Raw genomic sequence first — 72,089 nt, 5'->3', positions numbered from 1 at the left:
TGTGTTGTGAATGCCCTCACACCAGTTTTGTTTTACCAGTGTCGTGTCAAGTTGGCAACGTTCTTGACTGAATTCTACATATTTAACCCTCACTGTTAATTTTGAGATTGCCTTTGTACGTTTTATTTAGTTTTTTTTAAAAAAAACCGAGCAATACTGTGAAATAATCAGTAATACAAACTGTTTTCTATTTTACACCCCTGTTTTCAAGATAATAGTATTACTTCTTGCAGATATGCATTCAGTGTCACACGGATCTTTCAGAAATCAATTAATATGCTGATTTGGTGCTCAAGGAATACATTTCTTACTATTTATCAGTGCTGGAACGTTTATTGTGCTGGCTTGGATATTTTGCTTATGGCAAAAACATATATTTTATCAGGATTTCTTTTGGATTTGATGATTCTTTGAATGTGGTTGGGGGGCATGGCACACAGGAGGGATTGTGTGCACTGCCATATCGTGCATCATTAAAAATCTAAAAATGAATTTACAAATTATACAGCACCGATCACAAGCTGCATCATGTAGAGAGATGCCATAAATTTATTAAGGGAAAAAAAAATAAACTAGTGATGGTGTTTGTCATTTAATCTACCCATCCTCTGCATGTCTCTGTTTCTCGTGTCTGTGTGTCCATGTTCTCGTACCGTTCATGTGAACGCTGTGTAGGTATCCCAGAGCTTGTGCACGATACCTGTCACTGAATGTGTCCAAGATTTGGACTATGAGGACTCTCCAAGCGTACACATCAGTGATTAATTACACAGAAATTAGCTCACTGCCTCTATCAAATATGGCAGCCAGTGCCATTTGGAAATGCTCCAAGGACGGCTGTGACAGAGAAGCCTTAATGAAGACACATACTCACTTGCAGGGGCTAATCACTGTCTTTCTTGAAAAAGTCTTTGATTATTAGTGACAACGCAACTTCCAGCGATTCCAATTTTCAGCACTCTATTCCGTCATGTGAGAACATGGTCCGTGATTAAGAGCGCGGATTGCAGAATCAACGTTTGTCCACAAGATGGAGATACAGAGCTATTTAAAGCTCTCGGGAATCACAGACCACACTTGGCTTCCTTGAGTTGTGAGTGCTCTGCGAAATGGTTCTAAACAACCTGGAGAAATTCATTAGAATCGTCAAGCCACCATTTATTAACATAAGCACTGCTAAGCAATGCAGATGTGTTAACGCAGGGGAATAAAGTTCTTTTTTGGGAATCAGCGGGTGTAAGTCACGTATCTAACTAATGGGGCCCTTGCTCCCTTAGAGTGTTTCATCTGTTAGTCCTCAGAGAAAAAAACAAAAACTGACTGTGACCGTTCTAAAACTGCATGTAAAAACTGGTTGACACATTCACTCTTTTATATATTAGTATTATTATTATTATATTATTATATCTTATTATTACTTATCAATTTCAATGTGTTAAAGCAATCAAGAGAGGAAAAACGATAAAGGGATTAGATTTTTAACCTTGATAATCATACCACTTTGCATTGCCATGTCAATGCACTTGTGTTTTTATTAATCTACAATTGTTTTGACTTCTGGTTTCACACAATCCCTTTCTCTCCAGTCAGTGGGGCCGTTACATCGTTTGGAGCTTAACCGCGAGTGCTAACATCAAACGTCAAAACGCGAGAGAGAGGACGTCACTATATCCAGATATATTATAATATCAGAGATACAGTACTGTACCATGTGATAGCAAGCCAAAGCACTTTACATCAACCCATCTATTCATCCATCCAACCAAACAGACAGAGTGCTTCCAAAGTCAAGGCATGGTATTTAAAGATCCTGATTCTTCATTTCTTTGAAAAACTTATTATTTTTATATATCCTGTCTTATTTGCTTGTTATTATACTTTTTTAATAAGATTCTGTATTTTACTTCTGACATATTTTTCATAATGATCTTAGTTACACAGTTTTTCAGGACTGTTTTATTTCGAGGACAGACAATGAGCACCTAGAATGGTGAAGTGGTTTTCATTTTATTTCTATGTTGGTGATGCATTTAATGAGCCTTTAGGAGTTTCAAAGTGAAATTGAAGGGACGTGACAATACAGCCACAACTCATGGTACCCTGATAGAATTCTTGCTCATGCTTTAACCATCCAAAGTGCCTACTATATATATAGTCAACATGCTTGCTGGTGGGAAAAGCAGATGGCACACAGCGCTTCCTTTTTACGTGATTTTGGGTGGAGTTTGTCAATTAACGGCCCGGAAGGGAGTTGTCGTTAAAGGGAGCCGCGTTGTGTACCTGAAAAAGAGGCCGTCATTCGTTTGGTTTGCAATGAGGGTTCCCGATGAGAGAGTTTACGGTGGAAAGACTGCTGGTTTCAATCCGCTGTTCCCACTGCGATGAGTTGGTGCGTGACCTGAAGCATGCACTTCAGACAACTGTCATGAAGCAGTCCGCGAAGACATGGGCAAAAACCGCTTATACCACTATCTCGGTGTACTGGCGGACCGCGGAACCATTGGTGCCTTCATACCTGCAAACGGGCGTTGGACGCGGTCGGTTCTGGCACGGAGGCACGGGATTTCGAAGACAGCAGACGTAGTGGGAACGTGTGGTCCATTGCTTATTTTGTGTTGTGTTTTTTCGTTTTTTTATTTTGTGTCCATTCGAGTTTTATGTGTTACTGTAGATTTTTGAACTATGTGAAGAATAAATATCCTGATGACCTTTTAGTCTGGGTTTATATTCTACATTGTCGTTAGCCCGGAGAAGTGGTTAGGTTTTCCTGCTATATCCGGGGAGTAGTTAGGATTGTTGATAGGTTTAGTCCTGCTGGCGCCTAGAGGGTTTTGTTTCTTCTTTGTTAAAACCATGGTATTTGAGTTAGGGAGGGCTAACATCCAGAGTTATAGAGGGGAGATGAACACGTTGGACACTATACGATTCGACTCTCCGTCGTTTTAGTTCTCCCCCCCCCCAAACCTTAAGCCCACCGCACTTCCTCTCTTTACACCTCCCCCGAACAGGGACCTGAACTGAAACTGCTTTAACACTTGAACTTGAGTTTTTGGATTTTGGACAATCCCTGTGAACTATTGAACACGAACTACCGATTCATGGTTGATCAACTCCAAGCAGAGGTTCACGCGGACCAGCAAAGCTTTGCAAAATACGTTCCAATCCAAACAAGCCATAATAAGATACCATTCACAACTCCAACAATGTGTTACTCAAACTGATCATGTCTCACCGTTTCAAAGAGTTAAAAGTGAAGTGGAGAAAGGATTTCCAAAGTGTTACAAAAAGTGCAGATCAACAAAAATTAAGTACTAATGACAGCACCAGGCGTCCCAGCACTACCAGTATTTCATCCCAGCCATCTCCTTCTGCTCCAGTGACTCCTTCAACTTCTTCAACCCCTCTGTTAACATCTGTGGTTAAAAGTGACCATATTAAAATTAACCTTCCCCACATTTGGAAGGCCTTCAGACGATGCAGACCCCCTATTGTACCTAACCAAATGTCAGCGGATTTTTTTGGCTGTACACATCCCCGGAACAGATGCAGACATCCTGGCTACCCTTCCGTACTGTCTTGTACGTACGGAACAGCACGAGACTGGTGGGGGAAGTTCAGACGGTCCAGCATAACCACTTGGATTGAGTTTGGACTTGCATTCATATCTGCTTTCCTGTTCTGAGGATTATGAGGACGAACTGGCTGAACGTGTCCGTACTAGGATTCAAAGAGACACAGAATCCATTAGAGACTTCGCGTTTTTCTTACAGAGCTCTCTGTAAAAGATGGGAAGGCAGATTTTACAGAGGGTGAGATTGTGAAGATGATACTTACAGAATACAAGCCGTACCTTGCCAGCCAACTGCGTAGCCAAGTAAATACTGTGGAAGAGCTGGTAAAATTAGGACATCAACTGGAAAGAGATTATGAGCAACAGCTTCGTTATGATTGAGGTCGAATGGGCCCCTAAGCATAAGCCACATCACAAAGACCCTACTCAAACCACCCTATGAGAAAATCCCAGTTCAGTGCTGGAGATGTAGAGGACAGCATCCACCAGGAAATGTCCACACTATACCTCTCCCCAGTCACCTCAGACGTCTGGTCCACAGTATTCCACCAGCGGCAAACAACCTTCTCACCCCAAGTCAGGTGGTCATCCGTCCAACAACTCTGTTGCTGCAACCAAAAAGTCATAAAGTCACAATTAGCAACCAAGAAAACCTCCTCCTCATGTACAAGCTCTAATGAACGTGTAGCTGTGCCTCAACAACTATTGTTCCCCTTTGTATCGTGCACCTGGTCAGGTGTTAAAGCCATTGTGGACACAGGTGCAAGCTACACACTCATCCATGAGAATCTCATGAGGCAGCTAACATCCCCCCGACCAGCTGCAACCGTGGTGCCGTTGGGTCCTCTTTATCTGGCGAATGGAAAGGCAGAGATTCCGTTAGGATGGCTGGATACCACCATTAATTTGCATGACCGTGTTTGCAGCATATGTTTGTGTTATAAAATTGTGTTGTTGCATGGCGATGATGTATCTTGGGGTTGGACTTTATTTTCTTCAGTGGGCTGCAACTCAATGTCATTGATCAAAAATACTCCTTCAAGCTGGATCCTTCAAAAGAGTACCCCTTTCAACCAGGAAATCCAAGTGTGCCAAATGTAAGTCCCCAAAAAGAGAGATGTCAATTTAAGGAAGCCACACAAAAACCCTTCCTTATTAACTTCTGTGCCCCCCTCCATCAACACCACCATTGCAAATTCAACACCCAGATGGTATCGATGAAAAGACATTGATAAAAAATGCTGTGGACGCTGCTCATTTACCCTTTGATGAAAAGCTACATTTACTCTCAAATCCTGAACGAAAGCCCTCAGGGGTGGTACTCTCCGTACTGGACGTACTGAGTTCTCCAACACAGCATTTATGCCACCAGCCAAGTCCCCATTAAAAACACGCCATACCGTTTGTCTCCCCTCAAGCAATTTTGCCCTGGAGGAGCAACTTGATGAGATGTTGAGGCAAGGAATAGTTTGAAAACCATCCCACTCTGCTTGGGCATCACCGGTGGTCTAGTACCCAAAAAAGACGGCAAATTTAGATTCTGGTGTGGATTACAGAAAGGTTAATTCTGTAACAGAAAGTGACGCTTTACCCTCTTCCCCAACATCACAGAAATTCTGGAATCCCTCTCTGGGGCAGCCATCTTCTCTACTATTGATCTAAACAGTGGATATTGGCAGGTGACCATGGATCCCAACAGCAAAACCAAGACAGCCTTCATCACTCCTGCAGGTCTCTATCAATTTAATGTTATGCCGTTTGGTCTCAAAAATGCTCCCGCAACTTTTCAGAGGCTCATGGAGACAGTTCTGGGAGAACTAAAGAGAAAAATATGCTTTGTGTACATCGATGACATCATTGTGTACTCGCCTTCAATAACTCAGCATTTCCACGACCTCCAGACTGTCCCTCCATAGACTAGGAACTGCTGGTCTCACCATAAACTTAAAGAAAGTCAATTCTGTCTTCAAGAACTCACCTTCCTAGGACATGTTGTAAGTGTCAAAGGCATTTCAGCAGACCCATGTAAAAAACTGAAGCCATTCATACCTATCCTGTGCCTACGAACGTGAAGGAAGTTCAACGGTTCCTCGGGTTAGCCGGGTGGTATCACCGTTTCGTTCCAAATTTTTACAAGATTACTGAACCCCTCAACACACTGAAAAAGAAGGGACATAGTTTTCAATGGTCAATTCAGTGTCAGCAAGCCTTTGACCAGCTAAAGTCTTGTCTCACCTCACCTCCCATTCTGGGCCATCCCGATCTTCAGCGGGCATTCATTGTTTACACCGATGCCAGCGACATCGGCCTGGGTGCCATATTAGCACAACGGAGGGAGGTAGGCAGAGAGGAGGTTATAACCTATGCAAGCCGAACCTTAACTGGGGCCGAACTAAATTATACTGCAACGGAGAAGGAATGTCTTGCAGTCATCTGGGCCCTGGAAAAGTGGCAACATTACTTGGAGCACAAGCTTTTTACAGTTGTTACCGACCATGCTGCACTGCAATGGGTCATGAACTCCACGAAAAACCACCAGCCGACTCATTCGTTGGGTCCTGCGATTGCAAAAATTTGATTTTGTTATTGAGTACCGAAAAGGGAAGCTAAATGTAGCTCCGGATGCTCTATCCAGATCTTCGGTTACCCCAGGATGTAACTTGTACACAAGCGGAAAAGACCCAGCACTGCCTGTATCAGATTTTGTCCTGTGGGACGAACAGCACAAAGACCCCGAAGTTACAAAATTATTGCAAGCGGTTGCAGATAATTGTGAAAGTCTGATTGACCAGTACGAAATAATTGAGGACAAATTATATCACAAAGCATACCTGACAAATAACCAACTGCATTACAGAATCTACATTCCCAGCAGTCTCAGATCCACCCTTCTCCAGTACTATCACTCCACTCCCATCTGTGGCCATGGAGGAATCTACAAGACCTATAAGCGACTTCAGGAAGTAGCATTTTTGGCCAGGCATGTGTGAAAGGTCAGCGGTGAAACAGCATGTGAGGACGTGTTAAATGTCAAACTCTGAAAAGTGATAACAGGAAGCCTGCGGGAAAACTACAGCAAATCACCACAAGCCGCCCAAACCAAATGCTGGGAGTCGACCTCATGGGTCCGTTGCCACGTAGCACAACTCAAAATGAATACCTGCTGGTCTTTGTTGATTATTATTCTCGATGGGTGGAGTTGTTTCCCATTCGGAGTGCCACAGCGAAGAATATTGCCTCCATCTTCAGAAAAAGACATCCTGACACGTTGGGGCGTACCAGACTTCGTTCTCTCAGACAGAGGCACTCAGTTTGTTTTCATCTGTTTTCAGAGAGTTATGTGAGAACTGGAGTGTTATTCCCAAATTAACTACAGCCTATCATCCCCAAACCAACATGACCGAAAGAGTTAATCGAAATCTCAAGAGCATGATGGCAGCCTATGTGGACGACCAACCATCAAAAGTGGGACCAGTTCTTACCAGAATTCAGATTCGCCCTTAATTCAGCCGTTCAAGAGACCACTGGATTAACCCCAGCCGAACTCCAGCTGGGTAGGAAAACTCCAAAGTCCAATGGACAAAATACTCTCTGGGCCTAATCTAACCCCAGACGCTGCCTCGTATGATGTAGTTCATAATCTTCATCATCTGCAAACTCAAGCGAAGGAAAACAGCAAGAGAGCCAAAAATGAGACAATTGAGGAACTATAACAAAAATAGGAGAGATGTAACATTCAAAAGCAAGGATCGAGTATGGTTGCGTAATTTTCCACAGTCTAATGCACAGCGGAGATATAGCGCAAAACTAGCCCAAAAATGGGGAGGTCCTTACCGCATTATCAAGCAGCTGGGTCCGTTGAACTATCAAATAGCCCTTGAAGACACTGGCGAAGACGTACGTACAGCACATGTTTGCAACATAAAAATGTGTTATCCAACGGCAGCGGAACTGGAGATACAAGAAAAGGGAAAACTCCTGGATATATTTCAAGAATCCTCTGATGACGAAGATTTTCTAGGATTTTAGTCTGCGATTTCTCTCTCCTAAACAACCATAGGTTGTTTTCTTCTGGGGGGGGAGAGTGTGGCAACAAAAGAATCTGTTTCTACTTTCACTTTCATTTTTAGCGTGATTTTGGGTGGAGTGTGTCAATTAACGGCGGAAGGGAGTTGTATTTAAAGGGAGCGTGTCGTACCTGAAAGAGAGGCGTCATTCGTTTGTTTGCACATGAGGGTTGCCCGTATGAGAGATGGTTTACGGGTGGAAAGACGGCTGCGTGTAAATTCGCTGTTCCATGGCGATGATGTCTGGTGCGTGACTGAAGCATTGCACTTCCAGACCAACTGTCATGAGCAGTCCTGAAGACAAGGCAAAAACCGCTTATCCACCTATCTTGGTGTCTGGTGACCCGCGATACTCATTGGTGCCTTCAATACCTGCAAACGTGGTCAGTACCTTTGCGTCGCCATTACACACACTGCAACACACGCACGCACCCACTCGCATAGCTTTCATATTCGCACATTCTGTGTGCTTAGTGTTTTGTTTACAATTGTTGTTGCCCGTTAAAATTATTGATGCTGTTGATTTAACTTAACCCTCTGGAGTCGATTAACGCGTATACGCGTTTTGGGGTATTTTCTCCTGATAACCCCGAAAAGAACTTAAATTACACTTTCAGTTTTGATCGTACAGATAAGTGCAATACATCAATCGAATCTGTAAAGGGTCAACTTTTTTTTGTATACAGACATAATAACAACAAAACTTTGTGCACTTATAAAATAAAGATAACAAACAAGGAGTGCTGTCTGCAGCCTTTGTCTGCGCTGATCTTCAGATACAAATGCGTCATTAAAATGAACTGTAACTCAGTGAATACTCAACGAAGAGACATGAGAGAGATTTCTATAGAAAGCCTGACATGTCTACTTTTAAACTAAACAAGTGCTGCTGAAAACAAATATTCTGTGATAAAGTAATCCATATGAAAACAACGCGATGTCCGTTTTTCACGTCTCCCTTCATTATCTTCTAATGCCACCACGCCCCCGCGCCGAGCGCGCTTTTGAGATTCAAATGTTTCACTGAAGCGCGCGGCTTTTGAATACGCACACACAACAGAAGACAACGCAGCGAGATTGTTCTTCAAGTTTTTTTATTTTACTGTTTGCTTCGCGATGAGAGGAATAAGACATAATTCACCCCAAAAAGATGTGATGTGGTTGAGGATTTGAGATTTGGATTTCCTCAGAAAAAAGAATGAAGCACTTTATTCAGCAGAGATCATAAACATGAGTAAGTCTCTTTTTATTGATTTATATACTTGTACTAGTTTTTCACATAACGTGTAAACATTTTACTAGTTAGACTTTTTCCAAAGACTTTTTCCAAACTATAATTCCTAACTAAATGTATAATCAAGTGAAATATTATTAAGTTTCAATAACAATATACACTACTATACCATTCAAAAGCTTGATGTAAATAATATAAATGTACCAATAAATGTAACTGTAACAATCATTGCTGTTCTTTCAATTTATCCCCCCCTAAAAACCTAAAAAAAAAATATTCTCATCTCTTTTCAACAATAATAATAATAATAATAATAATAATAATAATAATAATAATAATGATGATAATAATAACAATAAATGTTTTTTGTAGAAAATAAGATTGTTAAAAGGATTTCTGAAGGATTGTGTGACTGGAGTAATGATGCAAAAAATTCAGTTTGAAAGTCAGCTTTGATTTTTCCTAATAAACTGTTTTAACTGCACTCACAAGTGAATATTAAATGTATGTTGTGGGATAATTAAATATATTCTAAATAAACTAAAAAAAATAAAATTACATAGATTTTTTTTTGTCCTCACATTCTTTCTTTCTTGTAACTCATCCCTCTCAGTGACACAGGTGACTGAATGGCTCATTATGCAGCTCATTATGCAGGCCTTTGTCTTCTCAGGTGTGAATTCATGATAGTTGACGCCTACTCGCATATGACTTTTACCAACAAAAAGTGTCTTAGAAAATTTAAATCAATATATTGTTTTCTGTAAGTGAGTAAACGATGATTTTTCACATCATTTAGAAAAAAAAAATTCTAGGCTACAAGCTCCAGTTCTCAAATTATCTGGGAACCAATGTTCTGTATGTGTTTTTATTGCCTTATTCAAGTGATTTAACATTTTTAGTTTTTTCACTAACCACGCATAACATTTTTTTCCCTCTCAAAAACACAATCATGTACATACATGCTGCTCACATATTATTATTATAGCCTAGTTTGTGCTGATTACAGTGAGATTAGACTTTAGCCACTTAGATATTTATAAGAAACTGAAAAAAGCACAAATGTCAAGGGCATGACAAAACTTCTCCAGGCCCCAAAAATACCCTTAGACTCCAGAGGGTTAATGAGATGTTCATCCAATGTTTTCTTTGTTTTCTCTTTTTCTTTATTTTTTATGGACATTTTTGTGAATGAATGTGGACACGAATCTGCGAACGTGGATTAGCGTGACGCGGTCGGTTTTCTGGCACGGGCATGGATTTCGAAGACCAGAGACCGCTAGTGGGAACGTGTGGTCATTGCTTATTTTGTTTTTTTTTGTTTTTTATTTTGTTGTCCATTTCGGTTTTCTGTGTTATTATGATTTTGAACATATGGAAGAATAAATATCCTGATGACCTTTAGTCTGGGATTATTATTATTATAATTTGTTGTGTAACAGGTGGTTATTTTCCTGCTATCCTGGGTTAAGTTAATTTTTGACAGGTTTAATCCTGTCTGGCGCCCGAAGGTTGTTTTCTTTAAAATAGTATTGGAGTTAGGGCGGCTACCACCGTTATAGTACGATCAAAACTGAAAGTGTAATTTAAGTTCTTTTCGGGGTTATCAGGAGAAAATACCCCAAAACGCGTATACGCGTTAATCGACTCCAGAGGGTTAACCTTGTGTGACATTTCTGAGCGGTTTTCTTATTTCTGTTCCTGTCGTGTATTACCTTGGATTGTGTATACCTCCTGTGATTCTCTGCCGCCTGCCCCTTTGACCATTGCTCTTGTTTCGACTCTGTTTATGCTGATTGCTGCCTGCCCCGACTTTCCTGCCTGGAAAACGTCTATGTCTCTGGAATATCTGTGTTGTCCCGGACGCTGGTGATTGATCTTTGTCTGTTTCTGACAGTGATTAATAAATAGCTGCAAATGGATCCACACGCCTTTGACCTCTCCCTCTTACAGAAGACTTCGCCATACCAGGATCCAGCAGCCCAGTATCCTCTCGTCACCGAGATATCTGTTCCCACCTCTATATCAGTGCTTCACCTATCCAGTTCAACTATAGATCCAGTCGACCAGCTACTAAGTCTGTGGCAAGGAGATTGTTCTATTGAGGATTACATGCAACAGCTCTGTGAGTTGTCTTATCAAGTACCACTGTACGATAAGATTTTGTTTAAGGACTTGTTCCGTTTTGGACTTAATGAACCTATTAAATCGCAGTTACCTGGAGGGGAATTTAATAGCAGGTTGAGGGACATCATGGACTATGCTCTTTTGTTGTGTGGCTCTCCGTTCACTGTGGGTGAGGCAGAGGATGGTGTTGAAACCCCAAATAATTGTTTTTGGGAGGGGGGCAACATTGTCAAGCGCCGATGGCAGCAGAGCTTGAACCACCAGAGCCACTGCACAAGATGGCGTCTAACCCAGCACCACAGCACAAAATGGCCACTAATCCTGAGCCCGCTTCTCACAAGCGCCCTCCAGAACCCACTTCTCATGAGCGCCCTCTAGAGGGAGGTCGGGTCATGGCACTTCCTCCAGAAATGGCAGTCACAGCTGATCTTCACGAGTCGAGTCAGGTCACCGCTGATCTTCACGAGTCGAGTCAGGTCACCGCTGATCTTCATGAGTCGAGTCAGGTCACAGCTGATCTTCACGAGTCGAGTCAGGTCACCGCTGATCTTCACGAGTCGAGTCAGGTCACCGCTGATCTTCACGAGTCGAGTCAGGTCATCGCTGATCTTCACGAGTCGAGTCAGGTCACCGCTGATCTTCACGAGTCGAGTCAGGTCACCGCTGATCTTCACGAGTCGAGTCAAGTCACCGCTGATCTTCACGAGTCGAGTCAAGCCTCAGCTGAACTTCACGAGTCGAGTCAAGCCTCAGCTGAACTTCACGAGTCGAGTCAAGCCTCAGCTGAACTTCACGAGTCTCGTCACGCCTCAGCTGAACTTCACGAGTCTCGTCACGTCTCAGCTGAACTTCACGAGTCTCGTCACGTCTCAGCTGAACTTCACGAGTCTCGTCACATCTCAGCTGAACTTTCAGAGTCTCGTCACATCACAACGGATCATCCAGGGTCACGTCACTTCACAGCTGATCTTCCAGAGGCTCATCACATCTTGTCTGTTGCACCCAGAGCCTGGAGGTCAGCTCTTCAGTATCCCAGAGTGGCATCCAGCATGGAGGATCCATCGCTGCTGTCAGTAAGAGCAGCTGGTATCCCTAAACCAGCGCACTCAATCCTCGTCCTGTCCTGTCACAGCTATGGAGGCCGTCTGTGAACTCTCGTTCTGTCCTGTCACGTCTATGGAGGCCGTCTATGAACTCTCGTTCTGTCCTGTCACGGCTATGGAGGCCGTCTATGAACTCTCGTTCTGAGTTCACTTTCTACTCGCCTTATCATGGCCACAGAGGCTGCCATTAATCTGTTTATTTTCTGTTTCAGTCCTACCTGACCAGACTTGCTTTCCTGTACAGGTGGAGTCAGTGTGGGGTAGGTCTGTGCACTGTGCCATGCAATGAGAGGTACCATACTCTCAAGAACTATAAACTGTGTCACCTAGATACCTGATTGGGCAGATAGCTGGTCAACTGATCAAAAAATAGGCACATGCATTTTACTATGGCACAGTAATATAGTAATTGGGCAGCTGTGGCCTAATGGTTAGAGATTTGGACTTGTAACCCGAAGGTTGAAGGTTTGAGTCTCGGTGCTGGCAGGAGTTTGTAGGTGGGAGGGAGTGAATGAACAGCGCTCTCTTCCACCCTCAATATCCATGGCTGAAGTGCCCTTGAGCAAGGCACTGAACCCCCAGTTGCTCCCCGGGAGCTGGATATAGCTGCCCACTGCTCTGGGTGTGTGTTCACGGTGTGTTCACTTTGTGTGTGCACTTGAATGGGTTAAATGAGGAGCACCAATTCCGAGTATGGGTTACCATACTTGGCAAATGTCATGACTTTCACTTTCACTTAATAAATTACTACTTTCTCCTGTTTTACTGTTGATTTCCTCTTTTCCTGATCATTTGGAATGAGGATAAAAACAAACAAACAAAAAAACATGCAAATAAGTTCAAACATCCATTCAATATCATTATTTCCTGAATATTACTGATGAACTGATCAAAAAGTAAGTTACTGTTCACATGCGTTTTACTACTATATAGTATAGTAATATAGTAATAGTTTAATACTTTCTCCTGTTTTATTGTTGGTTTCATAATTTCTATTCATTTGGAATGAGAATAAAAAGCATGCAAATAAGTTCAAACATGAATTCAATATATACTATTTTGTGAATATTATGAAATTCGAGATGGTTGCCCATTTTAGATAAATATATTAACACCCCACATAAACTTTTGGTCATGCCCAATGTTTTTCTAATTTACAATAGATCTCTATCTTTAAGCCCTTTCAAGCCACAAGCTTTTGAAATCTTGTTGTCAAAATCCAGCATTTTTTCAAAAAAACCTTGGCGCCTAAAAGTGTTAAAAAAACTCAGTTCTTTTTAAGTACTTAAAGTACTTCATTGTCTTGTTGTGGTGCATGAAGCTAAATCTGGTGAACAGTCTAAGCAGTATTCCTTGCACAGTAACTCATGCCTAATCACAAACGTTTAGAGATGCAGTGGTTGATCTCTTGATTTCCCTAAATTTCACTCTTTGACTCCAGTGTTGTCAGGACGTCCCCTTTGAAGATGACAGGGAGGAGTTGCAATGCTTAAATAAAAATGTGGATAATGTAGTAATTTGATTATGTATTATTGATTGATTGATTGATTGGATATGGTCTCTGCTAATGTGCCTGCATCAGCTCTTCTAAATAGGGTGTGTTTGATTAGGTAGAGAAACTATCTAGGGAAGGCTCCAGGATCAGTTTTGGGCATCACTAAGCTAGCAAGCTAAAAGTAAAATCTTCCCTGAGGTAACTGTAATGTGGCATGTTCTTTCGCTAACATATTTCCATGATTGAACCCCCCACCCCTGTAAAACTTGATCTTAGGAGTTTTGTGAATGGGTTTAAAGATCAAAAGTTGTGAGCTGTTTGGCGAATTTGTAGTGATATAATAAAAATACTTTTGAATTTGGCCCCTGATCTCCAGTATTCTCTTTCTTATGATGCATTAATTCTGTGTTAGACTATGATGTAATGATTCTCTTTTGAGACCAATCAGCACCTTTAACTGGACCAAGCTGTTAAAACTCTCCAGAGAGTCTATTAGCACTTGACAACATTTGTCATCAGCCTAGCAATTAAAGGTGTTAAATATACAGATAAGAAATAATATTTATTCATAACAAATGAAAATAACCAAAGCATGAATGTGAATGTTCAGTGGATGCAAGGTTGTTTTTAGTTATTTAGTTCATTTTAAATAACAAGAATCATTCAGTGGAATGTTTCTGAATATTTATACTGATTGAAGCATTACCAATAAAGTAACTACAAACATAAATGCAAAATGCAACTAAAATATTATAAAGTTACTTTTTTTGTTACCAACTACATCTGTCTCATAAATATTAATACTGTATGTAACAGCCTGCATAGCAAATTTACTCATCTGCAATGAGTAGTTAATAAAATTTAAACAATTAGTATGTCACGCTGTTGTAAAAAAAAATAAAACAATAATAATAAACTAAATAAATAACTTGCAGTCAATTTTTGATGTGTTCTGTTTATATTCTTGTTTTTATTATAAAGTATTTATCTTCTGAGTGCATTGCAGAGAGAAGTAATCGAAAGAAACACAATGCTTCTAATATATCTTTCTGTTTCATTAACCCAGGCTAAGTCGTCGTTTTTTATTTAAATGTGTAATTTTTTTTATTTATTTATTTTTTTAAATCAGTGAAATGAGAGGACTGGTAATGCACCCTGTCATTTATGTAAAATGATAAAGATAAAGCTTACCCCATTATCACAAATGAACACAGTTGTAAACCAGTAAAACAGGGAAAATATCAGAGTGTCTTATTATAAAGAGTCACAAGTGAATCTGTTTTGTATTAAATGTGTGTTTAACTTATGTATTGCACTTGGAGTGTTGTTTGAACATTGAGTTTGATTTCCTTTTGACTTTTGTAGAAAGACTTTGTTGCTATGTGCCAAATTACTGAGTCCTTGTTGAGAAACTTGTTTTATGCTCAACTGAAAAAGGACTTTTTTTTCTCTGTAGAATTATGGTGCTTGATATGAAGACTGTGGAGGAAGTTTATAATTTCCCTTTGTTCACAAAGATCTTCATTTCCTTGTTTAACTGTAGTCCTTGTATGGGACTTCCAATTTTCCATGAGCTTTGGTATTGATTACTACTGGTGCATGGATAAAAGTTGGCAGCTGTGTTAGATTTTTTGGCACAAGAAATGGAATTCAGTCATTTTTTGGGGGGGAAGTCGTGGCCTAATGGTTAGAGAGTCGGACTTGCAATCCAAGGGTTGTGAGTTCGAGTCTCGGGCTGGCAGGAATTGTAGGTGGGGGGAGTGAATGTACAGTGCTCTCTCCACCTTCAATACCACGACTGAGGTGTCCTTGAGCAAGGCACCGAACCCCCAACTGCTCCCCGGGCGCCGCAGCATAAATGGCTGCCCACTGCTCCGGGTGTGTGTTCACGGTTTGTGTGTGTTCACTGCTGTGTGTGTGCACTTTGGATGGTCACCATACTTGGCTGTATGTCACATCACTTTCACTTTCCTTCTCTCATTCTAAAAGTCACCATGAAATGGAAGTGGCTATTGTCTTTTATTCTCTACTGTGACTTTATCCGAGTGGAACAGCATCTGAAATGAGAGAGCGGGACTTGATTTCGTCCTTCAGGAATTGATTGGTTCGTTGGAAGTTGGGGCGTTGCTAAAAAATGGAGGCAGATCTGAATGCCAGTTTGCAGTTAGTTGTGGGTTTATTTCTCTCCACTGGATTCACCGGGATACCATAGCATGAAGAAATGTTTTATTTATTAAGGAAGGCGAGGGCGATCAATGGCACAAAACATACCTAACAGCGCATTCGCACGAGAGAGAGAGAGACTGCCCGAATGACTGAACGCATCCTCCATCAGGTTAAGTCATATTCATAAAAAAATTGTTTGCAATGTCCTAAGAGTAATGTTGTGGTAATATCCTAACATTCTTCAATTTTTAAGGGTAGTATACTCCCCCATGGGTTACGTCAGCACTGGTCAATGCATTGATTTCTATAACTTTTCCCCCTGTTGTTTATCCCAGAAGAGAAGATGAGTCATTTTGAGGGGGGGGGGTTAATGTTTTTGATTTAAGATTACTAGGGCACATGAATTTAAAAAAATAATGAAGTGCACAGATAAATTATTTATAATAAACACTACAGTATTCCATTAAAAAATAAGATTTTTACATTTTTATTTCATGGTGACTTTAACTCATCCATGGACAGTGACATGATTTAGATTTTACCTTCAAGGATATTGAAAGACAACACCGTATGATGTATATGCACGCAAATATACTTTTACGTAAGTTTAGTTTCTGTTCAGATGAGGTGAAGGTGTCACTTTTAAAAGCATATGCTCATCTGTGGTTCTATAGAACATCTACAGATGGTAGACAACCAAAATGGGTAATACCGCTGCGGCGTTAACTGCAAGTCAGTCGCGTGTTAAATTCATTCGCGAAACTACTGCCAAGTGGCGCAAAGGGACGGATTGCGAACTGAATGTAATTGTAAAATGAGATAAAAGGAGGAAGTAAAACAACAATAACATTATGATATAACGTTGTAACATCTTTAAACACCATTAAAATATTTACAGTGAGTTAATTTCAAAACGTAGGATAGTCTTAGGCTACAGTCTACTCATCAAAAATTAAAAGAAAGACCTTTACACAAAGGATATATGCATGCTATTGTTATTAAACAGTCATTAAATATAAGGCCTATATGTGACGGTGGGGTGAAGGAAGGACTGGAAACAATAGCGAGTTAGACAATTTATTGAAAATAAATAAACAAACAGGAAAAAGACAATGATGCTGGGAAGACAACAATCCAAGATGGTGGTGAGGTGGTGAGGAATCCGGATGATGACGGTGAGAAGGCAGCAAGAGAGGATGGCACAGGAACTGCGGGGAATAGAGCCGTAAGTAAGTATTTGTGGCTGAGTGTAAGTGCTAGAGTGGATGAGGTTCTGGGAAAACACGAACATCCAAACGCAGACAACACTGAAGCCAAACAAACAGGGTAAGCGACATTAAACAACGATCTCACAAACACAAGACGTGAGACAAGCCAATATATAGGGAACGAGTAATGAGTGACAGCTGCTGCTGATGACAATTAACGGAGACGCCCACAAACTAATCAGTGCAGACGCGAAACACACAGACTTCACCACAAAGTGCAAACACCCAGAGATCATGGTTTACCAACTGTGACAGTACCCCCCCCCCTCTAAGAGCTCCTCTTGGAGTTCCCAGAAGGGCCTACCTGCTGATTGTATTCATCAATAAGGGAGTGATCCAATATGTCCCTAGCAGGTACCCAACTCCTCTCCTCCGGACCGTAACCTTCCCAGTCCACCAGGTACTGGAATCCTCGTCCCCTCAGTCTCAAGTCCAGAATACGATTAACCGAATAAGTCGGTTCCCCATCTACGAGACGCAGCGGCGGGGGAACCGGAGTAGGCGGATTAATATGTGCATAAAACACAGGTTTAATTTTGGACACATGAAAGGCGGGGTGTATCCTCCTATACGCTGGAGGTAGTTTGAGGCGGACTGTCACCGGACTAATGATCTTGGTGATAGTAAACGGGCCAATAAATTTGGCAGCTAATTTATTAGAGACGGAACACAGAGGAATGTTACTGGTAGAAAGCCACACCTTTTGACCCACGACGTAAACGGGAGGCTTTGACCTGTGGCGATTGGCCTTGGCCTTAGTGCGCTCCCTCACCCGGAGCAGAGTCTCACGGGCTCTTGTCCAAGTGCGGTGGCACCTCTGGACAAACGCGTGAGCGGAGGGGACCACGACTTCAGATTCCAAACTGGGAAAAACTGGTGGCTGGTAACCTAAACTGCACTGAAACACAGAAAGGCCCGTAGCTGACACTGGCAACGAATTGTGGGCGTACTCCACCATAGAGAGTTGTTGACTCCAGGAAGAAGGATTCTTGGAGACCAAACATCGCAACGTCCTCTCTAAATCTTGGTTGGCTCGCTCAGACTGTCCGTTACTTTGGGGATGATAACCCGAAGACAAATTAACTGACGCTCCTAGCAATTTACAAAACTCTTTCCAAAATTTGGATATGAATTGAGATCCCCTGTCAGAAACCACGTCTACTGGGAGGCCATGAAGCCGAAAGACGTGATCTAGGACAGTGACCGCTGTCTCCTTGGCTGTAGGTAATTTGGGCAAGGGAATGAAATGTGCCGCCTTCGAGAACCGGTCCACTATGGTCAAAACGACCATCATGCCATTAGAAGGAGGGAGGGCGGTAACAAAATCTAGTGCGATGTGGGACCAGGGTCTCGAAGGGACAGACAGCGGTTGAAGAAGCCCATCAGGAGGCCGGTTAGATGACTTACCACTGGCGCAACCAGAGCAAGCCAAAACAAAATCGCGGACGTCACGAGCCATACGTGGCCACCAGAATCGTTGTTCTTTTTTTTAAATTTATGTTACGACCCTGTTTAGGGACCAACATAAGAAAGCCATCCTAAAGGCAACAAACACCACAGTGGCCAGGGCAAAAAGTTAAAGTTTTATTATACAGGTAAATTAAAATAAACAAAAATAGGAAAACAGCAAAAAGTGTATTTAAACAAATCCTAAATAAGGACTGGTGAGCTAACTAATTTAAGCTACCACTAACTCAAGAGTTAAGAAAACTTCCTATCTCCCGAGGAAGAAATCAAACACAGCAAAAGTCTTCCGGGTCAGCTCACTTACCTATGCTTTCTATGTACTCTGTGGTAACTAAACAAACAAATCACTCCCCATCCTTAAACAAAAGAGAATAAGGAAAAACAAGACCAAACAAAACGGATTTCCCAGGGCAAGCTGCCATTGAAGTGCCAGCAGCTCTTAAATAAGTAGAGGCCTCAGGTGTTTGTAATAGTCTCCACCCCCATCCAATTAGCAGCTGCACACAGGAAAGGAAAAAGGGAAAGAAAGAGCAGGAATCCCTGGGTGACAAGCTACATTAGAACAATGACCCCACTGGACAACCTCGGACCTTAACTCCTCCGGCACAAATAAACGGTTCGGTGGACAACAGGACGGAGGCGTTACCCCTTGTAAGGCCGTCTTGACCTTCGACTCGACCTCCCATACGAGTGCTGAGACCACTAACTTCTCAGGTAAAATACACTCGGGAGTCACCGGGCGGGCGGAGGGATCAAAAAGACGTGATAAAGAATCTGGCTTGACATTCTTGGAACCCGGACGGTACGATAAAGTAAACTCAAAGCGACCGAAAAAAAAGTGCCCACCGAGCCTGCCTGGAATTGAGTCTTTTGGCAGTTCTAATGTACTCTAAATTCTTATGATCGGTCCAAACAATAAAAGGTACCCCTGAACCTTCCAGCCAGTGACGCCACTCCTCTAACGCTAATTTGACGGCCAACAACTCTCTATTGCCAAAGTCATAATTACGTTCAGCAGGAGATAATCGATGATAGAAAAATGCGCAAGGATGTACCTTATCGTCCGAAGCAGCACGTTGGGACAACACTGCTCCTACCCCCACCTCTGACGTGTCAACATCCACCACGAAATGCCGTGTGGGATCAGGGGCCACCAGGATGGGAGCTGAAACGAAGCGGCTTTTGAGGTTAGGGAACGCAGCCTCAACTGCGTCCGACCACCTGAACGGAGTACTGGGAGAGGTCAAGGCTGTCAGAGGTGAGGCTAGTTGGCTGAAATTGCAAATGAAACGCCGATAGAACTTGGCGAACCCCAGAAACCGCTGTAGGGCCTTACGGGAATCTGGAGATGGCCAGTCTATCACAGCCTTAACCTTGTCAGGGTCCATACGTATTCCCTCGGACGAGACAATATATCCTAGGAAGGGAACAGACTGTGCATGGAATACGCATTTCTCCGCCTTGACAAAAAGCCCATTCTCAAGTAACCTCTGGAGCACTCGTCTGACATGTTGAACGTGTTCCTGGAGAGATGAAGAAAAAATCAGTATGTCATCCAGGTAAACATATATAAACTGATCTACCATATCTCTCAACACGTCATTAATGAGTGCTTGGAAAACCCCGGGGGAGTTGGAGAGCCCGAACGGCATCACCAAGTATTCAAAGTGCCCTCTAGGGGTATTAAAGGCGGTTTTCCATTCATCCCCCTTCCTGATGCGGACCAAATGATAAGCATTACGTAAATCCAATTTTGTGAATACGGATGCTCCCTGCAACCTCTCGAAAGCTGAAGACATGAGTGGTAAAGGTATAGGTGTTCTTTATCGTGATGTTGTTCAGCTCTCGGTAATCAATGCAAGGTCGCAGAGAACCATCCTTCTTACCCACAAAAAAGAATCCCGCCCCCGCTGGAGAAGAGGAAGGACGGATGAACCCAGACGCTAAGGAATCAGAAATGTATTTCTCCATGGCCTCCCTCTCAGGAATAGAAAGAGAGTATAACTTGCCCTTAGGTGGAGACTTACCTGACACTAAATCTATGGCACAGTCATAGGGACGATGCGGAGGAAGAGAAGCAGCATGGGACTTACTGAACATTTCCTTCAGGTCCAGATACTCTACGGGCACGTTTGGCAAAACCATGTTCTCCTTCTGAAAGACAGAAACAGGGACAACAGGACAAGCAGAAACCAGACAAGACTCATGACAACTTTCACTCCACAATGTGATTGTGTTGGAACCCCATTCCACTCGTGGATTATGTTTAGTTAACCAGGGGTGACCTAACACAATGGGAGCAACAGGGGAGTCCATGAGGGAAAAGGATATGGTTTCTTGATGGTTTCCAGATGTGATTAGTGTGATGGGTTATGTGTGGTGTGTGATGTGAGGCAGTTCCTGGCCGTTGAGTGCGGTGACATGGATGGGGAGAGACACAGGTAGGACAGGAATGTTCAGGTGATGTGCAAGGGAAGAATCAATGAAATTACCTTCGGCTCCGGGCATGAGTAGATGTTGTGTTCTGAGCCTCCACAGTATAAACATAGTCCTTGGGATCTCCGCTGTTCCCCCTCCCTCCGGGACAGCCGAGCTCTACCCACCTGCATGGGCTCGTGGTTGTCGACGGGACCGACTGAGTTCTCTCGACTCGAGCGCCCCCTAGCTGGAGAGATGGTATGACGCGGTGGACTAGGCTGGCGACCCAGGCGGTTAATCCAGGCATCAACTCGTAAGGCCAAGTCGATTAATCCGTTAAGTGTGGGGGGCAGCTCAAGGAGGTAGATCTCCTTTTGAACACGGTCGGATAACCCATGCAGGAATCGATCCCACTGCGTGGCCTCGTTCCACTGGCACACGGCCGCCAGGGTACGGAATTCGATGGAGTAATCCGTGACATGATAATGACGTGCCTTGACGAAGTTCTGAGAGCTGGTGAGCGGCCTCCCTGCCGGCCGCGGCTCAATCGAATACCCTCCTCATCTGCTCCGAGAGGGCATGGAACGAGGCACAACACAGATGTTGATTCTCCCACACCGCCATCCCCCATAGGGCGGCCTTGCCCAACAGTAACGTGAGCGTAAACGCCACTTTGGATTCCTCTGTGGCGAAGGTGCAGGGCTGCAAAGCGAAATGCATAGAACATTTATTCAAGAAAGTTCTGCAAAAGGCTGGCTCACCGGAGTAGCTTTCAGGCGCAGGAAGTCGCGGCTCTGGCCGGAAGTGATCCTGGGGGGTCTCACGGGGGACGGGCGCAGTGGGAAAGGTGAGCTGATGGATCTGCTGGGTGAGCTCGGACACCTGTGCCACCAGCGCTTGGACAGCGCGTCCGGTGTTCGAGATGCTCTCCTGCTGCTGATCCATTTGTTTCACACTGTGGTGCATAAAGTCCGTGAGGGTGTTGGTGCTTGCTGCTTCCATATGGGTGAGATTGTTCTGTGACGGTGGGGTGAAGGAAGGACTGGAAACAATAGCGAGTTAGACGATTTAATGAAAATAAATAAACAAACAAACAGGAAAAAGACAATGATGCTGGGAAGACAACAATCCAAGATGGTGGTGAGGTGGTGAGGAAACCGGATGATGACGGTGAGAAGGCAGCAGGAGAGGATGGCACAGGAACTGCGGGGAATAGAGCCGAAGGTAAGTATTTGTGGCTGAGTGGAAGTGCGTAGAGTGGATGAGGTTCCGGGAAAACACGAACATCCAAACGCAGACAACACTGAAGCCAAACAAACAGGGTAAGCGACATTAAACAATGATCTCACAAACACAAGACGTGAGACAAGCCAATATATAGGGAATGAATAATGAGTGACAGCTGGTGCTGATGACAATTAACGGAGACGCCCACAAACTAATCAGTGCAGACGCGAAACACACAGACTTCACCACAAAGTGCAAACACCCAGAGATCACGGTTTACCAACTGTGACACTATATATACGGATAAAAAGCTAAATGTTTTCATTTCGGTTTATTCTTGGTTTAAAAAAATCCTTCAGGTTCCATTTGCAGATCGAAATGAGAATGGTCCAGCATTTAGCAATAATTATTATTAATTCTGTTATTATTCTTGATTTTTCAAACTGCTAATACTTTGCATTTTTGAATTATGCCTTTATTGTGTGACCAAAAATTGAGTATTTTCTGTTTCAGCTGTTTGATCGCGCTGGTGCCTCGCGCACATTCATTGGAAACAGTAGCCATTCACCGTGCCATTCTGCGCGAGCAGCGGTCCACTTTGGCATATTTTTGCTGATTATGATTTTTTTTTGTTTTCGTTGATACTGAAACATGCGTGAATTACAAAGCCTATCTTACCTAATGAATAATAGTTAAGCTTGAAATAGGCAACATCACGAATATGGAAACCCGAATGAGAGCCCAACCTTACCTTATGGTTCGCTTTAAATTATTATTCATTTATTTTTTTGTTTGTTTATAGCTAAGCCTACATTATTATATACTGCAATTTTATTTATCCATTTGAATTATATATTTTTAATTCTTGTTCTGTTCTGATAAATTTGTTAAATTTAAAGGATTTGTTGTAAAGTGAAGGGAACTAAAAATATACTGTTGGCACATTATAACATTATTAGGCCAGCCGTTATTATTTCTGAATGTAATAAAATGCAACTTATACATTACTTATATACATATATATATATATATATATATATATATATATATATATATATATATATTTCCTCTCACAAAATTAATTTATTGTTTAGCCTGTTTAAAAAAAAATATATATGCAGCAAACGAAAATAGGCGATTAATCGATTAAAATTTGTTACTGTGGGTTAACAGTAATTATAATTATTATATACTTAGGAACAGTTAAGTCTGGGCCTATACTTAGGAACAGAGGCTAATCCAGGCTATCCAGGTTTTTTTTACTTTTTTATTTTCATTGCATCTGAAAATGACTTTGTGCAGCACATTCACTTCACACACTCAACCTGCCTCGCGCGTTGCTCAGCTGTGGACGATTTCAAAATGTTTGATATAAAGGTTGATGTCCCATTTTTATACAGGAATTGTTCATTTAAAAAAAAAAAATCGATTTATATTGTTAGTCTAAATGAACTTGTTAACAATATAATTAGAACTATTTAACATGCACTGTGACATTTTACCCTTTTTACTTATAAACTCCTTGAGATTTTAAAGTCAGTTTAATAGTATTGAAGTTCAAGTTTTTTTAAAAAAAGGATTAATATGCAAAATGTCAATATTCTCATATATTAGGCCTATATGTTAATTTATATTTTTAAATTCCTTTAATAAAACAACATGCATTTTTGTTATTCATTACCTGTCCTTTATTTTGAAAGACAACTTCTTGGGAAAATATATTTGTCTGTACACTGATTAAGAAATTGTTGCGTGTTTTATAAATTATTTTCTTTATTTTAGTAAAACGTGAGGCACTGTATAATTTCGTTCCCATTATTTAGGCCTAATTAAAAGAAGTTTAGAATAAATTAAACCTGCACGATTTAGCTAAATCATTGAAACTCTAAAGAATGGACGGATTAATAAAACGTCCTCATGTTTAAACTCAAGTTCTCTCATTATAATCAACCAAATACACACAATGTAAATAAGAGCTTCATTAATTGACAACTTCGGTGATTTTAAAGGGAGCCTTCTTTACTTGCTTTCATATAATTTAAGTAAAAAAATAAAATTGCAGCCGCATTTAAATGCAGGTGTGTAAATTTGTCTGCGTGCAAGATTTGCGCAGCGCGAGTGATGCTGAGTGCACGCGCAGCATTTATTCTTATTTGTTTTATCTTCATTACAAATCTTGTTTGGTTTTATTTTGGATAAGTGCATGTAAAAAATCATTTACGTTGTAATGCATATGCAAAATGTGAATTATTATTCATATTCAAGTGTTTGTGCGATAATTATTAATGCGCATGCAGGACAGGGAGGCACCCTCTAGATCACTTGAATTTTTTCCTGATAATGAATTAACTTAAAATTGTGGTGTCTCACATACATGAGAAATATATCTACAGAAAGCTTGAAATGTCTTTTAAACGAATCAATTCAGAACAAAAGCATTATGTAATCTGTGAAGGTTGTATTTCTCTTTAAAGGCGAGTCCATGTGGAGAGGGTCAGCACTGTGAATTTCATCTTGCAGCCGACAAGAAAACATTTGTTTATTAATAAATAATTAAAATGTCTCCTTTTTTACAATTATTGGGCTACTTCTTCCTGTGCTTTGTGGCAAACTTAATGCATGTGATTGAGCGCAGAATATATTAAGGTTCATTATGGATTATAGATGTAAATTTAATATAAACCTGCGATTAGTTGAATAGTGACAAATGAACGGCTAGTAACTAGAAAAATCTTACGTGGGGGGCAGACCTATTAAATACCCTCTAGACATCTCTGTTACAGCTTTTATAGCATTTTATACGCGTTTGCATAAATTCTTCTTTCAGAACGGTCTGTAATGGAGAGATCTTTTTACACACTGTTTTTTTCCTCTGAAACACAAAAAACGAAAAATTTAAATAAAATTTATATTTTATGTTTTGAGAATGGCCAACCCTTCTCTGCAGATATTGTTGCTTCTGGTTTGTGCATTGTAAATAGGCTACAAAAAAAATTAAATAATAATAATAATGTTTCCAAAAACTCCAAAAATGTTTTTGTCATGTCTGTAACGCATGTGTATTCCCAAATCTAAAAAAGCCTATAAAACATCATAGACGGATCTTACTGATGTCTGGACTCTGTTTGGGATTTAGAAAAACATAAAGAGATGGTTCAATATATTGATTATGAAAAGGCTACATTCTGTGAGAATTTATTTTTCATAGTCTAAAAAATATTGTTTAGACGAAACAAAATAAAATTAACGCAACAGTTTGCGAATTTATTTATTTTATTTATTTATTTATTTGAGTTAAGGCAACTACCTCTGAAATTAAGTTATAATAACCAATAAACTATATTGCACTATACATTAGTCAACATTTGAAGTGGATCAAAACCTTTCTTCAAAGTTGCCCTAAAACCAAAATGACGAGGCAATCGTCCTATCTAAACCTCTTCTGCAAGTTTGATACCCTCATAAGGCACTGTCCATATGAAAGAGCAAGAAATTCACACCTTTATCTCGACCCCCACAATCTATACAGAACTACCCCAACCCCCTCCAGCTGAACTGAATTTGGTCTGTGTTTTGGCTGTGAGGAACGGTGTGTTGTCATGTTACTGGGTTGAAACATGCCTTCACTCACAGCAGCCCTACTCTTTGTATTCATTATTTTCCCGCAGCCCATATTATTATTATCACTAGACCATAATAATAACAAATTATCAATTGAAAATTAATCATTATTTTACGAAAATCATTGTTATTTGTGAACGTAGCGTTTGTGGAAGGCTTTAAGACCAAGCGGAGGCCTCCATCAGCTGCTCCGCTTCACAGCGCGCGTCTCACGCTAACTGCACCCAGCTTCAAAGTCCGCAAGTTTTGATTTAACTAAATCAGTTTGAGTGAAAACAACTTACTGATCATGAGCCCAACATTTAGCAAGACAGAAAAACATTCAGTCTACCTGAAGGAAGATGTATTTCATTGTAAGTTAATGCTGTTATATAGAGAGTTAAATGGAGAGAGAGAGAGAGAGAGAGAGAATTGAATTTGAAAAGTCCATTTAATTACAAAAATGTTAATTCTCATACATCTCTTCAAAAAAACATACAAAATAACATATTCACATTACATATTCACAAAAATTAAAACATGTACATAAATATAAAACTGCATATTCCTAATACAAAAACCCCTTACTGCAAAAAAATGCAAAAACTACCATGCCTTCACGTACAGAACACAGTGCTTCTTTACAACACCACTTCATTTCAAAAGATAACAAGTCATTCATTGCCTTAAAATAATTGAAATCTGTGACCACTCTTGACTTAATTAAATTGGTAAGAACCATCAGAACATCCTGTCCAGATTTATTTTCAACCTTATTCTGCCTGCATACGTAAATTTACATTTTTGACTGACCCAAAACAAAATTCAACAATTGACATTCAAAAGACCTTCTTCTTACATATTTAAAACCACAAATAAACATTTGCATAGAAAATACCTCATTAAAAGATGTCAAAAGATTCTCCAAAACATGGAATAAAGGTCTCAATCTGCAACAATACATAAAAGCGTGAAACACGGTTTCTCTTTGACCACAAAAAGGACAATCAGGACTTATTTCCGGATTCAACACCGAAATGAAAGCATTTACAGCTATAACTCCATGTAGAATCCTCCACTGAATATCACCCCCCTCTTGGGTAACGGTGGCCTATATAGTGCTCTCCATTCTGGTTTACACTCTTTGCTTAGCCCAAGGACATTACGCCATGGAGTATCACATCTGTTATTCAAGACTTTTTTATTAAAAACCTTCACACAACTTTTATACACCTCTTTAACATTCAGAGAATCATCACAAAAACATATATCTCTCTTCACCAAAAAAGGGCCATCACATTCTTCCAGTTTCCAACAGACAAGATTAAAGTATAAAAGGAGTCCTCCTCATTAGGCTTCAAGATTCCTTGACAAAAGTCTGCGAGGATTTTTAATTCCTCCTCTAACAATGCTGACTTCCATTTTGTTAGAATTTGCCGAACCAACCTAATGGATTTAATGCCCAGCTTTACAGCAGTCTCTTCAAGATTTTCAAAGTTAGGTCCAGCTGTATTTATCAAATGTCCAAGTGTCGTTACTCCAGCTTTGGTTAAATTGCCAGCACTTGCAGAAAGAAAAGAGACGTTTCCTGCATTGTCAGAACGAGTCCCATTAAGCAATGGTTCTTGCAGTAACCAATAAAGTGTCCTTGGATTCTGTTCAACAAAAATATTAAACAGATTCCAAACTTTAAAAATGTTCTTGTAAAAAATTGGTGCATCTGATGTGTTTACTTTCAGAGGATCCATTAAAAAGAGAGTTTTATCAAAGCCTAGGCCTCCCACACTCTTTAAAATCTCACATGAAACAACTTTCCAGTTAGAGTCAAAGGATCCATACAACAGTCTGTGTATAAAACGCATACGAAAAGTAGCAATTCTGCTTTGCACATTAATAAGACCTTGACCTCCTTCATCCTTGGATAAAAATAGCACACTTTGGGATACCCAATGTAATTTTTCCCAAAAGAAGCCTACCAGGACTTTCTGAATCTCTACAAGTAGATTTAAAGGAGGATCCAGGCAGGCTAAGCGATGCCACAAAGAGGAGGCCACAAGGTTGTTTATAATAAGAATACGCCCCCTGTAGGACATTTTCGGAAACAACCACTTCCATTTATTTAATCTTCCTTTGACATTTTCAAGAACATTGTCCCAGTTTTTCTTTACAATGGAATCATCTCCAAGAAAAACACCCAGGTACTTAAAACCTCCTTTAGACCAAAGTAAACCATTTTGGGAGTATTGGAATACCCTGTGACCAATGTCCAACCAAAATTGCTTCACTCTTGGCCCAATTTACTGTAGCTGATGATATCTCTTTAAAATCATTTAAAATATTTACCACTGTGTCGACATCTTTTTGATTACTAATAAAAATCACTACATCGTCAGCATATGCTGACAGGGAAACCTTTTTACCAGAATATGTTAAAATCAAACCTTTAATGCTTTCTCTTAACTTCTGTAAAAGGGGTTCAATGGCCACAGAATATAACATTTCCTTAATAATACTCTCGATATTATTATATAACACTCTGATTTTTTCCACAAAATCTTTTGTGAAGCCATAGGCTTCCAGGGTTTTTAACAAATATCGGTGTTCAACCCTATCGAAAGCCTTTTCTTGATCTAAAGAGATCAGGCCAACATCAATCTCCTTAATTTGTGCAAGATCAAAAATATCCCGTACGAGTGAAATATTGTCAAAAAATTGATCTCTTAGGGATACAATATGTCTGATCAGAGTGAATCACCTGGTCCAAAACACCTTCAATTTTGTTAGCAAGTGCTTTCGATAGTACCTTATAGTCACTACACAATAATGAAACTGGTCTCCAGCATTTTATCTCTGTAAGGTCTCCTTTTTTTGGTAAAAGGGTAAGAATAGCTCTCCGACAGCTTAACGGCAAAAGTCCATTTTTAAAACTGTCATTTAAAACCTGAAGCAAATCCTCCCCCACCACTCACCAAAAAGTTTTAAAAAACTCAACTGGCAGGCCATCTATACCCAGAGCCTTTCCAGGCTCCATACTTTGAAGTGCTTTTTTAAGCTCTTCTAGACGTAGTTCAACACTAAGATCCTTATTTAACTCAGTAGTGACTTGAGGTAAGTTTTCTAAGAAAGAAGAATTAATGTTTTCTTCTATTTTCAGCTCACATTTATATAGCTCCTTATAAAAACTAACAATTCTTTTACGAATTTCATTAGCATCTGTTAACATTCTCCCAGACTCAGATCTTAATGAATGGAAAAATCTTTTTTGACCATTCTTTTTCTCAAGTCCAAAAAAAAATTTCGATGGTACGTCCATTTCTTCAATGCTTTGAAAACGAGACCTGACCAAAGACCCTTGTGCTTTCATCTACAATAATTTATTTAGTTTGGATTTTTTCTCAGAAATACACCTCGTAAAAGTCCAATCTCCAGTGGATTGTAGCCACTCTTCTAAATTAATAATGTCCATCTCTAAAACTTTCATTGACCTCTCTATATTTCTAGTGACATTCTTCGTATATTGCTGACTAAACTGTTTAATTTGGACTTTTCCATAGTCCCACCACTGTTGTATTGAGTTAAAAGTTGATTTTGTGTTCCTAAATTTTTCCCAAAAAACTCAAAAGCATCTTTAAAACCTTTATCACTTAAAAGTGCATTGTTAAAATGCCACTATGCACTCTTTGACTTTACCGAATTCAAAAACAATGAACACTGAACCATACAGTGATCAGAAAAAGATACAGGAATAATACAACAGCTTCTAAAAACATTTATCTGATGCCTAAAGCAATATATCTTATCCAATCTTGCCAAAGACACAACTTTATCACGAAAATGAGACCATGTATACTGTCTGCTATTCCTGTGAAAATTCCTCCATACATCATTAAGCTCATGAGTTTAATTAATTGTATTAGCCTTTTACGTGATGGCATATGCGGTTCAAGGTGATTTCTGTCAAGATTCTGTTCAGTACAATTAAAATCACCACCAAGCAATAAGAAATCATCACTACTACATTTTTGCAAAGCTAAACATAAAATATCTAAAAAAACAATTCTTTCAGCTGATGCAGTTGGTGCATATATTGAAAAAAAACAAGAACTTCATTTTCAAACACAGTCCTAATCTTTAAAATTCTCCCTTTTAGAATTTCTTCCACTTCATAAGAAACAGGGGTAAAGTATTTAGAATAAAGAACAGCAACCCCTGCACTAATTGAGTTATTGTGACTCAAAAAAGGAAGCCCCTCCCATTCCATTGCCCAAGTTGCTGCATTTTGTGCATCACTATGTGTCTCTTGCAATAAAACCACATCAAAATGTTTTTGCTTAACCAGCTCATAGATCTCCGCTCTTTTTTTGTTATCCCTTGCTCCATTGACATTCAGGGATGCAATATTAATATTACTCATATTAAAAGAAAAGAAAAAACAAAAACAAGCCCCATACAAGCATAGCAGCTGGGACCATGGAGACCAAAAAATTAGACTTCTTCATTATTACTATTTTCGAAACTAAGCTTTCTAACAATTTTCTTCAGTCAGTACACTTCTCTATCAGTAAAACATCCCTCACTCATTAAATTCCGTGATCTCTCCACAAACAACATAGTATTCTGGAAAAAATTCTCAACATTTACATTTCGTTTATTTTTTGTGATTCTCAAAAAGAGCTTAATGCTTTGAACATCATAACCCTGAACCTGACACTCAGATAAAAACAAAACGACAAAAGACAAAACACTGCTAGAATCAGATGAATATTCATCACTTTCATCTTCTTCTTCATCTGCCATCTCACTCACATCTACTTTTTTCACTATCTTCACAGCCCCTTCATTTTTTGTCATCTTCCTTTTCAGGGGTACCTTAAAAGACTGTGAGTTTCCTGTTTCTGTGAGATTCACATCAGAAACAAAAACAGAGGCTTTCTTTCCCTCTTGAACATTACTGGTTTGTATTTCATTTTCCATTTGTACTACCAGACTGTCCATTGGTTCCACAGAATTGGTGGATTTAGACCTGTTTACAGTCTCTGGTACACTCTTATCAACATTCACCTTCACAACTGATTCTTCTTCTGCATCTTTTGTAACATTCACATGAAGCATATCAACACCTGTTTCTAGCATTTATTCTGATGAGGTTTGTGGTCTAACTGTTTCATCATTCACAGCATTTTCTACTTTGTCTGGGCATGAATGCACCAGATGACCTGCCCTACCACAGCCAAAACATCTCATCTTATCAGTAGTTGCATAGATCGAATAGTCAAAATCATCCATACGAAAACTAAAAGACACATCTAGCTCACCATTGTCATTTAGTATCATGAAAGCATATCTCCTAAATTAAACCACATGTTTCAATAAGGGGGGAAACATTTCCAAGTGGTATCTTTTTAATTGGTGAAACCAATTTTCCATAACGAGATAGCATATTTACTAAGAAATCAAGTCACTTTTTTAGACGGCATTGAAAGGGGAAGCACGGGAGTGAACGCATCGTTTAATACTAAACCACGCTCCACTAAATCATTAGCTTTTTCCACTGTACTCAAAAACATTACAATGGCATTGTTCATTCTGGATGCCGACAGAATAGAGTCATAACCCACCACTTTACCTGCCGCTAAACAACATTCTTCTATACTTGTAGCAAATGCTACTTTCACACCGTGACGCCTAGTAAGTGACTCTAAAACCACCGAGCCGCCACCTGCCATGCTTTCGCGAAAACGAAAGCAGCACGGCGCCCCGCTCACAAACAGTCCTTACACTCAAAAACCAACTAACTTGTGTGATTTTAAGTAAAAGACAGAATAAATGTATGAAAAAGTTTGCAAACGCACCTGCACACTCGCTCTCACAGCCACGCTTCACTCGCTCCACACACTCGCGCATGCGCACAGAGAGAGAGAGAGAGAGAGAGAGAGAGAGAGAGAAATAAAAAAAAACGTGTTTGGCTATTCTTAAACTTGGAGCTCATTATATTGAAGTACAAATCCAAAGACCAGAAGCAACCACTCTCTCAGTGTTTTTTCATTGAAAAGTATGTTTTTTGTTTATTCACAGGCTATATGGTTGAAATAATATTTTAGTTCAAAACTTTAAGTGCTATTTTTTAAAAAAATACTTTATTGGCTAACGTTTCATAGACCTTCAGTTGTTATGCTTTAAAATCCCAAACCATTTGTAATTTCACAGTATTTTCACCTCCTAAATCACTAACCTTTAAAGTCACAATTCTATAATGGTCAAATTTACTCAGGCCGATGGCACTTTTAATGACATTATTTTTAATTGTATTTATTTATTTTAATTTTTTTTTTAGAATAATTATATTAATATTATATTAATTAATAATAGCCTACATAAATAGGTGAAGCAAAACAAATATGAACAATATTTGGATCGTCCCTAATTTTTTCCATTATTTTCTTAAAGAATAAACACTTATTTTCTACAAGAATAAACATGATAACATTATTAATTCATAGAAATAATTTAAGCAATTAAAACCTAAAATGTCACAGTGCATGTTAAATAGTTCTAATTATATTGTTAACAAGTTCATTTAGACTAACAATATAATTCAATTTTTTTTTTTTTAAATGAACAATTCCTGTATAAAATGGGACATCAACCTTTATATCAAAAATTGTGAAATCGTCCACAGCTGAGCAACGCGCGAGGCAGGTTGAGCGTGCGAAGTGAATGTGCTGCACAAAGTCATTTTCAGATGCAATGAAAATAAAAAAAAATAAAAAACCCTGGATAGCCTAGATTAGGCCCAGACTCTGTTCCTAAGTATATAATAATTATAATTACTGTTTAACCCACAGTAGCAAATTTTAATGTATAAAATGCTTTAAAAGCTTTAACAGAGATGTCTAGAGGGTATTTAATAGGTCTGCCCCCCCACGTAAGATTTTTCTAGTTACCAGTCGTTCATTTGTCATTATTCAACTAATCGCAGGTTTATATTAAATTTACATCTATAATCCATAATGAACCTTAATATTAGATTAGATTAGATTAGATTCAACTTTATTGTCATTGCACATGTGGAAGGGGAAGTAGACAGGGGAAGAGATAACAGCAAAAAACATTAGGAAAGAGAGGAGGAAAAAACCAACACCCAGACTGTGCTCCTTTGGGAGCACCGTTTGAGGACAGGAAAAACACCTCAGCACATAAGCACATAATCAATACACCATAAAAACACGACTTTGCAACTGGGGATGGAAGTTGGGGATCGAGGTGATCCAGCCCAGGCAATCAGCATCCGGTCCTGCAGCCATTACAGCGCTGGTCACAGACCTGCTCGCCAGACTGGTGGAACAAAGCGGTGAAGGCGAGGGATGGGGTTGGGGGGGTGAATGCATATCTGTATATGTGTAAGAGTTAGTGTATGTGTAGGCCTGAAGAGTTGCGATTCTCTCTGCCTCAGTCCGCAGATTATACAGCGTCACAGCAAGTTGCCATGGAGACAGCCTTGGTCAGATCCTAGACAGAGTCAACAATCATCAGGTGTCTGTGGGAGGGGGGAGGAATGCGAGAGCGTCTCGCTGCCGTGCTCACCCGGGAGATATTTGTTATCCAGCCAAAGCCAAGGCTGGTAGAGAAAGCCGAATATATTCTGCGCTCAAGCAAATGCATTAAGTTTGCCACAAAGCACAGGCAGAAGTAGCCCAATAATTGTAAAAAAGGAGACATTTTAATTATTTATTAATAAACAATGTTTTCTTGTCGGCTGCAAGATGAAATTCACAGTGCTGACTTTATCCACATGGACGTGCCTTTAAAGAGAAATACAACCTTCACAGATTACATAATGCTTTCATTCTGAATTGATTCATTTAAAAGACATTTCAAGCTTTCTGTAGATATATTTATCATGTATGTGAGACACCACAATTTTAAGTTAATTCATTATCAGGAAAAAATTCAAGTGATCTAGAGGGCGCCTCCCTGTCCTGCATGCGCATTTCGCACAAACACTTGAATATGAATAATAATTCACATTTTGCATATGCATTACAACGTAAATTATTTTTTACATGCAATTATCCAAAATAAAACTAAACAAGATTTGTAATTAAGATAAAACAAATAAGAATAAATGCTGCGCGTGCACTCAGCATCACTCGTGCCGCGCAAATCTTGCACGCAGACAAATTTACACACCTGCATTTAAATGCAGCTGCAATTTTATTATTATTATTATTATTATTATTTTTACTTAAATTATATGAAAGCAAGTAAAGAAGGCTCCCTTTAAAATCACAGAAGTTGTCAATTAATGAAGCTCTTATTTACATTGTGTGTATTTTGTTGATTATAATGAGAGAACTTAAGTTTAAACATGAGAACGTTTTATTAATCCGTCCATTCTTTAGAGTTTCAATGATTTAGCTAAATCGTGCAGGTTTAATTTATTCGTTTCTTGTTTTAATTAGGCCTAAATAATGGGAACGAAATTATACAGTGCCTCACGTTTTACTGAAATAAAGAAAATAATTTATAAAACACACAACAATTTCTTAATCAGTGTACAGACAAATATATTTTCCCAATAAGTTGTTTGTCAAAATAAAGGACAGGTAACGAATAACAAAAATGCATGTTGTTTTATTAAAGGAATTTTAAAATATAAGTTAAAATATAGGCCTAATATATGAGAATATTGACATTTTGCATATTAATCCTAGCTCACTAAAATAGGCGACCACTTTTAATGCTCCGATGCAATGTAAACCACAATTTCTTTTGAATAATATAACACATAATTCATATTATATAAATAATACTGCACACCTATTAAATGTGTCAAATGTAAAATATGGTGTAATACTGTGTAGCTTAGAGAAAATATAAGCACAGGCTCAGCCACAGGCTTGACATTTATCCTGCTTGAATTCGTTCTAAGAAATGCACATAACTTCAAAAGTACCAAACTTTCATCTGTGAATATTAAATATTTTAACTACAGTGTTTTTCTTTCATTTTCCCTGACTGCAGCTGTCATATGTAACACATCGGTGAGGCAAAGCTGACGTCTATTTGCGAAAATGTGCTTTGATGCGCTTGTTTGAAAACTTGTGATTAAAGCGCCACTCAGCGGTCAAAAGCTGCAAATGCACTTTGCAGACGCCGCGGCGGCGGTACGAGCGGCGGTAGAAGCAACGTTTTGGATGGCCACCTACTGTAGTTTACAGAAGCTGCAGGTAGCTTATAATGATGCAATGAGAATTTTACTAAAGAGACCTAGATGGCATAGTGCAAGTGAAATGTTTGTGAGTGCACTGTTAAATGTTTGTGTAAAGCACTGTTATGAAATCTTAATATCACTGGACATCTTGATAAACACTGCGTGTTTGCGCACGCAAGACAGACGCGCTCTTCATTCATCTCACTTCACAATAATAAAAATAACAGTGTCAACCTACAGATCATTTTGTGTTTATTATAGTGTTCAAATGCAGATTTTATATAGGCTTAATATATTTTTTTATATATATGAATTGGACTGCCAGTGAGCACGCTGCTTTTGGCTTCTGCTTTTGGTGAATAGCCTACAGCAAAACTAACTTATAGCACCGATGATAATAGCAGCGTTTATTTTTCAACCTCACATAAAAATTATTAATTAAACAAAAACAGATTTTTGCTGTAATAATATACGACTTTTTAAAAGTCGTTTCTTAAATTTGAACCAAAGTGCGATCATACATTATTGACTTACTGTCATTATTAGCAGGAGTGCACATAAGTTGTCCGCAGGTCCACATGCGCGACCAAAATAAATAAATGTGCTATATAAATAAGTTCTGACAGCGCATTTGCGTACCGACATGGTTAACAGCTGTTAATACACAATTACCATTTTAGATCATAAACTGTACTATATACGATTTATTTTCAAACTGAAAGCATAAATCTAGGCTATCCGATGCCGTTTTCAGTGCACAATGCAAAACTGTGTCATTCATTCACTGATGCTCTTTCAGCAGCGGCGCTAAATCCATAACCGCGCATACTTATTTGCCAGCAACCCGCCAAAATAAAAGCCTGTTATTATTTATTTATTTTTAGACTTTTATCCAAAGCGACTTACAGTTGGGGAATACATAAAGTGATTCTTCTTAAAGAGGCAAACAAGGAAAATAGTAGTAGTATTTGCATTTTATTTTTAAGTTTACTATAAAATAATTGTATTTGTATTTAATATTAGGCCTAATGTTTCTTTGTTCACGCAGACGAGAAGGCAAGTGCATCCTGTTTGTTTACTCTATTTTACAAAAGACACAACATTTTGTTGATACTGTGAGTGCACACAAAAATAGGGTAGACCATTTACATTTCCAAATGAAGTATTAGTCTTATCTGTATGAGCAACAATGACGGTTGACCTACTTGTTTCCACTGAAGAACAAAATGAACTGATCGCGCTGGCGCCTCATGCATTAAGCACGCTTCAGCTTACACTCTCTGCACAAACGCTTGGATATACGCCTAACAGCACACTTTTATTTAGGTTAAATTTTTGCGCTAACATTGTATTATGCTTTAAGTGTTTAATATCTACAGATTTTATTTGATTATTTGAGAATGCCAAATTGATCAACTCAGCTGTCTGCTGCTTATCTGCTTGGTCATCACTTAAAAAAACAACAACTTGAATTTTACAAACAAAAATGTTCTAAACATTTTTCTAAATTAATTAATTATGAAACAATAAGAAGTATAACTTTGCAATTAAAAACAAAACTGACCTATTTTAATGGCTGCAACAGCAGTGTAATTGGGAAGCAAAAAAAAAGAGAGAAAAAGACACTGGCTCCAGTCGGACTCAGGCAGAGGGCTATAGGGCCTAATGTTGTGAATCAGGGGTTGTTTTTTACACAATGCAATATGGTTTAGAAGAGCATTCATTCATCTTAGACGTTGATTTAGCTGTTTCTGAAGCACGCTGCTCCTGCTACACCAAACACTAGTCATATATTTGAATGTTGAGCAGTGAGCTCATTGGCTACCGATACTGGAGAGAACCAGTCAGCTGTGCTGTATGATAATGATGTTGTTGGGTCAGATTGAGAATAAGTCCCAAATAATAGAGAACCCAATAAGTCTGTTTTAGTGAATCAATGTGCAGTATTTAAGTCAGGTGACAAGGTTGACGCGAAAAGATGTGCTAGCTGAGAGGAGTTTTGTCTGTGGCTGTATTTACACTGATATGAATCAGATACATGCATTATATGCTTCTGCCATGTAAGCTGACAGATCAGATATTCCTCTGCGAGCTGGATGTTAATTATTTGTGAAACATCTGGCTGTACAGATATATCTATTACAAATTAAACATATTTAGTTAACTAGCAGAGTATTCATTTTTGTTCCTTTGTTTAAAATAAGCGGTGATCTGCCGCTGAAATGTGTTGCTTTTAAAATCCTGCTCATTGCCACTGTTATCCGCATTTCAAACTATTGCTAACTGTTGTGGAGACTCTCTATTTTCTTGATGAAATCACAAAATAAAATGCACACAAACCATCACCGATAAACACATTTGATTTTAATGAGAAAACAAAAAAAACCTATATGTGGGCAGATTAGAACCCGAAGTCCTGCTAACTTAGCAATTACAAAGCTATTACTTAAATCAATCAATCAACATTTATTTATAAAGCCCTTTACAACACTCAAGGTAACCAAAGTACTTTCCAATAAGAGCATAATAAAACAAAAGTATAAAACTACAACAAAATAGGTTAATTAGAAAACAATATGATACATAAAATACACAAAAATTTCACAACATTGCTAGGTATTAAAAGCCAGTCTAAATAAATAAGTTATAGTTTAGTATAGTATAGGCCCAGGTTTAAACGTAGTTTTAAAAAGGCCCAGGTCAGTAATGGTGTGCATAGCGGGGGGAGCTAGTTCCAGAGTCTGGGCCTGGCCATGAAAAAAGCCTGCTCACCCCAATGTCTGTACTTTGACTACGGGATTTCAAGCAAAAGTTGATTTGTTAACCTCAGAGCCCTGTTAGGCTGATGAAAAGCCAGCATCTCGGTTAAATAAAGTGGGGAGAGGCCATTGAGAGCTTTCAAAACAAATAATACAATTTTAAAATTAACTCTGAATGAAACTGGAAGTCAGTGGAATGGATAGAGAACTGGGGTGATGTGCTCATGTCTGTGTGAATTGGTTAAAAGGTGGATCGCAGCATTTTGCACCAGCTGGAGACGACTGTTAGACACCAACATAAAGTGTTGGTCAACATTTTTTTTGACTTTGCCTCTTTCACAGCCTTCTGATAATAAGAAAAACTGTTCCTTAATATTTCCAGAGACATGTAATTTGTCCTTCCATATCCGCTCTGCCGGTCTACAATGTTTCCTGAGGGCATGGGTGGAATCATTTATCTAGGGATCTGCTCTTAGCTTGGGGTATCTGTGCTTATAAAAGGCAATAGAGTCTAAGATCCTGGAACAAGTGGAGTAGAAAGAAGATAGTAAGCCATCAGGTCATGCAGAAGAGACAGGTCCATGGAGGGCAAAAAGTTTAGAGTCCATAAAATCAGTAGCGAACTCTTCAGCTGTTGAGGACGTGAGGATACGACGAGGCCAGTCTGCTGGGAGACGTGTGTAATTGAAGATTCCCTTTTATGGAGCTCTGTCTGCAGACCTTTACGGGCCGTCAACAGGCATGTATGTACTCAGCGTCAGGTACAACCAGCTAGAGCTGTAGTCAAGTCCAGCTTTGTCGAGTCCAAGTCAAGTCCAAGTCCAAAAGTTTTGAGTCCAAGTCAAGACCGAGTCCAAATGAGAGATGAAAAAGGATCCTCTTCAAGACCACATACTTAACTAATGTATGTGATGCGAGAGACAGCATATTTCCTATTCTAAGAAAATAATTTTACATTATTATTTGAAATGATCAAAAAGCATGTGCAAAGTAACAACTCTGTAGGACAGGGGTCTCCAGACTAGATCCTGGAGGGCAAATGCCCTGCAGACTTTAGCTACAACTGGCCTTAACACTATCTGGATGTTTCTAGTGTGTCTAGTAAAAGCTTGATTAGCTGGTTCAAGTGTGTTTAATTAGGGTTGGAGCTAAACTCTAAAGGACACTGGCCCTCTAGGACCGAGTTTGGAGCTGTAGGGTCAGATTATTTTTATGTACTTTATTTACATTTTATTTACTTTATAATGCTGCTGTTGCTGACATTATGTCTGTGGTCAAAAATTAAAATGACTGATGCCTTGGCGCAGCACAAGACAAACAAAGCTCGGGATATGACAAATGCGCACAGTTAAGGCTAGAAGGGATACGTTTGGCTCTACTGGGCATGCGCACATAAATACAGGATAGTTTTTTTTCATACTGTACTAGGGCTTGTCGGAAACAATCGACTACTCGAGCATGTATTAACCATAATGCATACAAAGAGTTTGCAAGTGCGTGAATTTTAGGATTACAATATTGCGTGGAGCTGTTACTTTCTATGACCTTATCTATGTTGCATGTAAAAAATAAAATATGTAATGTAATAATTAGGCCTAAAGCCTAATACCTGGATATTGGCTTCAAAAACGAATAACGGACAAGGAATAATTCTGCCTGAATAATCGGCTGAAGCTGGCACAGTCCGGTGTTTGCTAGATATCAGCTGAGTCATGTGATCAGCGCAAAGTATACACAGACCTCTATAGTCACGAGTGTGAAGTGAATGAATGTAAACTTTATGAGTGAAAAAAGCGCAAATCAAACACCGCATTAGTGTTTCCTCTCCGTGCATCTCTCAGAAATCAGGAGCTTGGCAGGAGTAATATCACCTATAATAGTACATCATACATGTTATATTATTTGTATATATTTAAAAGGCAATGATTTAAACTTTAGGCTACGATACGAAACGAATGAATGAAACAAGCACAGCTCACTCACCAATCAAACAGCCGTGTTGCGCGTCTCAGTCTCTCAAAAACCAAACCAGTTCTCTCTCAAAAGTAGGCTAATAGAGATCGCTAAGACATGTGACCAACTGGGTGGCAACGTCATCAGAACGCAAAGAATTATGGGTATGTTTGGCCCGTTTACATGGGCTGGCATAGCAGGCTAGTGTTCTGGCATGAAAATAATGAAAAATTAGAGTGAAAAACAGAATATAATCGTACAAAATGCAGCGGACTAAAGAAAACATTGTCGGACCATACCGCCTAAAACTAAATCCTAATGCAAAGATGAGATATGACGAGAAAAAAAAGGGAATCAAAGGACTGGATCCTTACGAGCAGAGCGACTGGTCAAAGGACGTCAGACTGTTGCCCAACTTCCAGCACCCATATATTTACAACTACATGATACTAAGTGTTAGTGCATACACACACACAAAGTTTTCTATGGACTTTTTATAATGTAAATGTATTCATTTAAATGTGTTTACATGTTAAATATGTAAAGAAACTGAAATTAAGTTGGATTGTTACTACTATTTAAGTTATGTAATTGTGTTTGCAACCAAAGAATACTGATTTTGCACAATTCTTCCTTAATACAGATAAAGGAGGCAGAATTTCATTCAGTCTTTGTGTATTTTATTTACAGACATGGCTAAAAACATTACATGTGAGAAGAGACATTACAAAATCTTTTGGAAAACAATAAACATTTACATATTATATGTGAGCATGGTATATAATTCTCCAAAAAAGGCTTGAACCGGTCTGTGTTCGTAGCTTTGACCTCAGTATGGCCGAGGTACAGAGAAGGGGTCCAGTCAGGATCACACTCCAACATTTCATAGGCAGGTTTGCCTGCAAACACAGTCACCAAATAAATTGCTTATGTAGCCTAGATGTACAACATTTAAAACTGATTAACGTTACGCTTTAGTACGTTGGTAACTTAAGCTCATCTTCTAGCCATTTCATGCTACTTAACAGTTAACATTGGCCTAACGTCAAATCTAATGTTCTGGTTAAATCAAACAAAACACACTGGTTATTTGCCCACAACATAACATTTACAGAGAGTAATTGTAACTTACCTTTGTGAAAATGCTTTGAACACACCATCGTGTGTGGTGGAGTGTTATCGAAGGTAATCTTGGGCTCCTTACTGCTGCTATTCATGCCATTCGTCAACTTTTTGTCACCTCTGAAACATGGCTTGTACTATTATTTTTCCACGCTGGAAAACGATAAAAGGATATTCCGTTCTTAAGCTTTACGCCACTTCTATCGTGAGAATGACTATTCCAGTTTATAACACAGCGTTCTTCCCTCCATGCATAGAAGTCTGGCGCGTTATGTTTGTGCCGCGGTTTCCCAAAATGCTTTGCGTTCACCACTGGGAATACGTCATGATGACGACACATTAGCAATCCTTATAATCAGCGTAGATACGGATAGACTTTCTACTTGTCCTACATGTTTTCATCTTTATCTTTTGCTGGTTTGCGCGGCACACGCACATTTGTTAAGTGAAGTTCACTAAACATTAAGGCTCGCTTAAAGAGTTCTGCGTAATGAAAATGTGCGCATTGGATGGATTCAGTCGTGTTCAAATGATCACTAAATGTTTGTCATGACATCTCTCTGCTTGCATGATAAATATTATTTTAGAAATTAATAGTTATTTTAGTTTAACACGACATACTTGTTCAGTGATAACTATAAAAAAAAGATAAAAAGTCATAACAGTCTTGTCAAGTAACTGTACGACGTTGTATGCGAATGCAGATAAGAAAAATGTTGTGATTGCTACAAATACTGGCTGTTACATGAAAATTTAAATATGTAATGTCATAATTATAAAGTTTTGCAAATTTACATATGTAATTGTTGCATAAGGCTATAAATTAATAAGCGTTTATTGAAAAAAAAATAACTATTTAATGTGTTTTCATTTACAATAGCATGAACCACGAGTAGTCGAGTAACTCAAGTATTTTTTAAATAAAAAAATCGACTAGTAGAAATCAGTAGTCTTGCAGCCCCTATACTGTACAACATTAATAAGTATTTCATTATTGGTAAATTTAAGGCTACCTAGGTGTAGACATACATAAAACACAATCTAACAGGTAGAAAATTAAATTAGAAACATCTAAACTTTTCAGAACGCAGCAAGTGGGCCGCTGGTCATGAACATCCTTTTCCGTAACAAAATTGAAAGCTAAGCCAAGATGGAGAAACAGCTAATCATAGCTGTACAAGGATAGCCATTTTTAAAATGAATTTATTAGCAGAGCTATTGCAAGGGATTTTTAGTGCTGGAAATCCATTTATTTTTTGCTGAAACTTCTGTGTCTTCATGGAGAGCAGGTAATGGTTTCTTAGCAACAGCAGACGCCACTGGAGCGCAAGCATAGGAGCAGGCTACAGGGTGCTTTGGAAAAAAGGAGAAAGTGGCGCGCCTAGCGTTTTCCACACGTTTTCAGCCGCGACATGCAAATGTGCTTTTGTTTTGAAGGAGAATTTATTTCTTTATTTTTGCTGGACTCGGTCGAGACCAACGAGAACATTTGGCGAGTCCAATGACGAAGTCCGAGACAAGTCCGAGTGCAAACACCAACGAGTCCGAGACGAGTCCGAGACAAGTCTGAGACCATAGAAAAATGTCTCGAGTCCGGACTCGAGTCCAAGTCCGGACTCGAGTAATACAGCCCTACAACCAGCTGGAGCCACTGGTAACAATACTCCAAGGAGCACCTCACGACATGGCCATCATACTCCGCAAAGCAACGAGGATCAAACGCAGAGGACAGGATCAGGTAGGCTCTTCTTAATCTGACAAGTCTCTTCTGCCATGTCTTCTGTAGTGTTTATTGGTAGGCAATGGACAAGGCACAGGCCACAGATACGAAGGTATGGATGACAGGAATGGCGGTGGCATCTTAGACTGTCCGCTAGAGCCACAGATTGTAGGTTTCGCCACAGAATACCTGATATTCAGAAGAGTCTGGCAATCATACACTAACAACAATGACACATTCCATGCAAAGTGTAACAAAATTAACCTCCTTGTTCCTTGTTAAATTCCTTGTTTTATTTTTGTGATTATTATTATTTTTATTATTTTTATTTTTTTCATGATTATTTTACTTTCTTTTATGTAAAGCACTTTGAATAACCATTGTGTAGAAAATGTGCTATATAAATAAACTTGCCTTGCCTTGCCTTAAATAGCAAGAAAACAAAGCAGTGATAAAAGACCAGATTGGACAAAGTGGCACCATCTTGGTTTTGTTTACCTCTGAAACATAAAATGTGGAGTTCCCTATAAAGTTTGGTCTCTCAACATTGCGTTGCTTACACTATGGGATTATCCCTCTCCTTCTTCAAATACTGAAGCCTGATTGCATCGCGCTGGTAAATCTTACCAGCCAATGACACTCGAGCTGTGGCAGAGCCAATATTTCTGTAATCCTGAACTGCACACCGGCTAACCCCTTGCCTCTGCCCCCTGTCACCATCAAGCTGCAGGAGGAAAAGCTGAGGCAGCCACGTGCACTAGTGACTAATCAGAGTGGCTGCACCTGTAGTGCATTTTCTCCTGCCTTTATCTGTCTCACGTTTGTTGTGCATGTTGTCAGATCGTTGTTTTGCTCATGCCTGTCGTTCTCTCCAGTGTCTGTGTTTCCTGGTTGCTTCCTGCCTCGGATTACCTACCATTGTGGATACTACCAAGCTGTTGCTGGAATTTTCTGTCTGTGTTAAATCGGGTCAGTGCCTCGCAGTCTCCGTGCCTCTGAGACCTGCTCATCTGCATGTTAACATCTGACCATTCATCTTGCTTTGTTCACTCTTTGTTGCAAATAAACTGCACTTCACTTGCAACTGGATTTTGAGTTCTTATTCCCTGATAGAAATGATTTGACCAAGTATGGATCTAGCAAGTGTCGCAGAACTTAGAGACATTCTTTCCAGGAGCAGTACTCGTATGGAACAACAGGAAGAACAGATCATGGCTACCAGTCATGCTGTTCAGGCCCTAGTAACACAGGTCTCGGATCTAACCACTCAGTTCTGACAGTTAAAGACAGAGTCTGCCCAATAGCCCACTGCGCTCAATCCCCTGACTGTCCCACCTGTGGATTACACCAGTCGGTGTGCTGGACCCCGTCTACCACCTTCGACTGTCTACTCCGTTGAGCCCCTGTTATGTCATTCATTTCTGGCTACATGTTCTCTTCACATTGCTATCCAGCCTTCATCTTTTCTCACAGAGGAGTCCAAAGTGGCTTTTGTGATCACTCTGCCATCTGGATGAGCGGCTCTCTGGGGAACAGCGGTGTGGGAAAAAAAGCACCACTGTTGTTCATCATTCCAGTCATTTTCAGAGGAACTCAAGAAGGTGTTCGATCGGGCTGCGTCCGGCAGGGAGGCGGCGCAGGAGTTGGCCGAGTTACGTCAAGGAAATCGATCGGTCACAGATTACTCTATTGAATTTCGCACATTGGCAGCAAGTGGAACCAGGAAGCGCAGTGGGACATGTTTGGGCATGGGCTGGCCGACCATACCATCTATGAAATTTACACTCAAGAATTGCCCACCTCTCTAGATGGGTTGATCGATCTGGCTACCCGAGTGGACACTAGATTGCGACATCATGATGAACGAATTCTACAGATTCCGGTGGTTAATACTGAAGACCAATTCTCCGGGATTGGTGAAGAATACAGCTGGTCATTTTCTCGATCCTGAGCCCATGCAGGTGGGCAGAGCTCACCTTTCACGGGAGGAGAAGGAGAGATGCAGGAACCAGGGACTGTGTCTATTCTGCGGGTCACATTGTGGCGCAGTGACCGGTAAAAGCCAAAGCCCGTCCGTAGGTAGGAGGCCATTGATGGGTGGAGTCACTGTTGAGAAATCTTCTTGGATCACAAGACAGCACTTAGGCTAGGAATTCCTGTGGTTGCATTCTCTGTGGTCAGTCTCTACCACCTGTCACCCATGCCAATGAGTCAGTGAGTCTCATTAACTTGAGCAACCACACAGAGACCATTTCTTTCAAAGGCCTTCCAAACATCCCTTTTCCCTACTAGTGAATGGTCATGGGGATAATGACCAATCACGCTTACCTCCTAAGTGTCCATTTGCCCACTAGATGCATGTAGTGTTCAGTTGGGGGGTGGGAGTGACCAGTCCCTCTTACCTACTATTTGTCCGTTTTCCTACTAAACTTGCGAACAGCATCTTCTAAAGGTCTAGCTTGGGTCTATGCTATCTTGGGGATGACAGAGTGCCCCCTAGTTGTCCACAGGGCTGCTATTTGTCCATTTCAGGACCAATTGCTTTTTCTTTTTCAGTTTTGGCATAAAAACGTGACGGGGCACATGCCCTCATCCCGCTGTCCCCTGTTTGCAGACGACCCCCATTTAGTTTAGTTTTCCAAACTAAAGAGTTGCTTTGTTTCAGCTCCAATTCTTGTTGCCTCTGATCCTTCTTGTCAGTTTATGGTGGAGGTCGACACGTTGGGGGGGGGGTTGTCACGGTTTTTTTTTTTACCAGCATTCTTCCGCAGATGGCAAGGTGCATCCTTACGCATATTTTTCTCACCGTTTATAACCTGCCTAATGTAATTACAACATTGGTAATAGAGAGTTGCTGGCAGTCAAGCTCGTTTTGGGTATTCATGGCCTCCTGTTGGACATGGTTTCTGACAGTGGGCTCCTTTTCTGAGAAGTTTTTATAGGCTCAGAATCAGTCAAGAGCGCTGAGCCATTTCTTGCTAAAGAGGGAACAGTCTACTGCACTTCCACCGTGGTTCAGATACTCCTACTCAGTGCTCTAAAAGGAGCAAAAGACCACCTTCTGGTCCTGCCTAGGGTGCGAGGACGAACTCAGAGCCGGTTGTGAGACCAAAAGCGAGTCAATTCCAGTATCTTAAGAATATGGGGCCCCGTCCTTCGAATGTTGCACGTTCCTGGTGGGAGTGGTCTGACAGTAAGCGGCCGCCTGGAGAAACAGATGACGAGCCATTGTGCAAGAAGGTTCATCTTGCTGTGTTGCACCCATATGTCCCCTCACATGTTGCAGGCGACAAGGGGAAATGTTTGGAATGTTCAGTGCCAATAAAGTTTGCAATAAATGTCCAATCAAACAGTGTTCAACATAGGAGCTCTTTTCCTCCTCAAGTTTGTTCCCAATAGCAGAGTTCTGTTTTCGAACTGTGTTCTGCAGGGCACACTCTCTTAGTCTGAGCACAAGTGCTCCCCCAGCACACTCCAGTGGGCCAGTCAGTGTGGAAGACATCAGCAATGCCTCTCAAGTGGTGGACAGTTCCCTGTTACAAGGTGCTTCAACCCCTCTCTGGCTATACGGATACATGGCACATGCTTCCAGGAATGTCAGAACGGGTGCTGACCACAGTCACAAGCAGGTATATGCTTCAGTTTGCAAGCAGGCCAACCCACTTCAGTGGCATGTTGATGTCAGATGTGCCAGACAGTGGCGCATTGGTTTCGCGAGCAGAGATTTGTTCTCTCCTGGTAAAGCAAAACTCTGCCATTGCCGGTCCCAAGCCCAGATTTAAAAGGAGGAGGGTTGGGCGAAGGGCTAGCATCCCCTCCCCATAAAAAAAAGATCCTGCTACAGAAATGCCAACAAGGATTTCAACTGACCTATCGGTTCTGGGAAAGGATGGATCTCTGGCTGGAGATGCTATGATGCCAGGAATTAAAGCCAGACACTGGAAGCTACCAGGCTCCAGAAAAGGCTCACCACAGAAGAATTACTGCTGTTCTCAGGACATGAGGAAGGAAATGCCTCACACACCCAGGGAATGGCCTTCATGCTTTCCAATACTGCACAGAGAGCACTCATTGGAAGGGAGACACATGGAACAAGACTGCTTCATTTAGAAGACTAAATATGAATATTATCCAGTGTTATGCCCCAACAAATGACAGCGAGGAAGATGATAAGGAAGATTTTTACAACAGATTGCAGACCATCATTGACAGTCACTCAGGAAGAGACATCACCATGGTAATGGGAGACTTTAATGCAAAGATCGGGTAAGACAACTTGGGCTATGAGGAGGTAATGGGACGAGAGGGCTTGGGGAGATGAATGAAAATGGGGACAGGTTTGCTGACCTCTGCGCCGTAAGTAATCTAGTTATAGGAGGAAGTGTCTTCCCTCACAGACAAATACACAAGGCTACCTGGATATCACTGGACCTCTCCACCAAGAACCAGATTGACCATGTATGTATTACCAAGAAATTCAGGAGGTCCTTTCAAGATGTGCGTGTCAGACGAGGCACTGATGTTGCTTCGGACCACCATCTCCTTGTCGGCTGTGTAAAGCTGAAACTTAGGGGAAATTGAACAAGGGAGTCAAATCAGAGATATAGATTCAACACAGCACTTCTGAGGGATTCATCCAAACTGAAGGAGTTTAAAATGACACTCGCAAACAAATTTCAAGTCCTGCAAGAACAAATGGAAAAAGATGATGAAGAGGAAATGGTAGACAAGAAATGGAACATGGCCAACTTGCCAAGAAGTCTTGGGCCCACTAAAGCACAATCACTAGGAGTGGATCTCGGAAGAGTCTTTAAAGAAAATAGAACATAGAAAAGGAAATAATCCCTTATTCTGTACCTTATCTTCTTAAAGAATAAACACTCATTTTATACAAGAATAAACATTATAAATAAAGAATAAAAGAAAGAACCTCAATTAGCCCTTATCTCCCATTTCTGACGTTAACTAGCAACTCTAATGATAATGTTATTATCTTTTTACTCCCTGACAGTGGCACCTCTCTAAAAAAAAAAAAAAAAAAAAAAAAAACCCTTGTTGGAGATATGTGAGCGAATAATAGATTTAAAAAAGAAAAAAGTGGGTGCTTGGTTTTGGAAAATGAACACAGCTCGTAAAAAATAATATGATAAAAAAGTCATGCTAACATATTATTAATTCATAGAAATTATTTAAGCAATTAAAACCTTTTTTATACTAGATTCAACTTGAATTTCAATACTATTAAACTGATTTGAAAATCTCAAGGAGTTTATAAGTTGAAACAAAGTGGACCGCTGCTCGTGCCAGATGACACGGTGAACGGCTGCACTGTTTCCAATGAATATGTGCGCGTGAGGCACCAGCACGATCTAACAGCTGAAACAGAAAATACTCAATTTTTGGTCACACATAAGGCATAATTCGAAAATGCAAACTTTTAGCAGTTCGAAAAATCAAGAATAATAACAGAGTTAATAAGAATTATTTCTAAATGCTGGACCGTTCTCATTTCGCTCTGCATATGGAACCTGAAGACTTTTTTTTTTTTTTTTTAACCAAGAATGAACTGAAATGAGCCTAAGACTATCCCACGTTTTGAAATTAACTCACTGTAAATGTTCTAATGGTTTTTAAGGATGTTACAATGTTATATTATAATGTTATTGTTGTTTTACTTCGTCCTTTCATTTCCATTAACAAACCAACATTTTACAATTACATTCAGTTCGCAATCCATCCCTTTGCGCCACCTGGCGGTAGTTTCGCGAATGATTTTAAAACGTGACTGACTTGCAGTTAACGCCGTGGCCCTGCGGCAGCGGTACACGCAGTGGTATTACCCATTCTGGTTGTCTACCTACTGTACCAAGACGCATTTTTTGGAGCGTAAGTTATTCCATAACGAATACAAACAATACTGTCCCTGAAGAAATGAGACAAACAAAGGAATTACCATCCATATTACAATGTTATTGCTTCGTTGGACTAAAATTGCTCTATGAGATGTCGTTCAGTGGACCCTTACCTTTCTAACTAAACTGGGATTTACAGCTGTGGATGTGTTTATGACTCGCTATTACGACGAATCTGTTACATACTGCGTTTTGTTTATGCATGTTTTGACGTGAACTGCTTACACAAATTTAGCAAATACATTATTTATAAGCTTTCCATTCAAAAACAGCAATCTGTTGTCAATATTTGAGGCTTAGACCTTTATAATGATATATAGTTTGTAAAGATTCATTTTGTCCTGTTTCATTTAATCTATTCGTAAACACTGACATGTGCAAACGAAGAGCGTTCAGTGTGTTGGCGTCCAGGTGCGGGTTAACAGGTTAAAGGCTGACACAGAGACTACAGTAGAGATGCTCCATCCCCTCTTCAAGAAGATCTGGGAAGAAAAACAATTACCAACAGAATGGAAAGAGGGTTATCTCATTAAGATAACAAAGAAAGGCAACTTGAGCTCCTGTTCTAACTATAGAGGGATTACACTACTATCCATCCCAGGGAAGGTTTGTAACAGGATTCTTCTGGAAAGGATGAGGGATGTTGTAGACCCCCAGCTACGAGACCAACAGGCTGGTTTTCGCAAAGATAGATCATGCACAGGCCAGATCGCAACTCTGCGCATCACCCTGGAACAGTCTATCGAGTGGAACTCATCACTTTACGTCAATTTTATTGACTTTGAGAAGGCGTTCGATAGCTTGGACAGGGCATCACTTTAGAGGCTGCTTAGACATTACGGGGTGCCAGAGAAAATCACATCATCATCAGGAACTCTTACAATGAACTGACTTGTAGAGTGGTCCACAGCGGTCCTCACAGATCAGATCACTCACAGATGCCTTTTGGTACAAAAAGGACTTGAGCAGGTTTATTTGTTGTCTCCATTTTTATTCCTGGTGGCCATTGAATGGGTCAAGAAAACGTCCACAGTGGAAAAGCGAAATGGCATCCAGTGGACACTATGGAACCAACTCGACTTTGCAGACGACTTTGCCCTTCTTTCCCACACCCAGCAGAAGATGCAGGAAAATACCATCACTGTGGCAGAAAAGCAAGGTAAAAAAGGGAAAAGCAAGGTCCTGAAGGTTAACACTACCAACACATCAACCATCATGCTGGAAGGGGAACTGCTAGAGGAGGTGGATGACTTCACATACCTTGGCAGCATTGTAAATAATCAGGGTGGAACCAACGCCGATGTGAAAGCAAGGATTGGCAAGGCCAGGACAGCTTTTCTCCAACTAAAGAATATCTGGAGGTCAAGAAACTTGTCAATCAAAACAAAGATCAGTGTGTTTAACACAAACATGAAGTCAGTGCTGCTCTTTGGCTCTGAAAAATGGAGGACCACTATAACCACCACCAAAAGGATACAAATATTAATCAACATATGTCTACGGCGCATTCTCTGAATCACATGGTCCGATACTATCAGCAACCAGGAACTCTGGCAGCACACAAGCCAAAAACCAGCAGACGAAGAGATAATCCAACATCGCTGGAGATGGTTAGGACATACTCTCTGTAAACCGGCTTCCAACATCACCAGGCAAGCCTGGACATGGAACCCCCAAGGGAAAAAGAAAGAGAGGCCGACCTCGAACCAGTTGGCACCGAGACCTGGAAGCTGATGTCAAGAGTACAGGCCGCACTTGGGGACAGCTGGAAAGACTGGGACCAGGATGCCTGGAGAACCCTTATCGGTGGCCTATGCCCCAGTAGGGGTAATAGGCTTTAAGTAAGTAAGTAAGGTAAAGCAGGCAACAGAAGTAGTTTCCCTGGAAAATATGGAGTGTGGCCTTTACAGTCACTACTTCCTAGTCCCCAAAAAGTATGGGGGGCTTCGCCCTATCCTGGATTTGAGACAGCTGAACTGTGTGCTGGCAAAGCACTCATTCAAGATGATAACGGTGAAACAGTTACTCACGCATATTTCGCCCAGGGACTGGTTTATCTCGGTGGACCTAAAAGACACCTATTTTCAAATCCAAATAGCCCCTTGTCACAGGTGCTTTCTACAAATGTTGGCGTGTTTCCTCTTTCACTCTGGGGGATACAACACAGCGGAATTGTATGCATTCCCCATAGCGTAAACTATGCAATGTTGAGAGAACAAACTAGATAGGGAAAATCTCCAGTTACGTACGTAACCTCAGTTCCCTGAAAGGAGGGAACAAGACATTGTGCGCACTGCTGTGTTGTAATCTTCAGCATCTTGTACCCATTCCTTTGCTAAAAACAAACATTTAATATATATATATATATATATATATATATATATATATATATATATATATATATATATATATATATATATATATATAAACATACTATCAATGCTTTAATTTTGAATGTTACCTGTATTTTTTTTTTTTTTTTTATTATTATTACTTAATCAACCCAAATGCAATTTGATTGATATTACTTTGGAATGCACAAAAAAAAAAATGATTTATGAAAATGTACCAAAAAATGAGTTGATTCAGTTCAGTTTAATGACTGTGTAAAGATCATCAGTTATGAAAATAGTTCAATACATCTATAAAGCAGCTGTGTAGAATACATCATCATTATCAGTTCAGTTCTCATCCAGTAGTGTCTGTTCAGTCAATTCAGTTACACTGCTGTATATTACTCATCACTTGATATTGTACTCACTAGGACTGTCACAAGGGGCCAGATTTACTAAACAGGGCAAATTAGTGTTAGATCGCAATTCCATAAAAGCACAGATGGGAGGGAAAACAAATTCTGTGTGTGATTTACTGACAATGCCCACCTTAAAGAACACAAACGCAGCCAGATCATTTCCATAATAACCAATGCAATCTACCCAGAGCAGCGCAAATTAGTGCCTACTTTGAGACGTTTTTTTTTGTTTTTGTTTTTTGTTTTGTTAAATAATGGCCCAAGTAATTTTGATAAACGCAAACATTAGTAAATCACGTTGCATGATAATTTTAATAGTTTCCTCCCATAAATTTTGCGTCTGAAAGGGAAACTCAGACAAATGCATATTCAATAAGGTCAGGCAAAAAAATAATTGTGTCTACGCAAACCATAATTGTGTTTTCAGCAGTGTTAATTTCGTTAACGAAGACGACGAAAATATTCGTTAACGAACATTTTTTCTGTGACTAAGATGAGACGTTGACGAGCTAAATATAATACCTGATCACGAAATTATAACGAAATTTATGTCGCGTCTTCGTTAACTAGACGAGACTGGACTATAATGTTATTTGAGGACTACCGGACATTCAAAATGCATCCTACAGGCTATTGTTCTTCGTTATGTGTGTGTGACTTGAATATAGTGTTGTTTGTGGACTAATGGTACAGTAGGTTATGGATTAAGTGAACGTGAACAAGTGGGTGAAAACTGCACGTGTGTCAGTATTTCACGCATGCCTTCCATCTTAAAAGGACAGCATTCCAAATTAAATACCTATCTGTCATTAATGCTAACCAACAAAAGATGTTAAATGTATACATGTTAAGTAAAACCTACTTTATCTGAAAAATGAGTTTAATTTGTATCTCTATTGTATTTGTCTTATTATGCTTCTTAAAAAAAAAAAATATATATATAATATTTTTATAAGTTGCTCCTTTTTCACTTTTTCACCCAAAAATGAAAATTGTCATAGTTTATTCAAGTTTTTCCAAATTCAGTCCTTGATTCAAATGTCTCATAAGCTTAATTGATTTGGTCTAAAGAGAGAAGAATTAATGATTATTTTAGTTTAAAGACTACATATAAAAATAGCTACCAAAATACATTTTGGTAACTACAGTTTGGCTAAAATTATTGACTAAAGGTGATGACTAAAAGTTGACAAAAATGCAATGACTTTTCGTCCACTAAAATTAGACTAAAACTATGAAAGAGTCAAATGATTAAAATGTGACTAAGACTATTAAGCATTTTCGTCTCAAGATAAAGACTAAGACTAAATCAAAAATGCCTGCCAAAATGAACACTGGTTTTCAGCGCTTATTCTTCACTGGGTGTCTTTAACAAATCCTGACAGTATTATTTTAACATCAAAAGATGGTTTGCACTGGTGAAAGCTGTAAGTAAATCTGGCCCTAAATGTCCCAACCAGAGGCCCTGGCTAAATGCAAGAAACATAGAGAGTTGGTTGAACAAAACTCGCTCAAGTGTCTTTGCAATGAACGGAAGAAGGGATACAGATACCACACGATACACACAAGAACAAACACAACTTGAGCACGTGTTTACCATGGTAAACACAGTAAACAAAACAATGTGTCCTAGCAATGACAACTGTGCTAAAAACTAATGAGAAAAGATACAAAACACTTACATACTGCTGTCCTCTTCTGCTGCTCGACTGCTTCTACTAACAAGTACTTGCAAACAAAGTAAATTATACCTGGCCGAAACTGCAAAGCCATGCAATACGCACAAGAACAAATGCGGCTTGAGCACATGTTTACCACGGTTAACACAGTAAACAAAACAATGTGTCCTAGCAACGACAACCATACTAAAATCTAATGAGAAAAGATACAAAACACTCCTCTGCTGCTGGACTGCTTCTACTACAGTAATTTCTATTTAAGCCATTTGGTACTCACACACCACAGATGGGGCTTTCTGTGTGCTCACAGTCACATCTAAAGCTGCATTGTGAGTTTCCTATTGAGTTATTTTTCTTAGTTTGTTTAGCTTAAGTGGCCAAATACACACAAAATGACATCAAAATGGCTGTCCTGGTGAGTATACTTGTAAGCACAGTCATTTAAGTAGTTTTAGTAGTTTAAGTAATTGTAAACAGTTGAGAAAGAAAATTCATATATATATCAGTACTGTATCCGTGCATTTGGTCTAATGACAGCAGCCTAGATAGGAGCTGTTCACGTCACATCTTTTGCATGATAAAGTTCGTTATTTCAACTGTATGTTGTGGCAAGCACACTCATAATAGAAGATTTTTCATGAAATATATGCATGCTATAGGTCAGCACAAACGTCTTTCGTTGGTGTGTGAGGAGGGAGATCCTCTAAAATGAGGTGCCGGATTGGATTTCAGAGTAGTCATGCTTCTATGACTTTCACCATGATACACAAAGTGTTTTAAAAGATGGGCCATGGTTACCTCAAAGCACTAGTAGGCCTTACATGAAGACTGAAGAGTCACAGAGGAAGTCAAAGAGAGCTGTGTGAGGAAAACAATGTTCATCAGGAAGGACCCCTGTCACCCTTCCTCCCATCTAGGAAGAGACTAAGAATTATTCAGAATAGAATCTTCAAACTCAAGAAGTGTTTCCTCCTGCAAGCAGCCAGATTCACTGTGAACACCTCAAAAATTAAAATCACCTTCCCACTGCTGCTACTCACAAACTTTAGACTTTAGACTATTAGACTAACTGTTCTAAATAAGCATCATTGGATTCACTAATCCACTATACAGTATAGATCAGATTGATCCTGTCTATAAATATTTAACTAGTGGGTGGGTTTGAGAGCTGAATAATGAAACCTCATGTTGAATGGGCTGGTCACAGTGCTTTTCATAAGTATAAAGCTGAGTCATGTCAGTGACAAGAATGAGGGAGCTAAGCTGACAAGCATCCTCACACAGAGTCTACTCTTCAATATCCATCCATCATGAAAGTGTCTGATTGGGGAGTGACAAATGTGGACAATCAAACAGTCCAATACTGCTTTCCAGACAACAATTTGTCTTGTACCAAAAATATCAGACCAGGAGTGGAGTACATTATTGTGTACGTTTTTGTTTCTGTAACATCAGTGTTCACTGTGTTTCTGAACTTGTTGGTGATCGTCTCCATCTCACACTTCAAGCAGCTCCACACTCCGACCAATGTGCTGATCCTCTCTCTGGCTGTGGCTGATCTGATCGCAGGACTGATTCTCATGCCAGTGCAGGGAATGAAACTCATTGAGCCATGTTGGTACTTCGGAGAAATATTTTGTTCAATATTTCCTCTTATTCTGTATGTGGTTGTTACAGCATCTCTTGGTAATTTGGTTATTATATCCGTGGATCGTTACATTGCTGTGAATGACCCTTTGCGATATCCACTGAAGGTCAATAACAACAGAGTTGTTGTTTCTATTGTTGTAAACTGGTTATTCTCATTCATATATTCATTTTATTTACTTTATGAGTTTTTAATCTATCCAGAAAGAAACCACTCATGTATTGGAGAATGTGTACTTTCTGTTAAATTGGAATATCTAATATTAGATTCCTTTGTTTGTTTAGTGGCAACTTGTTCAGTAATTGTTTCTTTATACGTGAAGATCTGTTTTGTAGCAAATTATCAAGCTAAGCATTTAAATTCAGACACAGACAAAAAGGCCAGGTCAGAAAAGAAGGCTGCAAGAACCTTAGGGATTGTAGTGCTGGTTTATCTTCTTTGCTGGATGCCATACTATTTAGTTACTCTTTCCCTTGGGCATGATGAAAATGATTCTCTTATAATTAACATAATGTATTGGATTTTATGGCTGAATTCCTGCATGAATCCACTTATCTATGCAATGTTTTATCGGTGGTTTAGACTGTCAGCAAAATACATTTTGACATTGAAAATATTTGAACCTTCGTCAGAGTACTTCAATCTGTTCCCAGAAGAGAAATGATCACACAAACTCTCCACGTCATTAAGATAATCTATTTCCAAATGCAGTAGCATTCTTGTCGAGCAAATCTGTATAGAACATTAGATGACATCAAGTCATGTACTGTAAAAGCTTTGTTTTTAATGTTTAAATATGGTGTCTTACTCATATATTGTGAACATTTTTATTTCTGAATGACTCTGTGCCTTCATGCTCTGTTTGTACATGAAAGCAAAATTGATGCAGTTTTGGAAGATATATGTTAAAAGAAAAAGTGTAGCATTTGTATTAAGAGTGTTTCAGCAATTTAGTTTTATTTGAAAAATCTGTGAAGGAACATATGTTATGATTCATTTAGAATGTCATACAGTGTTTAGACTAACAGCTCTCATTGATGTGCCAGGTCCTCTCAAAAAGAAGAGAAAGTGCAATGATTCTGTTTAAAGGTGATGTAAGAGTTGAGAAAGGAGACTTGAAGTCTGACACTTTCTGCTTCCTGCAGTGATTTATCACAGATTACGTAGAGTAGATGCAATATTTGTCAAATAGGTTATGCACTACTTAATGCAGTGCTTGTATGTAAAATAATAGAGCTCAACATAAGCATGTAACATTGAAATACCAATAAAGTGGGGTCTATATATATATTTGTATATCTTTCATTTTTATATAGTCAAGTCAAGTCAACTTTATTTATATAGCACTTTTAACAATACAAAGCAAAGCAGCTTTTCAGTATCAAATAGGAAAATTTGAACAGCTGAGTCTTTGGCAATTTTCAAAAAAAGTCTAAAGACATAACTTTTTTTGCCAGCACCTGACAAATGAATACTAACACTTACCTATTCTATTCTATTCTATTCTATTCTATTAATAAAAAGAAGAAGAAAACTAGCTATGTGTACTGTGCTAGACTAACTAAGACTTGTCACGGCACTTGCATACTGTTGCTCTCTTGTTCGTCTGATTGATTCTATTGTTCTCTTTATTTGTAAGTCGCTTTGGATAAAAGCGTATACTAAATGATTAAATGTAAATGTAAATGTAAAATAGTGTGTCAATAATGCAAAAGGACATTAGTAAATACTCAATTTTCAGTTAAAGGCAGTTCATCGTTGAAATCAGTGATGTCATCATCCAGCTCAGTTCAGTTTAAACAGTATCTGTGCAATCAAGTCAACGATATTGTTGGAAATTCCCCAGTGGAAAGTGTCCCCAAATAAGCAAGCCAGAGGCCACAGCGACAAGGAACCAAAACTCCATTGATGACAGAATAGAGATAGAGAGAAAAAATGGGGGGGGGGGGTTCTCCTCTGGCCAGACGAATACATGATATGCATGACACAAAGGGCTACAGAAGGGCTTCCATTGCAAGATATTCCGTCTTAATAAATAAATACCATGTCTCCCTGCGAAACAGCTTCCTACTGAGGTAGGGCACTGGCTTTTAGGCTCCTTTGCCTTCTAAGTACCACTCCTATTCTCTTCTCAGAGGCATTCATTTGCATTGTGGTGGAAGGCATATTTTCTTATATCATCTTAAATGTAATCTTACAGTCCTCTGTCCACCTGACAGGGTTCTTCTCTGTCCTGTATAGTATATTCATCAATGATGTTGCTTTTGTTTCAAAAGTCTGGATGAATTGGTGGTATTAGCTATCTAAACAAGAAACGACTGTACCTCTTTCTTTGTCCTAGGTTAAGGATTTCACCAGATAACTTCCATTTTGTCAACCTGCTGTTGTAGTTTACCATTGTCCAGATTGGTACCCCAAATAACTGGTCTCCTGTTACACCCTCCCACACTTTGCTTACAGAAATATATGCAGACCCAACCTATCCTTTTTCGGAATAACCAGATTGCTGATCCAATTGTTGATTGTTCTGGAATTTTATTTTATCATTTCCATGTTCCTTTTATTCCATGTTAACTTCCTGTGCTTTGTCCCTGTGTGCCTTGTTGTTGTTATGGTTACCTTTGTTATTTGTTGTAATGAAGTTCATAGTTCAGGGAAGAAGGAGATGGGAACTGGCAGAGATTTAACAAAACTTTAATTACAAAACAAACAACAAAATAAAAGTAAGCGGCCGCCCCTCACTGACAACTGTCCTATAAACATAAACAAAAGTACAACAGTGTCCCAGGCCTGGTCCTCTCTCCAGGGACTGTTTAGTGTTGTACTTCTTCTTTTATCCATCCGGAGCTCATCTGCAGGACTCGAAACGAAGGTGTTTCTCATTATCATTTTCTCCACTGGCCTTGCCCACTCCCACAACTCTCGGCCCTGCCCCACTCATCACAGATCTACCTTCTCATCTCCATCATGGTGGACAGCAGCAGGTCTTGGCCTTTGGTGAACGGCAGCGACTCCTCATTGGTGAACGGCAGTCCTCTGACTGCAGGTGCCCCTCCATCCTCTAGCATCCTCTTGTTACTTTGTCAGTTATTAAATGTCATATTGCCATTCTGTTAATGTTTCCCTTTCTTGTTCTCAGTGTTCCTTGTTGTTAGTTTACTTTGCCTTTTCCTTAAAACATCCTTGCACTTACGCTCCTGCTTGTTTTCTGCTTCTCCCTCAACATTACACCATGCACCCAGGACACAATCTTCTCAGGTATCCTTCACTTCAGCTCCAGAGTACCACGCGTAGCTTAATGGGGTCATATGATGTTGCTAAAAATAACATTATTTTGTGTATTTGGAATAATGAAATGGGTTCATGTGGTTTAACTTTCAAAAAACACATTATTTTCCACATACTGTACATTATTGTTTCTCCTCTATGCCCCACCTTTCTGAAGTGTATTGATTTTTACAAAGCTCATCGTTCTGATGTCCACTTCGCAGGGCACTTACGTTCGAATAGAACAAACGTCTGAAACGATAAGAGAAACATACAAAATGTGCAGAGCAGGGGGGCATGAGGACTGGAATTGAGAACAGCTGACTTATACTGTATATTTATGCATTCCGTTGCATCGTGCCACGTAAACATAAAACCATGCCACAGGACCTGCTGAAACAGTTCTACTCTGCCATCATTGAGTCTGTCCTGTGTTCATCCATAACTTTCTGGTTTGGTTCAGCTACCAAATCCGACATCAAGAGACTACAACGGACAGTCAGGACTGTTGAAAGGATTATTAGTGGCCCTCTGCCCAGCCACCAAAATCTTTACATCTCCAGAGTGAGGAAGAGGGCAAAAAAAATCACCTTGGACCACTCACACCCAGCCCACTCTCTCTTCGAACTGATGCCTTCTGGTCAGTGCTACAGAGCACTGACCACCAGAACAGCCAGGCACAAAACTGTTTTTTTTTTTTTTTTCCCACAGGCTTTATTCAACCTGAACAATTAATCTTCATAATTATACATCGTCCATCATAATTAACATAGTCATCAGACATATTTTTTATTAAACTGCACACTCCTTCTTCCCGTAATTAAGGAGTTTTTATATAATTACACTGGTGCCGAAACCCGGGAGGAAGGAGGGACGCGCTGCTGAAGATCCTGTGCCGCTGGGGTGAATCCGCGGTGCCATGGAGCAGGGCGTAGCAGTCTGGCGCCGTGGACGCTCGAGGCGGTGGGCTGGAGTGAGTTGTCGGGGACGAACGAACTCGCTGCCAGCCGCCCGCGATGTGGAGGGGCGGCTGCCGTCCGTGAGGGAGCGGAGGAGTCGGCGGCGTTCGACTTGGGGAGGGGGCCTGATACTGTTGGCATATGATGGGGAGGAGCAGGGAACGGGGGACTCCTGCCGGCTGCCCAAAACTGGAGGAGCTGTCGCCGTCCACCGGGCGGTGGAGGAGTGTCGTGCCGTCCACCGTGGACCACCAGGCACCACGGAGTACTTCACACAGCTGGTGGAGGGCCGAGTGGCAGCGTGTCTGGGAACCAGATTATTTTTTTCCTCTCTCCCCTCTCTCGTCTTTGTCGCTCCTCATCCTTCCATCTCCTTTTCTCTAGTCTGTCTGTCCTACCCCCATTCCCCGCAGCCACCGTGAGCGGTCCCCCCCGGAGGGAAGGGGGGGGAGTAGAGCGCAGTCTCGTGGGTACCCCCCCGGCCTGGGAGGGGCGATGGGGGTATGTGACGAGTGGGGCGGGGCCGAGAGCAGTGGGAACGGAGTGAGGCCGGTGGAGTGATTGGGAAATGAGCGACACCTGCTCCACTCACCGGTCTCGAGTTCCACGGAGGAGATTGGGAGGATACAAAAGAGGAGCGACGACAGTGAATGACGAGAGAGGACCAGGCCTGGGCTTTATTTTGGGTTTGGTTTTTGTTTGTGCACGGCAGTCGCCCGTGAGGGGCTGTCGCGCTGTTTTGTGTTTATTTTGTGATTAAAGCTTTATTTGAATGTTCGCCGGTTCCCGTCTCCTTCTTCCCGTAATTATGGAGTTTTTATCGTTACAAGTACATTATTTAATGTTTTGTTTTTCTTTTTTATATTAGTGTTATATAACATCCCTACTGTGTTATTCCTATGTATGTCTGCATTATAATGTATGTCTGCACCATGTTTATACTTTCTTCTACACTGGAAGCTCCTGTCGTCAAGTCAAATTCTTTGTGTGTGTAAACATACTTGGTAATAAAGCTCTTCTGATTCTGATTCTGAACATTTGCCCAAACACATTGTACGTATATTTGGTCATTAGGTAAATTATTATTTATTTAGTATTAAAAAAACCCTGTCAGTTCCTTTAACACTGTCCGGGTTCTCTAGGATAAAGGACTCAAATGCAGAAATGCGACTCAAACTGATTTATTCAGTATTATCAGAAGATCAGAATCCCGGCCGAAATCATGGTCCAGACAGGTGACCACACCACACAAAGTAGCTTGCACTAACAGGAACAGGGAGATGTAGAAATCCAGACTAAAAGCTGATTCTCAAGAAGGACAGTCCTCCAGAGCAGACAAGATAAAGTTCCATGTAAACAGTCTCTCCACACAGGATAAAGAAGCTCTCACACACAGGAACAAATGAGCACAAAGTCCATAAGCCCCTGGTCAGCATTTGCGGAGAGATCAGTCCTCAGAAGGAGTAACTGGGCAAACAGAAAAAACAAAACTGACCGGGAAAAACTAAAAACATTAAGTCAAAATGACAAAACACACTAGCAATGAGAAAATGAAAACGAGCATTAGAAATAGGAAAAAAACTAAAAGAAACATTGAGAATCACCTGCAAGCGCGTGCACGGCCACACTGATTGCAAAAGACAATCAGCTGCTTGCATCCAACATGCAAAAGAGAACCAAAAACATGTGCAGAAAGAGTGACAGATCAAACCTGATATTGATAACCCGTCCACGGCGTCTGGAATCAAGAATCCGTCTGACAATGAAGGCAGGTGTGCCCTCAAACATCAGCAGAGGAGGAGAGAGAGGAATAGAAACATAAGGGGCATGGGGATATCGCAAGACAGGTTTAATACGAGAAACATGAAAGACAGGGCGAACACGATGGAGAGAATTAGGCAGTCGAAGCTGCACTGCCACCGAACTGACAACCTTGGCAATTAGGTATGGTCCAACAAATCTAGGTGCCGGCTTACGTGATGGAACCTTAAGTGGCAAATCTCTCGTAGAGAGCCATACCCATTGCCCACAAACATAATTCGGAGCTGCAGTCTGCTGGCGGTCAACCGCTCTTTTGGTATGTCCTCCAGACCGGATCAGCACCTTCCTGGCCCTCCTCCAGGTATGGCGACAATGCTGGATAAATGCCTGGACTGAGGGAATGGCATCCTGGGAAGAAAACAAAGGGGGTTGATAACCAAGACAACACATGAAAGGGGAAAGCCCAGTCGAAGACACCTGCAAGGAGTTATGGACATATTCAGCACAAGTTAGCTGCTGACTCCAGTAGAAGAGATCGTGGGAAGCCAGGCATCCTGCCAGAGATCCTGGTTAGCACGCTCTGTTTGGCCATTGGTCTGTGGAAGATTGATTAGATGTTTTATTCTGAGCACAAACCTCGCATGCCCCCATGAACCAACGAACGTCCTTAACCATGGCAGACCACCAAAAATGCTGGCAGCCACCTCTGAAGCATCCACCTCCACCACAAATTGTCTGTTAGTATCAGGCAAAATCAAAATTCGAGCAGTGGTAAATCTGAAAAAATTCCTGATAAAGCATCCATAAAAATTTGCAAAACCAAGAAATTGTTGCAGTTCTTTTCTAGAGCCAGGTACCGGCCAATCAGTAACAGTTCTCACCTTTGCAGAGTCATTGCGAATCCCCTCCACTGAAATAATGGAACCCAAGAACGAAACCGACTGGGCATGAAAATTACACTTCTCCGCCTTCACGAACAATTGATTCTCTAGCAGCCGCTGAAGCACTTCCTGACATGTTGAACGTGCACCTGAAAAGAACGAGAAAAAATTAAATTGTCATCTAGGTACACAAAAACAAAATCATTGATCATGTCCCTAAGCACGTCATTGACGAGCGCTTGAAAGACGGCTGGGGCGTTAACCAATCCGAATGGTAAAACCAAATATTCAAAGTGCCCCGTAGGTGTATTAAAAGCTGTCTTCCATTTATCCCCCTCCCTTATCCAGACAAGATGATAAGCATTGTGTAGATCCAATTTCGTGAAGAACCTCTCATCCCCCAAGACCTCAAGGGCTGTAGACATCAAAGGCAGGGGGTACCGGTTCTTAATAGTGATGTCATTCAGCCCCCGATAGTCAATACAAGGGCGCAAAGAGGCATCCTTCTTCTTCACGTAAAAGAAACCTGCACCTGCCGCAGAAGAAGAAGGATGTATCAGACCTGCTGCCAGAGACTCTGATAAATATTTCTCCATGGCCTCATGCTCAGGTGTGGACAAAAAAAAAAAAAACGTCCACGAGGCAGAGAAGAGCCCGGGAGGAGATCGATAGCACAATCATATGGCCGATGGGGAGGAAGAGAAAAAGCTCAGGGCCATCTAAAGACCACACGCAGATCGTGATAAATAGCAGGCACTTGAAATAGATCCGCTTCCTCCTCCTGCAACACAGAAGAAACAGAAACAGGAGACAAAGCAGAAACAAGACAAACAGCATGACAACGAGAACTCCAAGATAAAACAGTATTATCTGCCCAGTTTATATACAGATTATGAAGTGACAACCATGGGTGACCCAACACAATAGGTACAGAAGACAAATTGAACAAATAAAATTTTAATTCCTCTCTATGATTACCGGAAGTGATAACACTCACCGGACCAGTAATGTGGGTGACTAACTCATGTCTGTTAAGTGAGTGAGCTGTAAGTGGAGAGGGAAGATCAAAAATAGGAAAACCTTGTTGGTGAGCCCAAGTTGAATCAGCTCCTGAATCAATGAGGGCAAAACATCTGATGACAGAATCATTATGCAAAACCATGGATGGAATATTAGTGCGTGAGCCAACTAGTGGAGAGATAGAAGTGCCGCCCGCCTGTCTACTGACAAGCACAAGATTTACTGGGCAAGCAGCAGCAATATGACCTTGACCACCGCAATAAAGACAGAGCCCCTTAGTGAAACGACGTTGCCGCTCCTCAGCAGATAAATGCATCCTTCCAATCTGCATAGGTTCAGGACCAGATAATCCAGCAACTGAAGAGGGAGAGGATGAAGAATGGTCAACTTGTGCCCAACTAATATTGCCCCGCACTCTACGTCTCAGTTCCATATGGGCATCAAGACGGATGGCAAGTTCAATGATATCATCTAAATGCTCAGGGGGATCGCGGGCATAAATCTCAGCCAAAAAACGTGCCACTGTAAAAAATGCAGAAGAATTCCATTTAATTGTAGCCGCAAGTGTCTTGAACTCAATAGCATAATCTGCTGCAGACCTCTTGCCTTGACACAAAGCTGCTAATAATCAAGAGGCCTCGTTGCCAAACGCAGATCTGTCAAACACTTTAATCATCTCATTCTTAAAAAGACTGAAGTCCTCACAGCAAGGGGAACGAGAATCCCAAAGAGCTGCGCCCCAATCACGAGACTGCCCGTCAACAGGGAAATAACATAAGTCACCCCTGATGTATCAGAGGCATAAGTCTGACTCTGGAGAGAAAATACTACCTCACACGGAATGAGGATGGAGCGACAATTAGTTGGTTCACCTGCATATACAGGAGGGTTATTAATACGAGGCTCATGATGAGACGCCGACAAAGAGGTACTGCGCTGAACCGGCTGAAGGAAACGCAGCTGCTCCGTAAGCCACAAAACTTGTATAGCCAAAGCGTCAACAGTATGACGTGCCTGTGCGAGTTTTTCCAATTGACTGCCCAACAACATACTCTGGAATTCAACAGCCGCTCAAAGGGTGGTCTCTTTTGCTGAGTCCATGCTTGCTAGTGTGTTATGTCAGGGTTCTCTGGGATAAAGGACTCAAATGCAGAAATGCGACTCAAACTGATTTATTCAATTTTATCAAAAGATCAGAATCCTGGGTGAAATAAATGTCGGGAGAGGTGAAGGTACAGAAAGGAGAGCAGATTGCACTAAGAGGATTGGGCTGATGTGGAAATGCAGATTTAGAGATGATTATTAAGAAGGACAGTCCGCCAGAGCAGACAAAATAAAGTTCCAGGTAAACAATCTTTCCACACAGGATAAAGAAGCTCTCACACACGGGAATGAATGAGCACAAAGTCCATATGCCACTGGCCAGCATTTGCGGAGAGATCAGTCAACAGAAGGAGTAACTTGGCAAACAGAAAAAAACAAAACATAACAACTGACCGGGAAAAACTAAAAACGTTAAGTCAAAACGCAATGAGAAAACAAAAACAAGCATTAGAAATAAGAAAAAACTAAGTGAAAGAATGAGAATCAGCTATGAGAGCATGCACAGCCATGCTGATTGCAAAACACAATCAGCTGCTTGCAGCCGACATGCAAAAGAGAACCAAAAACAAAAACCCGTGCAGAAAGAGTGACAGATCAAACCTGCAACCTGACAAACACTAATTTAGTTTTAAAGTACTTTATTGTCTGGTTGTGGTGCATGAAGCCAATGTTGATGAACAGTCTAAGCTATCTGCTCACTTTTCATCTGTATTCCCTGCATAGTAACTCATGCCTAATCACAAATGTTTTGGATACTTTTTTTAATTTCCCATTCAGATACTGTTTGGTGTGAAATCTCAGTTCACCCTGAACTTCACTCTGAGCCCATTTGAGTTGTCAGAACATCCTCTTTAAAGGTGACAGGGAGGAGTTGCAATGCTTAAATAAAATATATAACTATGCATTTTGTGATATGGTCTCTTCTAATGAGCTCATGGCCTGAATCAAGTCACCTAAATAAGGTGTGTTCAGTTAGGGAGAAAGACAGTAGTTCACTGTTGGAGAGGCTCTGGGATCAGTTTTGTGCATTACTAAGCTAGCAAGCTATAGGCAGTAAATGTAAAATCTGTTCCGAGGTAACTGTAATGTGACGTTTTTTTTTTCATTAACATCTTTTCTTGGTTACACAACATTTGCCCCATTCCTCAGTAAAACTTAATCTTATGAGTTTTGTGAATAGGTTTAAAAAAAAAAATAAAAAAAAAAATAAATAAATAAATAAACTTAAAAAAATAGTTAAAAACTATTTGAAGAATTTGTAGTGATATGATAAAAACCTTTTTAAATATCACCCCTAAACTGCAGTATCATTTTGCTTTCTTATGATGTAATGATTCTGTGTTAGACTGTTTTGAGACCAATCAGCACCTTTAACTGGACCAAGCTGTTAAAATTCTCCAAAGAGTTTATTAGCACTTGGAAGGAAAAAAAAAATGAAAATCATTATCAGTAATGATGTCTCATTAAACATATGGTTGAAGCCTAGCAGTTAATAGTGTTAAATGCACAGATAAGAAATGTGTCACGGAGACGAACCCTGTAATTCCCTCTGCTGGCCAGCAGAGGGCACCCTCACCTGAATACTGACACACACGCATCCACTCATTCATCTACACTGACTACACTACATTTCCCACAAGGCCCGTCCTTGGACTCTGATCACCGTCACAGGTGCTCATCATCAGGACTTGTATATAAGCTGGACTATCACTACAGCTCAACGCGAAGTCTTGATTTGCTGTGTCTGTCATTTCTGAGCGTTATTACCCATGTTTGATTTCCTGTTGCCGTTATCCTTTCCGTACCTTTGCTGCCTACCTACCGACCCTTGCTTGTTACTGGATTTTGATTCTCTGTTCTTGCTACGATGTTGATATTGCTGGTATTGACCATTGCCTGTACGACTACGAGTCTCTGCAATAAAGCCTGCATATGGATCCCATGTCGAGTTCTGGTTCATTACAGAAGACTTCGCCAACACGAGATCCAGCGGCTTATGAAGGTCTTCATACCACCATGGCGGCCCAAGCTAGTCAGATCGCTGCTAACCAGTTTTCAGCTGAATCGACTGACGTCTATCACCGAGGAACTCGTCAAAGCCGTTCAGAGTCTCCATACAGCTCCCGCGGCCACACCAACACCGGAAGCGTCCGCCATTACCCATGCTGCAGGGACGCCGTCCCAGGTTAATCCCCGTCTCGCTTTCCCGGAGAGATACAACGGTGACGCCAGCAAGTGTAAGGGATTTCTATTATAATGCTCCCTGTTTGTTGAACAGCAACCCACGCTGTATACAACGGATACTGGGAAGATCGCCTTTGTTTGTTCACTGCTGACTGAGAAAGCACTGGAATGGATTACTGCGGTATGGGGCTCCGATGGCTCTGCATTTACCTCCTTTCAGGATTTCCTACAACAGTTCAGGGCAGTATTCGATCATCCTAAGGAGGGGAAAGGGAGCTGGAGATCGCTTATTGGAGTTATCGCAAGGCAGAATGACGGCGGCTGATTATGCCCTACGATTTCGCACTCTGGCGGCACAAACTAACTGGGTGAGTGACACGTTAAAAGTACTCTTCCGCAAGGGTCTGAATTATGATCTTCAAGCTGAGCTAGCATGCAGAGACGAGGGCAGAGATCTTAATAGCTTCATCGAACTGACCATTGACAATCTGCAATGTGCCCGACGATCCAGTTCTCGTCGCACTGATCACCCAGTCTTCTTGCCGTCTCATGAACCTACTGAGCCCATGCAGATCAACACGTACCACCTGTCTATGGAGGAGAGAGATCGACGTATCTCTAACAGGCTATGCATGTATTGTGGATTACCTGGCCATCAATGTAACAACTGCCCCACTCGTGCATCTACCTCCTCACAACGCTCGGTGAGTACTCCCTCTCACTTCCATGTGTGATACCCAGTGTGTAAGCATTCCCGTTGAATTATGGATAAACGACAGACAAGTTATTACCTCTGCTTTACTCGATTCTGGGGCTGCTGGCAATTTCATTTCTGAGGAGTTCGCTAGGAGGTATAACATTCAACTGATTCCATGCTCTACCTCTCTCTCAGTGGAGACAATAGATGGTCAACCACTGGGTTCTGGATCCATTACTCACCTCACTCGCAAAATCTTGATGGCGGTTGGTTTACTTCACAAGGAGAGGATTCAATTCTACATTCTCCCCACATCTCACACACCCGTGATTCTTGGATTACCCTGGCTACGTCTGCATAACCCTCAGATTTCCTGGAGAGAGAGTCAAGTTGTGAAGTGGAGCAATTATTGTCAACAGAACTGTCTTTCTCTGGTCAAACCCATTCCTGTCTGTTCCGTGTCACTCGCTCCAGCACAAGAGTCCATTCCCGATCTGCCAGAGGAATATGCTGATCTTATGTAGGCCTTCAGTAAGGAACAAGCCAACATCTTACCTCCTCACCGTAAATATGACTGTGCCATCGATCTTCTGCCAGGGCATTCTCCCCCAAAGGGTCGCATCTTTCCATTGTCTCAACCTGAGTCCGAAGCCATGAAGGATTATATCAAGGAAGAACTCCAGAAGGGTTTCATCAGACCATCCACATTCCCTGCTTCGTCCGGGTTCTTCTTCGTGAAAAAGAAGGATGGTGGTCTTCGTCCTTGCATCGATTATCGTGGACTATACGAGATGACGGTGAAATTCAGATACCCACTTCCGTTGGTTCCTTCAGCCCCTCGAACAGCTTCGCACTGCCCAGTACTACACCAAACTGGATCTGAGGTGCGCATACAATCTCATTCGCATTAGGGAGGGAGATGAATGGAAGACCGCCTTCTCCACCACCACTGGACACTATGAATATCTTGTGATGCCGTTCGGACTGGTTAATAGTCCATCTGTGTTTCATTCGTTTATTAACGAGGTCTTCAGAGACATGCTGAACATATCTGTGATCGTGTACATTGATGATATACTGATCTACTCAAACACACTTCCCGAACATGTACAACACGTCCGAGCAGTTCTTCAATGCCTCATTAAGTACCAGTTATACGCCAAGGCAGAGAAATGCGAATTCCACACGACCTCCACCACATTCCTAGGGTACATAATCAGTCCCGGAGGGGTGGCCATGGACGAGAAGAAGGTCAACGCCGTTCTTAACTGGCCGGAACCCACAACCCTCAAAGAATTACAGCGATTTCTAGGATTCGCTAACTTCTACAGGAGATTCATTAGGAACTTCAGTACGGTTGTCGCCCCACTTACCTCAATGGTCAAGAAAGGAGCTCACCGACTACAATGGTCAGAATCCACTCACCAAGCATCTCAGACCCTGAAGCAACGATTCAGCAACGCGCCCATCCTCTGCCACCCTGACCCTTCAGTACCCTTCATTGTCGAGGTTGACGCATCTAACACAGGTATCGGCGCTATCCTGTCCCAACGTCCAGATCCCGCCGCGAAACTTCATCCCTGTGCCTTTTATTCTAGGAAGCTCAACTCAGCGGAATGCAACTACAGTGTCGGGGACCGGGAACTCCTTGCCATGAAGGCAGCATTCGAGGAGTGGAGGCACTGGCTAGAGGGAGCCACGCACCCGTTTACAGTACTAACAGATCACAAGAACCTGGAATACTTACGCACCGCCAAACGCCTTAATCCTCGTCAAGCAAGATGGTCCCTGTTCTTCACTCAATTCGACTTCTCAGTAACTTATTGACCCGGCTCCAAGAACACCAAGGCGGATGCTCTTTCACGTCAATTTGAGGAGGAGGATATTCCAGTAGATCCAGAACTCATTCTGCCGTTTCATGTAGTAGTTGCCCCTATTCAATGGGACATCATGACTTTGCTCCAACAATACAGGGAGCAGAACGAGACCCCAGTGGCCTGCCCAGTTGACAGAATCTTCGTCCCTGAACATCTTCGTTATCAGGTCATCAGTCAAGTTCACTGCCATCCATCTTCCGGTCACCCAGGTATCACAGCCACCATTAATCAGCTGGAGAACCGCTTCTGGTGGGAATCACTGCACAAGGACACAACCAACTACATACAGCAATGCAATAACTGTATCACTAACAAATCGTCCAAACAATCTCCTGCCGGTCTCCTTCAACCACTCCCCCATTCCACACCGACCATGGTCTCACATTGCAATAGACTTTATTACGGATCTTCCCAATTCCCAGGGCCACACTACCATACTTACCATCATAGATCAATTCTCCAAGGCTTGTAGACTCATTCCACTACCCAAACTACCCACAGCTTTTCAGACTGCAAAACACCTCTGCAATTGGGTCTTTCGATTGTATGGCTTACCCGAAGACATTGTGTCAGACCGAGGACCTCAATTCACCTCTCAATTATGGTCAGCCTTCTTCAAAGCTCTGAATGTCAATGTCAGCCTCACCTCTGGTTATCATCCCCAGGCAAACGGACAAGTAGAGAGTCTCAATCAAGAACTGAACCGCTTCCTCAGGACCTACTGCAACCAGAATCAGGACGATTGGGCTCGATACTTACTATGGGCAGAATATGCGCAAAACTCCCTTCTCAAACCCTCAACTGGTCTGACTCCCTTTAAGTGTGAACTGGGGTTCCAACCACCGATGTTCCCATTGTCAGGGGATCCAACGGACGTACCGGCTGTGAACGAATGGATGGCACGCAGTGGAGAGGTTTGGAATCGGGCTCATGTTCACCTTCAACACGCTGTTCGAAGGCAAAAGGAGCAAGCGGACCGCCGAAGGCGCCCCGGTCCCAACTACCAGCCGGGTGATTGGGTGTGGCTATCAACACGGGATCTCCGTCTCCGGCTTCCTTGCCGCAAACTGAGTCCAAGGTACGTGGGTCCATTCCAAATCACTAGACAAATAACCCCAGTTTCTTTCCGTTTGGCACTTCCTAACACATACCGTATTTCTCCCACCTTTCATGTATCCCTGCTCAAGCCCGCTGCTGGTCCCAGAGACGAGGGAGAGGGGAGGTCCCGTGCACAGGCCCCTCAACCCATCACCATAGAGGGCGAGGAGGCTTACCAAGTCCAAGAGTTACTCGATTCCAGACGTCGGGGAAGAATCCTACAGTATCTGGTCGACTGGGAGGGGTATGGTCCAGAGGAGCTCTCTTGGGTAAATTCTGAGGATATTCTAGACCCCAGTCTCATCTATGAATTTCATCGCTTACATCCTGAAAGACCGGCCCCTCGACCCCGTGGTAGACCCTGACGTCGTTTGCCTCCTCGTGCCAGGAGTCGCTCGCGGGGGGGGGGGGGGGGGGGTGGATGGGGGGGCTCTGTCACGGAGACGAACCCCGTGAACCCCGTGACAGAGGGCACCCTCACCTGAATATTGACACACACGCATCCACTCATTCATCTACACTGACTACACTACATTTCCCACAAGGCCCGTCCTTGGACTCTGATCACCGTCACAGATGCTCATCATCAGGACTTGTATATAAGCTGGACTATCACTACAGCTCAACGCGAAGTCTTGATTTGCTGTGTCTGTCATTTCTGAGCGTTATTACCCGTGTTTTGATTTCCTGTTGCCGATCCTGTTTGATATCCTTTCTGTACCTTTGTTGCCTACCTACCGACCCTTGCTTGTTACTGGATTTTGATTCTCTGTTCTTCCTACGTTGTTGATATTGCTGGTATTGACCATTGCCTGTACGACTACGAGTCTCTGCAATAAAGCCTGCATATGGATCCCATGTCGAGTTCTGGTTCATTACAAAATGATTCAAAGATGCAAATAGAGATAAATTTTGCTGTAAATCAGCTCTAAAAAACAGTAGTGCTGTTCAGCTGAGGTCAATTCAGTGTTGATTCAGCTTAATTTAATGACTGTGTAAAGATAATAAATTATGAATGTAGTTCAATTCATCTGTAAAGCAGCTCTGTAGAATACATCATCAGTTCAGTTCTCATTCAATAGTGCCTGTACAATCAATTCATTTATACTGCTGAATATTACTCATCAGTAACATGATATTGTGCTTACTAGGACTGTGACTATATGTCCCAACCAGAGGCCATGGCTAAATGCTAAATCCTCAAACTGCCCAAAACCCATAATGAAGCCTTTTGATCAGGTGACAGAGTGGCCCTCAGAGCGGCCCGGATCAACCTTTACCCACAGCATCAAAGAAGCAGTCTACAGGGTCATGCTTCAGAGACTACCACCATGATACATGCAGTGTTTTAAAAGATGGGCCATGGTTCACCTCAAAGCACTTGCTGACCTTACATGAAGACTGAAGAGTCACAGAGGAAGTCAAAGAGAGCTGTGTGAGGAAAGCAATGTTCTTCAGGAAGGACCCCTGTCACCCTTCCTCCCATCCAAGAAAAGACTAAGAATTATTCAGAATAGAACCTTCAGACTCAATAAATGTTTCCTCCTGCAAGCAGCCAGACTCAATGTGAACACCTCAAAAATTAAAATCATCACCTTCCCACTGCTGCTACTCACAAACTGTTTAATCGTCAGAATTTATCATAATTCAGCTTTGACAGAATGATGTACTGTTAAAAGGTTAGTCCTGTATTGGAAATGGCTCTATACATAATTTAAAATTATCCAGATTATTGATTGATTGATTGATTGAATGATTATGTGTTAACATGCAAACATTTTGAGCGCAATTGAAGGCAGTGGATTAGACTAATTGTTCTAATAGCATTAAGATGACCAAGATGGTAGCGGGTACACATTGCTAGGCTCAGCATCTCTCCAGTTTTGGCAATTTTTCAGTATTTTTCCTGCTCATCTTTGGTCTGTTCATACTGAACAGCTTTGCCTTAACATCTTACACCCGACAGGATCTTTTGGATATTGGTGTGCACTTTTTCAACAGTTTTATCACCAATCCTTGACTCATCCCTGAGATCTCCAGAACACCTGAGGCTACGCGTTCCACCCGGCCGGGCAGAAGTGCTCACAGGCGGCATTGAGATCATAAACAAAGGCTGGGGAAGCATAGTGGTCTAAGAGCTAAGCTAAAGCTTACACTGCTCCGGCTCTCTTTACCCAGCATTTTCCTCGCTAATGTGCGGTCATTGGTGATAAAATGGACGAGTTATGACTTCGCATCACCCACAGTAAGAGACTTTTGGATTGCAATGTAATGGTTTTCACAGAAACATGGCTACACAGCGACGTACCCAATAATGCTATTGAGCTACACGCTCTGGGCAGATAGGACAGCAGATGACTCCAGCAAGACCAAAGGCTGCGGATTGTGCATTTATGTTAACAAATCTTGGTGTACGAACTCAGTCATTGTTGGAAGACACTGCTCAGCTAACCTAGAGTTTCTTATGGTTAAGTGTAGACTTTTTTATCTGCCACGGGAGTTCACTTCCACCATTATAACTGCAGCCTATATTCCATCGAATGCTAATGCCAAGCTTGCTATGAACGAACTGCATGCGGCCATTAGTTAACAACAGACTGCTCATCCGGTGGCTGCTTTTAGCGTCGGGGTTATTTTAATCACTCCAACTTAAAGACAGTGCTCCCCAAATTCCATCAACATGTTCCTGCCACACTAGAAGAGACAAAACTTTGGATCATGTTAACACAAACATTGATG

The 72,089-nt window shown here is 40.9% G+C and overlaps 1 protein-coding gene, 1 long non-coding RNA gene and 1 pseudogene across 2 annotated transcripts; 2 read left to right on the top strand and 1 right to left on the bottom strand.

Annotated features, from left to right (window-relative positions):
- Positions 1-7,131: 7,131 nt before the first annotated feature.
- Positions 7,132-7,843, bottom strand: LOC122139343. Its single transcript, XR_006156198.1, has 3 exons — positions 7,770-7,843; positions 7,406-7,522; positions 7,132-7,221 (listed from the first exon to the last, which is right to left on the bottom strand). It is a non-coding gene; the product is annotated as an uncharacterized LOC122139343 (long non-coding RNA).
- Positions 7,844-45,652: 37,809 nt separating this feature from the next.
- LOC109080261 lies at positions 45,653-47,521 on the top strand (annotated as a pseudogene).
- A 6,563-nt stretch (positions 47,522-54,084) lies between these two features.
- On the top strand, positions 54,085-55,166 carry LOC109060678 (trace amine-associated receptor 13c-like). The gene has a single exon (XM_042736150.1). It carries the CDS (start codon positions 54,165-54,167, stop codon positions 55,164-55,166), a length of 1,002 nt encoding a protein of 333 aa, XP_042592084.1. The 5' UTR covers positions 54,085-54,164.
- The last annotated feature ends 16,923 nt before the right edge of the window (positions 55,167-72,089 follow it).

This window comes from Cyprinus carpio, chromosome B13, assembly GCF_018340385.1.
Source record: "Cyprinus carpio isolate SPL01 chromosome B13, ASM1834038v1, whole genome shotgun sequence".
Lineage (NCBI taxonomy): Eukaryota > Metazoa > Chordata > Actinopteri > Cypriniformes > Cyprinidae > Cyprinus > Cyprinus carpio.
This window is presented reverse-complemented; position numbering and strand designations above follow the sequence as displayed.

Excerpts from the sequence above, each read along its gene's own strand:
- LOC109060678 (XM_042736150.1), top strand. The coding sequence starts at position 54,165 with ATGAAAGTGTCTGATTGGGGAGTGACAAATGTGGACAATCAAACAGTC.